This window comes from Epinephelus moara, chromosome 3 (assembly GCF_006386435.1).
Source record: "Epinephelus moara isolate mb chromosome 3, YSFRI_EMoa_1.0, whole genome shotgun sequence".
NCBI classification, from domain to species: Eukaryota; Metazoa; Chordata; class Actinopteri; order Perciformes; family Serranidae; genus Epinephelus; species Epinephelus moara.
Window position 1 is genome coordinate 19,797,037 of NC_065508.1, and position 70,965 is coordinate 19,868,001.

Consider the following 70,965-nt stretch of genomic DNA (forward strand, 5'->3'; position numbering starts at 1 on the left):
AGTCTGCAGCCGATCCCGACACAAAAGTGGACAAGGTCCAAAACCTGATTGCATTTTATGGTTGAAACTTGTTTATGATTAATAGTGTTTGGAGTTTGATATGGCAACAAATTTGACCAATTTTAGCAACAGTAACTAGCTAAGACGCTGTCAATTAGAAAGTACTCGTTTGAGGACATTGGGACTTTATTATCATTTAAATGTTTATTTTTGTTATGCTTATTGGGTCCTACTAATCTCAAATTGCTAGGAGAAATTAAAAATACATACCAACCAAAGTTCGGGTCTCAGGAGGTGAACAACAACAACTGGCTAACAAACAAAAATAAATGAATAAATTACATTACATTACATTAAATTAAATTCTTTTTAAAAAATCAGACTTTAAACAACAAAAACTAAAAAACAAACAAAATAAATAATTAAATTAAATTAAACAAATAAATCTTTAAAGAAGTAATATTCTGGACATTAAACCTGTTTCATTGACATATTTTTTTAAAGCTCTTTGCAGCTGTACTCTTTATACCCTAACTCTTGCATTCTTTTTTTTGGAAAGCAAGAAACTACAAACTAACAGGTTGGAAAATAACTTAAAGGGCATACAGTATATTATGAAAATGGTACAAATCACCATGGCTCTGTCAGAGAGAGTTTGACATGGCCTACATAATAAGAATATTTTCAGTATTTTACAAGCTATGGCTTTTATGGGACATGGCAAAATCGAGCACAAGTACAAAAACAAGCTCAGTTAAGTACAAAGAGTATCTTTAATATGCATTATCCTGTTTTTATGTGACAAAGAAAAAAATCTATAATTTGTTGTAAATATTTGTCAAATGTGCAAAAAAATATTTAAGTATATAAAAGCTATGAAAATTAAATCTTGAAGTGGTTTGTCATTATGATCTGCCAGGTGCCACATACGACCACATAATTTAAAGTTTTAGTATAAAACAAATGAACATTCAAATAACTAATCTCATATTATAATAACAATAATATCACATTGAATCATGCACCTCTTTAACAGAATCGTAGAGGTATGAAAGCAGAGTACACATATACAGTGTACATAAAACCTAATAATATTATGCATTTATTCAGCGTGAATCGAGCCTCCAGACAACCCGGCATTATCCCAGCACATACCTAATTAGCACTTAGCGTATGACAAACAACAGAAAATAGCTTGAGTGCTGTGTGGGCAAGGCCAGGGGCAAGCTGTGCTGCAAAAGGTGAAAAATGAAGGTGTGCATACATCAGCACGGAGCTCTGTCATCTGTATGCACATGCCTCACAGCAACGTGAGAGAAATATCATTCGCAGTGTACATGCAAATAAGATCTACTACTTAGTAAGCACCTATTCAAAAAACTTTCCTCAAGTTGACGCACCGGCCTCGTTACCTCCACAGTGAATCAACCTGCTCTGATTCAGAGCTTCAAGAAGAAGCACTGCTTTAATGATAACTGAGGGTATTATTCAGGAGCTTGTGACTGCATCTACTTGTACTAATGCACCTCTTACACTTATTGTTCCTTCAGAGTCATTTGGAACAGAGCGTATTCAAAGCTGAAGCCTGACAGAGACAAAAAGGTGGACATCTGCTATTAAGGCACGACTGCTGTAAGAGAATCCATTTAAACAGGATGATGATGACAGGTTGGAGAAGGTTATTAAAAAATGACAGCTATTAACTGCCATTTTCACAGGCTTGCAAAGGCGTAGATTTAAATCTTCATACAAAGGAATAATGCATTTTTCTGTACACTGAGGTCATATGAACACATTATTGTGTTTTCTAATCACCAGAAGAAATGCTGGCATTGTACATTTCTGCAAACCATGGATTACTTTTGCAAGTTATTATGTAATGGTTGCTTTACGTTTCAGCAACACTGCGGTAACCTGTAGTTTGGTTTAGGCCCCAAAATCACTTGCCTATGGTTAGGAAAAGATCATGTTTTGGTTTAAAAGGACCACTTTTGGGAGCACAATCCCTGCTGGAAAAGTAGTAATATCTCGATAAATATAACCGTGTTTGTGCAACTATCCCAGCAAGAAACGCAGCGATATCTCGGTGAAAAAAAAACAACCACTCTTGGTGCCATTTTCCTGAAGAGGAATGCAGTGATGTCTCGGTAAAATACAACCGTTTTTGTGTCACTATCAAAACATGAAACGTAGCAATGTCTTGGTAAAAAATAATCACTTTTCATGCCACTACCCCAGTAAGAAATGCAGAGATGTCTCTAAAAAAACCACCCTTTTTGTGCCACTATCCTGAAGGGGAATGCAGCAATGTTATGGTATAAAACAACTGCTTTTCATGCCATTATCCCAGCTGGAAATGCAGCAATGTCTTTGTAACAAACAACCGCTTTTCATGCCACTACCCCAGCAAGAAATGCAGCGATGCCTCTGTAAGGAGCAACCATTTTTTGTGCCACTATCCTGAAGGATAATGCAGCAATGTTATGTTTTAAAACAACTACTTTTCATGCCACTATCCCAGCTGGAAACGCAGCAATGTCTCAGTAAAAAAACAAACACTCTTCGTGTCACTTTCCTGAAGGGGAATGCAGCAATGACCCAGTGACAAACAGCTGTTTTCATGCCACTACCCCAGCAAGAAATGCGCAGTGTCTCTCTAAAAAACAACCACTATTTGTGCCACTATCCTGATGAGGAGTGCTGCGATCTCTCTGTAAAAAACGACCATTTTTGTGCCTGAATCCCCGCTGGAAAAACAGCAATGACTCACAAAAAACACAACTGATTTTGCTGTTTGTTGGTCTCCTACAAGGCTTTGCAGCTTGGCAGTCATCTCATGAAGGTGACCTCCCGATGACAAAGTCAGCTCATATATAACGTCACTACAATTAATTGTCGAGTCATGATGTGACACGTAAAAAAACATGCAAATGTAAATGTATTCAGAGTTTGCAGAAACACACAATGCCAACATTTTCTCCTAGCGACTGGGCTGTTTTCCCAGAATGCTCAAAGAGATTCAAATAGCTATCTGTCTAATAAATGCAATTAAGATCAAGTGCTGTTTTATATTGTTTTATTTCAGATGTATTTCACAGACAACAACACACTTAAAAAAGAAGACACTGTAAAAAAACAAGCATGGTAAAAATGCTGTGGCCCAGTCTTTTCATCAAAAAAGAGGCACTGGTGTTTATACAGAAATGCATTGTAATTGTTATTTTTCTCGGATAATATCTCCTCATTGAAATAAAATGTTTTTGCTTCTAATTTTTACAACAACTTGTGTCGTTTTTATGAGGAAAGAACCACAAGGCCGACACTGTTTTCAGATGTACTGCAGCTTTATAGCCTTTTGTGCTGGAATGCTTTAGAGAAGTGTGCATCCTCTATAAGACTCCTATGAGGTTTTAAAGTCAAAATGCAATGAATCAGAAATAGTGATCCATTGAAAATCATCTTGTAATTGAACCGCAGCCTAACGAATCAAGGCTGATTAAAATTGTGAGCTCCCTGCAGAATCCCCATAGCAGCAGCACCGGGTAATATTTGTAATCTGTGTGAGTGGAAATGGATTTACATTTTTTCTTTATTGCCAAGTTTGTGTGGACATGAAGAGGATCTGGTGAGACAGTGTTGGTCCCGTTCCACCCATCTGCTTTCTTGTTCAGTATATATAGGGGAAGATCCTGTAGGGGACACGTCGGCAGTAGGTGTCCCACGCCAGTCCGTATTTGGCCTGACACTGTCTCTCATCTCGGTCCTCTCGGTGAATCAGCAAGACGGTGAAATATATGACATAGAAGTAAGGCAGGAGGTGTGAGAATCCTAGAGAGAAGGAAACCGCACACAGACTGTCAGCAGGAGGAAACACAACAGAAAAGAAAACTATAAAATGTTTGATTCACACATGAAATGATGAACTCGAAACGATCATCACAACAGAGAAAAACTGACACCTTCATCTTACTATTGATCAGGATGTGAGTGACATCGAACAAGCTATAATCAAGCCTCCCCCACAGAGAGCTGTACATTTTCTTTTCTGTATTATACAAGAGCCCTGCTGTGAATACCAGTTTGATTAAGCTTATAATGTTCAAAGTGTTTTTCAGAAAATACCTTTTTGTCTTTCAGCCAGGGTCTCGATGTGACCGCTGTTCCTCTTTGTCAGTGCAGCTTTCAAACGTTTGGAATATGCTGTCATGATTTTTCTTTTTGGAGTGCATTTGTGACTTTTACAGCAGCAATTAAGGGGCTGAAACCACAGTACATCTCAATTACAAAGGCAGCTACACAAGTGAGTCACGCAAAGTTTGAATACCAATGAGCAGAATGTGTCAGCTGCGACAAAAAGTCTGACAGCCACCATTTCAGGAAGAGGGATTTCAAGGGAACATAAGGCAGCTTACAGAGGAACAAAGAGGACACATTGTTGCTGCCTTTATTGCTTCTGCATCAGTCGCAAAAACATTGTAATTATCTAATAGACTTTTCTGGTCGCTACCGAAATGTCTTCCTAACAAAGAGTATCGGAAACTGTCAGTTACTGAGAGTCAGATGTGTCATTCAGTTTGCCTGGTTTAGTAACGTAGTTCCAGATTTAAAGTTCCAGTGAACTGGAAACTAGAGCACCATTAGCTTCTGAACTGTGACACATTTTCCAGTAAAACAAAATATTTGAGTGATGTCCTGTTACAAGAGGCAGACACCGTCTCTGTTACCGTTAAGAGCAGACTTAAGACTATTCTTTGATAAAGCTTTCAGTTAGGGCTGGCTCAGGCTTGCCTTAGACCAGCCCCTAGTTCTGCCGGGGGCACCTCCTATGATACACCAAGCCCCTTCTCTCCTTCTCTCGTTGTCTTCATTTGCACATTTTCATGTCCTATTCTGCATATTACTAACTCGGCTTCTCCCCCGAAGCCTCTGTGCTCTCTCATCTCAAAAGCCCAGTTTCCACCAAACACTTTCGGTATGGTACCTTTGGAACCAACAGTAACCCTTCAGACATGGTACCTAGACCCTAGTGTTTCCACTGCAAACAGTACTCTTTTATGCGGTCGCCGGGGATGTTGTCACTCACTGCTCTGTCTAGCACTCACTGTGTTTCCTCATAATCGGTGACATAGACAGAAGTCTGGACCTCGTTTATAGTCCACAGAACGAGGCTGCACGCCGACATTTTCAGAACAAAAATAGAACAAGCTGCAGTGAGAGTCTCTCTCCATGGGATATTTAAAAATAGCAGGTTTGTGCATTTTGTCCTTGTTAAGCAAGCTCAGGGGTTTAGTGTTGCTCTAGCCCAACTCTACGCGACGCTGCAGTTCACATAATGTGGCTGAAATTAATATACATACACGCCTTAAGATCCACTCATTACTAAAAGTGTAATGGTCAAAGTTGTCATATGGAATATTTAAGGTGTGTTGATTGAGTCACGTCATCAACTCACGCACTGAGTAGCATTACAAGTTAACGTTCAACCTTAAAAGTTGCCGGCAGTCGGCCCAGTCAATTAAATTGTCGACTCCAGCTGCTGTGAGAGGCAGCAAAACATCCTCTCATTGCATATTTACAGTTTACTAATAAAACACTCCACAGTATGAACAGTGGTTACATGAGCCTCAAAACCAGCCACAACTCAGCCCTGAGCAGAGTGACTGTCCGCTATTGACCAATCAACAGACTGCAGTGTTCACAGCTCCACCTTTTAGTACCAGATCTGTGTGCTAGGTACCCCAACACAAGGGGAACCAAAAATGGGGACGGTACAGAACAGTTCCATTGGTACCATCCACAACTTTTCGCAGCGGAAACTGGAAAAAAAGTGTACCGAACTAAACTGTACCGTACTGCTCGGTGGAAACGGGGCTAAAGGTTCCTTTGGACTGTGGTTGCGCCTTGATCGTGGGTCGTGGTTGCGCTGGTGCTGTGGTCCTGCCTGATGCCTACTACTACATTACTAGTCGTACTTCTACTATTATTAGGACACACATATGGTTATTATTGTCACATACATAAACTAATAATATATAGATATACATACTACCATAAGCTACTGTAATTATTACTTACATTTCTATAATCATTGTTATAGTAGTAATTGTTATTATTGTTGTTGCTGTGCATCTCTGTCTCTCCCTCCATGTACACATATCTATTGCACGTCTGTCCATCCTGGAAAAAAGATCCCTCCTCAGTTACTTTTCCTGAGGTTTCGACCATTTTTTTTCCGTTATAGGGTTTTTTTGGGGAAGTTTTTCCTAATCTGCCATGAGGGTCCAAAGACAGAGGGATCGTATGCTGTAAAGCCCTTTGAGGCAGATTGTGATTTGTGATATTAGGCTTTATAAGTAAAACTGAATTGGAAAATTGAATTAAAGTCAAATCCTTCTCATTTGATCAGACCATGACAAAGGGGTGGGCATAGAGTTTAGCCCGATGTGAAGCTACAGCGGAGTCTGTTCCTGAGTAGGCTGTTGGCTCCACACACACCTCCCTCGTCGTTAGACCAGGAGGAGGACGAGGAAGAGATGATTGAATATACCTCAGCCTGCTGATATCCAAACTACGGCTGCAACTGGCCATTATAAATGATGATGATTAATCTGTCGGTTATTTTCTCAATTAATTGATTAGTTATTTGGTCTATAAAATGTCCGAAAATGGTGAAAAATGTCGATCAGTGTTTCCCTAACTTAGGATCCAGATGTTCAATGACTAAAATCCTTCATCTGCTTAGAACAAATAGTTTAGTTTATGACAGCTTCTGGCACACAACCACAACCCTGATGCTGAAAAGAGGATGATATGATGCCACTGACAGGCGATTCTCTGGGTTTAAACAATGGTGAAAATGTTTGGAATAATGTCATATACACTTAATGAAATATATTACATTGGTGTAGTTGTTTTTCAACATCTTAATGTGGAAATGTTACATATTATATCTTTAACTTGTTTACATAAGACTCTTCTTGCTGACGGTCTGGTTTGCTTATATAGCTTATACAGAGGCATCAGTATTAAATTGAGACTGTTTCAAAACCAGTCAAAAACTTCCTGTTGCAGCTTTAAAGGGGCCATAAAATGTATTTTTCCCAGCAACAATGGAACACATGATTACACGTATATGGAAGGAATGAACCCACAGATCAGTATGACGTAACTGTGCAGTTCCCCTCAGCTCTATGTGAGCTTTTCAGCATCTCTCAGTTCATCGTTTTGATTTTCCAGTCTGCGACCTTATCGTTTCGGTTCAGTCTCAGTGCTCTAATCGCTGCTCTAATGGTGCTGTTCTCAGTCGGAAAGCTCTAAAACCCCGCTGCACAAACAGCACACAGACACAGTTAGAGACCAGCTGGTGAACACAGAGGAGCATTTCACATCTGGGGTGGTAAGTTTGATGCACAGAGGTTTTTAAGAAATACTGCACTACTACAACAAACAAACAACAGCACTGAAATGCCACATAAACTTATCTGCCATAATGAAAGACCATCATGGAAGATTTACTACTCAAAAAACTTCCCTTAAGTTGATGCAGCAGTTCATTTACAATACGACCACCTGTCATCTCCAGTTGGTGGAGACTAAAACGGAGATAAAAGGAGAGTGAAAATTTCACTCAAATTCATCAGGTGCCCACAAACGTGACTCCGAATGAAAGTTTCTGTTCTGGATGTGAAAAGTGAGCAACTGTTTGCTAGTGTAAGGCAGGTTTCTCGCTCATGTCTTACCTATAAACGTACTAGCTACTGAATTAACTATCAAAGGGCTGTGGGAGAAGTAAGAGCACGAGGACAGCTTCTCTATGGAACTGGGTCCACTTTAATGTACAACAAAGAACGTAGGACAACTGAACATCGACAACAATAGTGGCAACTTACATTTTATATATATCACTCCTCCAAACTTACATTAGCAACTTCAATTTTTGCCTCCCCCAAGTCGCATAAAACAATCAATTATTGCAGCTTTAATTCAAACGTTTTTGAACATCTGCACAACATGTACCATTTGAGATTTTTCTAAGTAAAAAAGGGTTTGTACACAAAGTAGAATACATTGTTTTCAGTATATTGGGCGTTGTGTCAACACAAGTATTACTTAAGACATTCAGCCCTTACGATATGGCATTAGGAAAGCTGTATTAGTAAAGAGGAACCAAAAGCGACAAAGAGACAAATTCTCTGAAAATGTACTCATGAGATGCTGAACATTAATAGCAGCAAACCACTATTTGCTGTGTACAGATATGGTGGAGTGATAGTGTCCTGAGCAGAGAATGAACTCCAGCTCCTTCTGTGTGTGTCGTAATCTGAGCTTCCCTGTTCTTCGCTGTGGTGGATAAATGTTATTAAGGCTTAAAGTTACGCATATCTAAGGGTGGTGCTGCTTAAGTGACAGGCTGTCTGCCAGGCTCTTCAGTCTGAAGCCCTTTTAACACAGAGATAGCGCTATAGGGTCGTACAAGGTTCCTTCTTTACCCAAAACCTATTTTTATTCATTAGCGTTTGAGCCCCACTGATGTGGCTTTCTCTGATGCGTGCTTGTGTGTGTTGCGTCTCTAAATGGATGTGCGGTGTATCTGACAGTTATGTTACCTCTAATGTATGTGTGTTAAGCGTCTTATTCCTTTTGTACAGCACTTTGGTCAACGTGAGTTGTTTTTAAATGTGCTTTATAAATAAATTTGAGTTAAGCTGTGCCGCCTTTGCATTTTTGACACAGGACCAAAAAATGGTGGCATCCCTCCGTTCTTGTGTGTAATTTTAGACAGTATGCTGGCATCAGGGAATCAAAAGAGGCGTGGTGGGCGTGTAACACAACAGCGGTGGCCTCTAGTGGGACATATAACACAAGTCAACAGTACTTTCTAAACAATAACAATGGCTTAACATGGCAATAACAATCATTTACAGTACCTGTTATATAGCGGTTAATCTTGTCCTCTAGTCCGAGGGTAAGGAGCTCTTGAATTTCATTGGTTTTCCAATTTGTTGACATATTGGGCTGCTGTTTTTTTCTTTGAGTTAGCCACTAACGGCTATCAGCTGCTTTTTAAATCTCCCGCAGTGCCTCCCAACATAACACATTGTCAAAAGGTCACTCCCATACCGCCCATGATCCTGTCCTGCCAGCTGTCCCATTTATACCAACACCGTTTTGGTGCTGTTACTACCTCTGATGCTGGCTTTAAGGTGAGACAGCTCTGTCCCCCCATTCCACGATTATACCTTATACCAGAACGGCAAGGTAGCAATAACAGCGAGAAATTCCTGCCTTGAAGCGACAGTGTCAAAGAGGCTTGAGTCAGCTCCACCCCCTCGTCCAAATATGGTAACTTCTGGCTCCAAAAAACCAAGATGGCGTGAGCCAAAATACCAACCTCAAAGCTTCAAAGTGGGAGTCTACAAACCAATGGGTAGCATCATGGTGGCTACGTTCATTATTCTATACAGTCTATGGACCTGACCCACAGTCGAGGGATAGCGTCACCGTGAAAGTGTAACACCCACCCTCTGGATCACCCCCGGTTAACACTGTTAGCTCTGCATGAGTGTTGCCATTGTTAGCACTGTCTGCACTGTAAGAATCGTTAGTACAACTAGTACTGCTACCCTTCTCCGTTTTAGCCATCTCCGTGTTTGTTTCTGTTTTTTTGTCCACCCACTGTACAGATGGAGAGAGAGAGAAGGATCCACACAGAGGTGCAAGTACACTTTTTTTTAAATTGCGTTTTAGATCCGCCATAAACACCAACACATCTTATTTTTCTAATAATAATTATGTTTTCGGAAACAATTAATACTCAGCCGTTATCTATAACCTCGTCCACAATTTCTAACAAAGACTCTCACTTGAAGTGGCTGCGTGTCATCAGTGTGACCTGCATGCAGAACGAGCTGCGCGGAGGCTTTTAAGCTGTCTTACCACATGGCAGGGACCACGCCAGGGCCATGAGGAGGTCACCGAGGTAATTGGGATGACGAACGAGACCCCACCAGCCAGACACCAGCAGCCGTTTCCCTGTTGCTGTGGCGATAGTCTCCAGTCCTGCAAAGGGAAAATGTAGATACTTCTGAGTATAATAAGTGCAGGTCACTTCAGAGATCAACATCCACTCCATTCTGACATACACAGAATGAGTTTAGATATATAATTAGAGAATATAGGTGTGAAGTGAGAATATTTGTCTTAACTTAGAGAATACTTTAAAAGGAAACGACTGACTTGCAACACTTGGATGTGTCGGGTCTCGTCTGAACTGGTTCTTCTGTGAGTTTGATTTTCTGAAAATATAATATCCAACACCTGACGGCAAAGAGAGAAAAGATAACATCACCATCTTTAAGCATGACACACAGCATGTTACAGCCTGATGAAGAAGAGCTTACGTGTTATTACCATTCAGTGCTATTATAGCTGCTGCTCCGAGTGAACTTAAGGTCTGTGGGTGCACAACCAGGAAGGCAGCCTGCAGGCCGTATGTGAAGGGGACCCAGGCCAGGTCCCCGAAGACCAGCATGAAGCCGAAACCATCATGCACAATGTCCATGGTTGTCAGAACGGCTTCCTGTTATAACACAGCAGCACATGAGGTGAGGGTGAAAACCTCTGAGGTCGCCTTCTGGTGTGCCACCTTTTAAACGTCTGCAGGACTAGGATGAGAGTTCACGTATGACATTAGGATCTACAGTACTCGACTGACTCTGTTGACCCCCCCTCACCTCATTCCACAGAGCATCTGCCACATACAGCAGCTGGAAACAGTTGACCAGAATCATGGCGAGTGAGGGGGAGCCTCGGAGCTCCACCTCCTTCATCAGCATGCCGAGGTTTATGACCACCTGAGGGGAAAACAGGTGACATGAATACTGATGAAAATCATCAATTAGGCGGCATGTTTCACCTGCACTGCCCAAGAATTGGTAGATGAACTAAAAAAAAGTCACTATGAGGTTATATATTACACTAGATTACATTATATCATAATTATTACAACTGTTACATTGCACCTTATATCTTATACCTCATACTATACTGTGCTGCACTATGTTTATCTATTATACTGTCTTTCCATTTCATATATTTCTGTTTTGCTATATTAAAGTGGGTTCCCTGGGTCAGGGTCACTCACTGGGCCCAGTTGTAGAACAATAGAGTATTAAATATCTGGCAAAGTATACAAATATATAAGATAGAAGTGTTTTCAAGGAGCAACGGAGGTACGATAGGTAGAAGAGTAACTAAAAATGGTAGGGAAAAAACTAAAATGGTGAAAAAACCGACTGCTCCTGATAATCTATGATATATTGATTATTATATAACAATGAGATGTAGTGCTGCACATGACTGAGACAATGATATTGCACTACATTGACTGGTGAACATGATACTGAGGAATAATGTTGCACATGATGTGAAATTATGACACAAGATATTGACTGCTCTCCTCCCCACAGAAGGGGGAGGAGTTGTACAGTTTGTGCAGGTGTACCTAATAAAGTGGTCACTGAGTGTGTGTGTGTGACGACTACATAAAACATTTTCATTTTGCTTTTACTTGCATAATTTTTTTTTTTATCTTAATGGGTATTAACACAGGGACCCAAAGATCCAAGATTTTCATAGTCACTGCCTGCTCCTCTGTAATTTTTGTGCATATAATAATAACAATGAATCATTGCGGAGACTTCACCCTTAAAATGCCATTATCAGCAACTGCAAGACGTTAAAGTTAAAAGAACAGAGTTTAAACATTCAACAGGAAGCACAAAGCTCCCACACACTGTCTGTAGCCAGTTGGTGGGAGCTTTTTCTGTCCTCTCCTACGCACCTGGCGTCAGAACATTCACATGTGCAAAGGTTTTACTGTTTGTACTGTAAATACGGAGGAAACAACGTAAATAAAGGACTCATTACATCCACATTTTTCCAGTATGACTCCATCCTTTCACCGTCTCTGTGTTGCTTTTTGTCTAATGAAGATAAAGGGGACCTTGTTGTAATTTTAGCAATCTTATTTGAAATTCTCACTGGAGTTTCTTTATTTTGTGTCACTTGGTGTGATGACTCAGACACCGATAATGATGCCTGCCCTCCAACAAACGTCTCACTGTGTCAGGTCATCAGGGAGAAAAGTTTCTCACTCTGACTGTGTCAAACTCTCAGGATGCAAATTATTATGGAGGATCGAGGGAGTGCAACATCGCCACCTGTTGGTCCTGTTGGGCTCTCTGATGAAGCTCACCATCTGCGTTAATTAATGTTTATTAAAAGTATGTCTCTTAAATTATTCAGACTTGTAAATATAGTGAGAGATCACAAAGGTTTCAACAGTACCTACCCTCCACAAGTCACAACAGATTTAGATACACCAGCTTTGTGTTTTAATAGTTTAATTATGAGATATTTGTTGTTTTCTTTCCTTTTTAGGTCTTTTTTTTTATTTTATTTAAGTCTATTGTTTTACTGCATTACTTCCTCTTTGCATGAGAACATGACAGCAATATGTTTTTTCAAAGTAGAATATAAAATGGAGGAAGATTCTGTGAATTAAAATGTAATATAAAGCTCTCTTCACAATTGGAGGCAGAGGCAGTTTCACAATTTCTGACCTCAAATTAGTGTATAGCAACTTAAAACTTTTGTAAGAGCCCATTTCATCATGGTAAATGTACCTATAGTGCCTTTCTAGTCATCCAACCACTCAAAGTGCTTTTTACACTACAGTCACATTCACCCAATCGCATACACATTCACACACAGGTGGCCGAGGCTACCATACAAGGTGCCATCTGCTACTCAGTTTTTTAACACACTCATACACCCATGTAAGCATCATCGGGAGCAATTCGGGGTTCAGTATCTTGCTCAAGGATGCTTCGACATGCAGACTGGAAGAGCAAGGAATCAAACCGCTGATCTTCCAATTGGTGGACGACCCGCTCTACATCTGAGCCACAGCTGCCCACATTCAGTGTCTGGAATTAAAACTTTCAAACATGGGGAACTGGTCGTTCACTCCTGCAGGTTAACTCACCCAGCCAATCAGACCCGGTCTGAGCTCACAGAAATATTTTAGGTCAAAGTTCCCAATCCGGGGGTTTAGCTCCCGTCCGATGAAGAAGTCATAGAGGGGATTTCCTGGACAGGACAGAGAGAGGAATGCATTCAAAAAATCTACAGCAGGATTTGACACATACTATGCTTTCAGTTTTTTGTAGGTATATACAGTCAGTAAAAAGTGCAAAGCAAATTAATATCATGTTTAGGGGTGATATAAGTCTGTCATCGCAGACTTCGCAGCCCCTCTGGGATAAGGACGTTGAAAAAACACTGATTATTTTAACGTGAAACTGCTTTAATCAGTCTATTTACTGGTTTGAATTATCAGGTGCATTTGTTTTGGAGAGGAAGAGACCTCTGCGGATAATTCCACTCCCGCTAAAGACCTCCTGAATGTCTGGATCTTAAGTTATCAGAGAAAAGGGTGAGCACACGTTAGCAGGTGCTGGGCTAGCGGCCTATCTGTGACATGCCAAACAGCCTAAGAGAAACACTGATTTGTGACATAAAACTGCTTTATTTAGTGTTTTTACCGGTTTAAAATACCAGGTGCATTTGTTTTAGAGAGGAAGAGACCTCTGTAGATAATACAGCTCCTGGTAAAAACCTCCTGAACAATAAACACTACAGGAATCCTAACCAGGAGAAGTTTCAGCTGGTTGCAATCTTCAGTCTTCCCCACTAGATGTCACTAAATCCCCCTAAATCTTACACACTGGACCTTTAACACCTTTAACACCTTTAACAAATAACACTGGTTGGTACTACTGTGCTGTGATCACTATCTATACCAGGCAGACCTGGTCACTAGCTGCTCAGCGCTACATCACACTGATGTAGCGCCTAATAAGGCCCTTTGGAAATTGCAAATTAATTTAAAGGTTCCACACTAATTGAATTTTGCAATTTGTTCTGGCAATGTCAGGCTAGTTTAAGCCTATAAACTTAATAGATCCACTTTCAAATTAATGTATGAAAGGCAGAACTGTAATCAATAATTTCATTTAGATGTGAATTCAAAGGTCCAGGTAAAATATCTGCTGTGAAAAAAGGCCTATGTTGATTTCTGGCGTTCAATCCACTGCACCAATTACTAGCTCTTTTGTTTGTAGACACATTGCACCTGCCCGTCTCGGCTTTCTTTCAGTTATTTTCAACCATTTTCTATTCCCAGAATGCCTTTTAACAACACCCAAAAAATGAGCATGAATTTGTTGCCTTTGGTCACTTCAGGCTGTTTATACATGTTCATAAGTAGACAGCAGGAACAGTAATGGTCGACTGAGAGCTTCTGTAGTGAGAACAAGAGTCACTGAGGTCAACCGAAGCTGCTGTGTTTTCTGTTTTGTTTCATTTTGCAAAAACAAGAAGAGTCTGCAGTCATGCTAACAGCTCTGTGAGGCTGTGCTGCAGCATTTTGTCTTTTTTACAAACTGGGACGAACGTAATCATCGGTAAGCAGGAGCTGAATCACAATACTGGATGCTCTCAGGTTTCTGCCTTCAGATGCAGCAGAGCACAGCGCAGCCGGTGTAGCAGGGTCAATGTTCACTCGATGCCTGCAGGCTTATGAAGAGCTTGGCCCACCGTTAGATAATTACCCAAAGGAATACCAAAAATCTTCCACCACACAATAAAAGAGGCTTACAAATGCACAGTACATTGCCAGTGACTGTTTTAGAGAACGCTTTTTATGGTGGATTCTTCCTTTATTAATGAACCTTCACGCTCACCTGTGTTGCCCCCCAAAGCGAGAGCATGAGAAGGAACCCAAAACGAGCGGATGTAGAGGTAGACGGAGAACAGGAATGACACTGCTATTGCACACACTGCCAGAGGCACCAGCAGCTCAAACAGATACCCCAGAGGAGCCCCGAGCCCCAGCAACAACATCAGTAACACACCACTGATGCACAGGCCATGAAAACCTGAGGGAGAAAAACAAACAAAGCTAAATGTTGTAGCCAGGGGAAAGAGATAAGCAGACTGACGCTAAAAAAAAAAACAGTGAAAGTTGGAAGAGATGGAAGTTCAGATTGTGTAACTCAAGTTAACTTTAGCTCACGGTCAGATCAGCCAGAGAGCGTGGAGGTTAGACTAAAAGATACATAAAGAAACATGACTTTTAGATCCTCCTTAAAATAAAATACCACAATGGGTGCATTGTGCTACACTGCAGCATTTCAATGAGGAAAAAAAAGCATTTGTGTAAAACTCAAACATAACTGTGAAATATTACAGCTATCATAACACAATTATCCTCCGTTACTCAGCGTACACACAAAGCTAGTCGTTGGTCAACAACACTGTAGAAATCACACTTATAATATGACTAAAAGATTAAAAAATTGTGCCTTTAACACATGCAAATTAAATCCTAAAACATATAATGTGTTGCAACACTCATGTTTTAATGATCAGTAATATAGATACCGTTTATGGGATACTTGAGACGCGTTCCATCCCTCAGCACTAATCCTTCAGACACCTGCAAGGAAATACATTCACTTTAAATCTGAACACATGAAACATATATTGAGTCATAGGCTCAGTTAAAGGATATACGTTTTTTTCTATGGGATAAAATTTGATCCTATAACTAGCCGTGGATATTTGGGTCAAATTCACTTTATGAAAACTGTGCAATTCGTGTATATACAGGGTCACGCACATAATATAACATCATGCTAAGGCTGGATAATATGGCTGACATTATCACTGGCATTAGTAAGAATATTCTTCACACAAATAACATTTGCGTACCACTTTTAACAGAGCACAGAACTAGAATTACCACTACGTGGTTGTTTACCCGCAGACCAGTCAAGTTGTAGTTACAGTTTACATCAAACATTGATGCTTCACACACATCCTCCACCCGGCAGCACAGAGGATCTATACAATCATCAAAATGTCTGCCCTTCTCTTCCTCAGATATGGCGCAGAGTAATCGCCAGAAAAGTGCTTTCACAGAACATTATGATGTCCACCTTTGACCTTTTGGATATATAAGGTCATCACTTCATTGTTTTATCCTGTTACACATTTATAGGCAAATTTGTCATGTATAAATGTATGGGTGTATGAGGTCTGGAGTTTTGGCCCAAAAAATGTTCTGTGAAGCCACAGTCACATTGACCTTTGACCGAAGTCCACCAAGTTCTGATCAGTTCATCGTTGAGGCCAACTGGATGTTTTATGCCACTTTGAAGAAATTTCCTCAAGTTGTTGTGATGTTGTGTTCACGAGAATGAGACAGACGGACAACCCGAAAACATAATGTATCTTTTATAGTTTCTATGCCTCCAGCCGCAGCTATTGCCAATACGGAGGCAAAGAAACTATAAATGAACATATGGAAACAAAATTGCAAAGTAACGTAACGGTGTATGGTGTATGGTGAAGTGTATCATCACTTCATCGTTTTATCTTATTAGACATGTATGTAAAATATTGTCATAATTAGTGGAAGAACTCTTGAGTTATGGCCAAAGACATGTTTCATGAGGTCACAGTGACCTTGATTTTTGACTTCCAAATTCTAATCAGTTCATTCTTGAGTCCAAGCGGACGTTTGTACCAAATTTGAGGAAACTTCCTCATGGCCTTCTTGAGAAATTCCATTCACAAGAATGAGACGGATGCAGGGTCATAGTCACCTTGACTCGACCTCCAAATTCTAATCAGTTCATTGTTGAGTCCAAGTAAACATTTGTGTCAAAAGAATATTTTTTAAATCCTACAGGATGTTCTTGAGATATCACATTCACAAGAATGATAAAGTCAAGTTCATAGTGACCTTGACCTTTGACCCCTGACCACCAGAATGTAGTCACTTCTTCATTGAGTCTAAGTGGATGTTTGTGCCAAATTTGAGGAGACTTCCTCAAGGCCTTCTTGAGATACTACGTTCACCAGAATGAGACAGATGCAAGGTCACACTGACCTTGACCTTTGACCACCAATATCTAATCAATTCATAGTTGAGTCCTAGTGAACATGTGTGCCAAACTACAAAAAAATCTCCCTTCTTAAGGTATTGTTGTCACAATAAGACAGACAAGGTCACAGTGACCTTGACCTTTGATCTGCCACCATCAGAATTGAATCAGTTCATCGTTGAGTCTAAGTGGGAGTTTGTGCCAAATTTGAAAAAAGAAAGAAAGAAAGAAAAAATTCTTGACATATCATGTTCACAAGAATGGGACATACATACAGACAGATGGACAACCTGACAACATAATGCCTCTGGCCACAGCTATCGCTGACGTGGGCATAAAAATCCTCTTCACGTGTGTTAAAGACAAAAACTTTAAAAGGTACAGTATGCAGGATTATACTAAAAACAATGTATAGACATGGTGTATTTATCTGCAGAGACTCGGCCCTCTGCCTGGATTTCCTTATTCTGCTGTGTTTGGGATATTTTGAGGCTGCAACCTTTGGACATTGGTGTGTAGCCGCCAGCCAATAACAGTGTGCAGGTGAGGTTGGGGCTTAATAAATAGGTAGCAAGGGGGTTGACATCTTCTTTTAACCTTTGAATTAGGCTGATGAACGTAGCCTACCTTTCCTAATGGCATCACATAGAGGAGGGCATGCAGAGCAATCCAGCCCAGCAGAAGCACGAGGGCCAGAGGATCCCACAGCTGGTCAGTGGAGGGGAGCTGAGGGGGCCACTGGAGCACACTGGCCTCAGGGGATCGACTCACGCTGATCAGGAACAGCACCATCAACGGGAGAAAGATAGGGATGCATATGGCACCTGAGAGATGATTACAGACAAAAGTGAGATGACAACCTGGGTGACATGACTGAGCAGCAGTCAGAAGCAATGAAGATAAAGTGAAGCAGCACCACAGGGGAAACTTAATAACGGAGCACAGTGAGACTATCTAATGCACGGCCAGATTTATATAGCAGATGTGTGATAACAGTGAAAAATTAAGCACGTTGAATAACTATGTAGTAGCAAAACAATTGGTTTAGCTGTTGGTGTGGGTGCAACAAACGACATGATTTTACTTCAGAACAACTAGAGAGCAAAACGGATGGGATGCTCAATTTAACAAACAGCAGGAGATGAAGTACCACCAATGTGCTCTCTCTCACATACACACACACACACACACACAAGCTGTGGTGTATTTGTTCTCTCATTTCCTGTCAAGTCTACAATGTAAAATCTTACTTAGGCGGTTGTAGTGATTCTTAATTAGAGCTACAGTTTGTGACATTTGACAATTTATTTTGTGGCAGATACATTAAAACTTTACATTTCATCAACGCTGTGGTTAATGTGTGGTTTGGACACAAAAACTACTTCAGTCAGGAACGCTTAAGAGAAAGAAAACTTTATTTCCATTTGCAGTATTTTGTTTGGCGGTTTGGCTCTGTTCTGGGGCCCCTCTGCCTTTCCTCGGGCCTACACAGAAAGCCTTTTCCACACACCTATGTGAAAAGCCTAAGGCTGAGAGAGCACACCTGGCTGCCCTTCCATGTGCAAACAAGGAACGCCTGACGCAGAGAGAGCAAACCTCTCTGCCCTTCCATGCGCCTACATGGACAGCCTAAGGCAGGGAGAGCAGCAGCAAAGACACCCCCGGGAACAGAACAGAGCAGCATCAATGACAGACATGATATTAATAAGTAAGACACAACATGAAAAGGAGGACTACTCTGCCTCCTGTGTGTTCTCTGCATTTGAGTCTGAGTTTTCACCAGAGTTGTGACATCACCTTTGATGTCAGCTTTTACCTGTGAGCAACACAGCGTAATGAAAACGTAATTCAGCAATGACAATTTCCCAAACAGAGTGAACATGTGACACATGACAGGAGTGCATGAACAGAATCAAAGAAAATATTTTGTTTATTTTCTGCTCAGCTACAGCATGTGTGATAGGAAACACTGCTATATACCAATAATGTGAGTTAACTGTTATATAAAGGTAAAAACATCTGAAATACAATGAAGGTGGATGTGTCATGGTGGTGCCCTGGTTAGGCAGTCAGGCCTGCTGTGACTCACCCAGGGTTCCTCCAAACTCCCTCTCTGTGTCATGTGGAGATCTGTGTTTGAGCGATTGACTGTTTGGCCTCATTATTGCTCTCCTGTGAAAAATAATAGGAATGTAGACATATTTCTGTCGTAAAAAAGACATCTGAGGAACAAATAATTAGACTGGAATGCCGATTAGTGCAGAGCTCTCTGATAATTTTGAACTTTTACCTGTGAGAAAAACTAAAAATCCTTTACATACCAAAAATATAATCAACGTACACATGCATTATGGTGCATTATTACAGATTAAAAGCCCCTTATATATATTTAATTCTAAGTTTCTCAATTTAGCATGAACATCACAACCTATTCCCTCCAACAAAAGAAACAAACCAAAAAAAAAATCAATATAAAGACACATTTCACAAAAACAATCAGCCAAAAAAATATCTATTTTGAGACTCTCTTGTCACTAAGGTATCTCAACCATTGTACATGGACGTTACAATTATCTTACAATGGAGCCAGTTCAGAGATTATAGTGAGTCAACAGTTGATAAAGGTAAATGAAAGGATGCCAAATCTTTAAAAAGGCATCATATCTGTTTTTCAGGACATAGGTTATCTTATCTAGAGGCATACAAATATAGATATATAGATTGATTGATATAGAGATGGGGGAATCTGACTTCCAGGTTAAAGCAATATACTTCCTGGAAACAGCAGGAGCAATATCAATACATTTCCTCAAGCTTTGATTTCAAATTTGTAACATTTCCCCAGAGAAAAAAGTCCTGGATCTAATGAAATTGGTGCGTCCATTATTTTAGTGAGTGTCACACAAATCATACCAAAATGTGTAACTTCCGTGCAGTGCCATGTGCAGTGCAGCATAGCGCCCTCTGCAATGCAGTTTTGAGGGGTTAGGTACATCTCCAAATCTGGCATTTACAGTGGCGATCAAACTGTTCTGACATAAGCCAGACCATAAATGATCATCTAAAGTAACACCTAGGTCAGACTCACATCTCTCTCTTAATCTGTGTACATCATGTTTTGGGCATTCAATCATTATAACATAAATCCTGCAAATAAACTGCCTTGAACCTTTGTTACTGTGAAACAGTTCCTCCACCTTTGTCAGGTCAGGTAGGGTCATTTGATCCCCCAGACTTTTTTAAATGAAGGCTCTAAGTTGGAAATAACAGAAGTGTTTGTTGTTGTTTAGCTGTTCAAAGGACATGAAAATATTATTACTGTAACATTGCTTGAGGTATCTTATTCCTCTGTCATGCCAAAGCTTAAAAGTTTTATTATCAGAGATCACTGGTGTGAGTTTGTTTTTCCACAAAGGGTTTCCACAGGTGTTTTTAATCATTGTGGCTAGTTAGACCTCCTCCATGTGGAGCTGTGCAAAGCTATGGTGGAAATGAAGTTACCAAACCATACTATCCAGAAAGTTTTATCAGGACAGTGAGACAGATGTCACTCAACCAACTTTATTAAAATACTGCCTACCTTGTGACACATTGATAATTAGTGCAAAGAAAACAACATTAAAGTTCAAGTACTATTCTAAGAGTTACAAGAGTAAAGAAAGGCATGCCCTAACACAGAGGTGTCAAGCTCATTTTAGTTCATGGGCCACATACAGCCCAGTTTAGTTCATGGGCCACATACAGCCCAGTTTGATTCCCAGTGGGCCGCACCAGTAAAACCATTGCATAAAACCTGTAAATAACAACACCTCCAAACGTTTTCCTTTCTTTCAGTGTGAAGAAGTACTTACACTACACTCCTGATTCTGTCACTTTCAGGCGCTTTTACTTTTGATACTTTAAGTACATTTACTGGTAATACTTTGACAGTTAGTAGCGTCTTCCAGAACTAGCCTGTGGAGGCAGTTATTCCCTCATAGGCTTATCAAACAGTGCTCATATTTAAGCAGGAGGATACTTTAAAGGAGCCATAATCACATGGAAATCTTGAATGCAGTTCATCACAGATGGACGACCACACGTCCCACTTATCTCAGTAAGATTTTTTTTTTAAGTCAAAAGCAATTTTTTAAAGTGACTAGCTTGGCTAAAAATGTGAATCATATATAAATGTATAAATGTGTACATCTCACTCATGACTTGCCTGGTGTTTTCAGTACTTTTAAAAGTTTTCCTCAGACATTCACTCATATTGTACAAGACACTCTAAGGACCGTTATCTTCCATATTGTCTGACTTCTCTTAATCAATATTCATTGTAATACAGAGGACCATCTCTTTGGAACAACCTTCTTCCATCTCTACAATCAGCATCAAAAGGACTCTAATTTGCAAAGACTCTTAACACGTCCCTGATTCAGTATGAAATCATTTTTATCTTTTTCTTTTTAGGTATGATTGTTGTTATTTAACATGGGAGGTATCTTCATGAGCCATTTTTGGCTTCTAGCCTCTCCTGCACAATGTTTTAACTTCTAATTTCTTTTTTCTGTATTTTCTATACATGTATGTGCACATATACTAAACTAAACCAACGATGCAGGAAAATAAATCAGGGTGAAAGAGGAACAATGTGATTTTTCAGTGTCAACAAAAATATATATTTATATATTCTATTACATATATTGATATTAAATTAGGCAATTATTTGCATGCTGTCACATAATTTAAATCAGCTGTTATTTTGTATAGCCTGTTAGTGCTGTCATAAACCACCGAGACAAAGTTCAGGTGTTCCTCTAGCTGCATTTCTATTATGAACCATGAGACAAAAGGCCGTTTAGTTGTCGTCCCTTCACCTGCTGATACTAAAATGACCGGAAACAGCGGCTTTACAGAAAAACACAGCGTATAAAAAGGAGTAACGTGCTGCTTGTCTTGTAACTCAGTAAATTCAGTGTCTTACCGGTGTAAAGCATGGAGCTGTAGACGGCACTGTAGTGATATTATAATGCATCCATCCAGCAGCAGCCTGCAGGCGGAGACGCCCCCGAGACACGTTCGGGAGCACGAAGCCGCCTCTCAGCCAATCAGATGCCTCCGCGGTCATCAGAAGAGGGTGGGGAAAAGAAGGTTGAACCAATCAGAGGAGCGCATCAGGTGGCGACAGACGGTGCATGCTACAGTCCGGAAGTGACTGGTAGACGTTGTGAAACACCTGAATTACACCGATGAACTGTTATATTGTGGAGTTAAACTAATTATAATCAATTATTATACGTAATAAATTGTTACTTATTTATTTTTACATATAATTTAGACTTCTGAAGTGGTCTTATGATCACAATACAAGGAAATACTTAAAAAATAATGCTGTTGAGGACATTATGTTGAATAACTGTACAGCTCTTCATGAAAATTTCAGCGTTGATTAGTACACTGTAAACCTTTACAACCATTTACCATCCCAGTTAGCCACAATAACCTGGCCCAGCATCAGCCCGAAATCAAGCTGAGCAAGCTGGAAGAAATAATAATACATTCTTATTCAAAGGCACCTTTCCTGACACTTAAGGTCACCTTGCGGGCAAAGATAGAGAAGATAACAGCAGAAAAAGTCAAAGACATAAAGAATAAAGTAACATAAAATAAATAAATGAATAATAAAATAATGATAACATAACAGCAAATAAATATTCATCAAAACAGGTTTACAATCAATAAAATTCTGTGTAAATAGTGAGTCAGACTGATTTGAAAGTGGACAGAGAGTTGATGCTACAAATGTCCGGTGGAAGGGAGTTCCAGAGGCGGGGGGCAGAGTGGCTGAAGGCTCTAGTCCCCCAGGTGGTCAGGCAGGCTGGTGGGACAGCGAGGTGGATGGAAGAGGAAGACCTGAGGGTGTGAGTGGGGATGTGCAAGAATTGGGAGAGGTACAGAGGAGCTTGGTTGTTGATGGAATTAAAAGTAAGGAGGAGAAGATCTTGAAGTCAATGCGTTGTTTAACTGGGAGCCAGTAAAGCTGCTGAAGGACAGGAGTGATGTGATTGGTGGAGGGGGTTCTGGTGATGATGCCAGCAGCAGAGTTCCGGACCAGCTGAAGTTTGTGGATGGACTTGAGAGGAGGACCAAAAAGGAGCAACTTACAATAATCAATACGGGATGTAAAAAAGACAGGCTGCCTTCAATTGTCCATCTCGACTGAAACTTGGGATAAATTATGTCCCAGAATCAGGACAAATAAGCTGACCCGATTCTGGCTGCCAACCCTGCCATTATTGAATTATCAAAACATGACCTGGCCTAGCATTGGCCCAAACTCAGCATGCAAGAAGAAATAAGTAAGGCCACGTCCAGTTGCCCGACACAGCTGAGACAAGGGTTGAATGACGCCCCATAGTCGGGCCAAATAAGCTGGGCCGACTGTGTATGTCGGAAGATAAAAGTCTGGCCCTTCCCGATTACTCCACTCGGCTGAGACTTGGGATGCATGCCGTTCCAGAATCAGGACAAATAAGCTGGTTTGATTCTAGCTGCCAACACCAACATTACTGGGCTATTATCGGACCATGACCTGGCCCAGCATTGGCCCAAAATCTGCATGCCAGAAGAAATAAGAAAAGTCAGGTCGCACCTGATTACTCAACTGGCTGAGACACAATGACGCCCCAGAATTGGGCCAGCTGTCGACCCTGCCATTACTGGGCTGTTATCAAAATATGACCTGGCCCACCATCAACCCAAACTCTGCATGCCGGAAGAAGTAAGTCAGGTCACGCCTGATTACTTGACTCGGCTAATACTTGGGATGAATGATGCCCCAGACTCGGGCCAAATAAGCTGGCTCGATTCTGGCTGCTGATTCTGCCATTACTGGGCTGTTATCGAGACGTGACCTAACCCAGCATTGGCCCAAAATCTGCATGCCGGAAGAAATAAGAAAAAGGTCAGGACGTGCCCAATTACTCAACTCAGCCAAGACACAGGATTAATGACGCCAGAATCGGGCCAAATAAGCTGGCCCGATTCTGGCTGCCGAACCTTCCATTACTGGGCTGTTATCAAAGCATCACCTGGCCCACCATCAGCCCAAACTCTGCATGCCGGAAGAAATAAGTCAGGTCGCACCCGATTACTCGACTCGGCTGAGACTTCGGATGAATGATGCCCCAGACTCAGGCCAAATATGCAGGGCTGATTGTGACTGCCAACCCTGCCATCACTGGGCCAAAACAAATAAACTCATAAATGAATAAGAAGACCTTGCCCAGCATCAGCCCTAACTTGGCACGCCATTAGAAATAAACTGGCCCGATTCAAGCTGCAGACACCATCATCTCAGGGATTAAAGGTTGTTTGAACATTTCACAATTCCTACATTAAATATTGTTGGTGTGTCGGCGGTAGAAGAACACACACTAAATCTTACATTCATACACTTTTATTGGAGGCATACATGTTGAAATCATCCCTAAATGTACTGTTTATCTGTGGAAGACATGCACAGAAAACAGAGAATCAACCAACCTCAAGGCAAGAGTTAAAGTAAATCTGCTGCAGTTATTTTAGTGTTAGAAGTAATCAGGTGATATTCAAATTGCAGATTATTCAAAAGCCCCCTAAAATGATTTATGAATACATGAGATTTTCACAGGACACAACTTTTCTCTTCAGTCATTCAGTCTGTATTCACATTAAACACATTCCCTTCAAGGGGTATGAGCCAAACAGTTTCTCTTGTATCACGGATTATTCTTTTTTTTCTTCTATATTTGCACATAGAGGAGGTGAGAGGGGTTTCTCTTCTTATATTCTATGGTTTTTAAATGACTGTTGTAATATGCAACCCAAGCACTAGAGACTGAGGTGGTATGTAATGTTAATCTTTCCCAAACTGACTTTCTTTAGTGTTGGAAGATTTACTGACATTCTTACAGCAATAAAAGTGCAATCTATATGTTCATTTTTACAGTATAATATGTATCTGGATCAATTAATTTAACATTTAACAGTAATTATGTAACAAAGTGTTTGAACTTCGATGCATGATTCCAGTGTTTGTTGTAACTCTGTGATATGGTGTTTGGAGAAGACTGGCTGTGTGCTGCACTGAGCTTTAACCCCGCTCACAGATGACTTCGATCACACTTTGCTCCATTGGGGCAGGATCCAGGCAGCGGTGGGCGGAGCTCCCCACTATCTCATCCAGCAGGAAGTGCACGAGGTTCTCATCGGAGACGAAGCGCCACAGGTACATCTGCAGGTAGTGGCAGTCCACCTGGATCTGCTGCAGCCCGTAGCGGCCGAAGGTGCGCAGGCGGACACACTCCAGGAATGTCTTTAGACTGATTTTGATAATTCCTGTCATCACGGAGACCTGGGACAGTGGAGGGGAGTGTGAGTGTGTGTGTGATGTTTTCACTGAAGATTACACTACAGTACAGGGATGGGAACTGATAAGATTATTTTAATGCCATCATTAATTCTGCTTTTTGGTCAGTTTTTTTTATCGAATTCCTTATTTATTCCTGATCAATTCTGTGTGTAAAAAACAGCGAGGCCTACACAGGCATATACGGCCAATTTACAGTCACCAATTAACCCTCATGTCTTTGGACTGTGGGAGGAAGCCGGAGTACCCGGAGAGAACCCACGCTGACATGGGGAGAACATGCAAACTTCACACAAGAGGGCACCCCCACCCTGGGTCCGAACCACGAACCCTTTAACCACTGCACCACCGTGCCGAATACTTGTACAGCATGCACTTTCATTTAGGTTTTCTTAGTTGGAGAAAACTCTGCTGAGCCTGCCTACATAGTGCTAATGTTATTATAACAGGATATTTACCCTCGGACATGTTGCTCGGTTGGAAACAGTGGATTCCGTGCGTCAAGAGTAAAATACATGGCATTCCTGGAATATATTCCCATCTTGTGTATAAAGATGATTCAGGATATTGCTGGTGTCTCCAACCTTTAAATTACTTTACAAGCAGCACTGCTGTCGTCTTTCTTTGTGAAATGAAGTCACACTTTGTAGGGCAATCATAGCAAAACAATGACTGTCCAAAAAAATGAGTAAAGCTGGAAATTTGAAACTATTATCATGTTTCAAAGTACCTGTATGGACCCTACAAACCAACTGGTACCACAGAATCCTAGGTGCTATATCGTAGGCAGATTTTACCACCTTAGACGGTACCAAACTCTGGCCCGGTCCATGGACTATACGGAGTGACGCAGACCTTCACTCACCTTGTTGAACTCCACTGAGCTGAAGATGTCGATCCTCTCAGAGAACAGCTTGTGTATGTTGCTCAGTAGATTAGTATCCATGGGAGCACTGCAGGCAGACGAAAAACAAATCACTTAACAAAAATACACAATTAGAACAATGACCTTATTCTACTGATTAAAGACAACTCAGTCACAATTGACCCCCCTGCAGTGAAGGTGACGATGGTAATACAAATTAGCTGCCTGCGTATCTTCGTATGCCTGTCACACACAATATCTCACCAAACCACTGATATATAGACAGAATAATGCAGAGGAATAAAAGAACAGTATGTAATGTCTACTGCTAGTTAACATTAGGTGGGGGATTCATGGGGAAATTCAATGTTTTCACTCTTGCTTGTCATTAACACACAGGTCCAAAAGACACACACATGCACAAACAGGACCTATACATGCACAAAGTGGAGAGATGTCAGAGTGAGGGGGCTGCCCTTGGTGAGGCGCCCCGAGCGGTTGGGGGGTTCGGTGCTTTGCTCAAAGGCACCTCGGCAGTGCCCAGGAGGTGAACTGGCACCTCTCCAGCTACCAGTCCACGCTCCATATTTTGGTCCGGACGGGGACTCGAAGAGGCGACCCTCCGGTTCCCAACCCAAGCCCCTATGGACTGAGCTACTGCTGCCCCACTCTACCGTTAGTGAGTATAACTTTGTGACACTATTTGATTCTTTCTTCACTCTTTAACGTATCACCAGGGGTCTTATTTATAAAGCAGTGCATAGGATCTATACTACAAGTATAACAGACAAAAGCAAACAATGGTGTGTGCAAAATAATATACGACAATTTCTACAATGAGGCTGTCGCCACTTTCCCATCTCCAAAATGTTTCTAAGCATGGATTAAAGTTTCTCCCATCAAGTCTGTTTATATAGATCACAACTTTTTCGCAGGAAGTGGCGTACGCCTCTTTTAGGCACCGTTTTGTGCGTACACAGTGCTTATAAATGAGACCCCTGGTGTGTCCTGTGTTTCCTGAGAAGTTAGAACAAGACAGTGACGGGGTTATGACACCATTGACAGGCAACATTTTCGGGGTTTGAACATTATTGGAAACTTTTTGGATGATGTAAGAACACAGCTCAACAAAATATATAACATGGGTCTATTTTTTTTTTCCTTTGAATGTGGTAATGTTACATATTATACCCTTAAAGGTGGATGTGAGTAACTGGTGACAGTTTCAAGAGTAAATAGTGACGGATCTTGGCTCGCCCACAGCTTATCTTTACATATTTCCATCCTAAATTATGCATCTTAAATATCAGAGAAACGTCAAAGACACACTTCATGAAATCCAAGACATTGCTCTACCCCTGACTGAGTCTTTAAATATGTTATAATGCCATCATTAAACCAAGCAAAGCTAAAACCGCTGAAGGACTGTAATTTATATCATCACATCACCAGCCTATTTCCAGCTCATTTACCTTGGAGTGTAGCTGGCAGCATAGCGCGCTTGCTGCCTCGAGCTGCTGTAGACAGAGAAAGTTCTTTTGCTGGAGTCGCTGCTGTGTGCTTTCCTCACGCCTTCTTCATACAACAGACCAACCTATGGTAGAGCACAGACGGTTCACAACACAGCCTACTCAAGCATGGTGATGACAGCGTAATGAGAGGACTTATGGACATAACACAGATGAAGATATCGTGATCTGTGACCTGCACGTCAATCGAGGTGGTGTCCTCGACTACTCTCTTCATCACAGCCCGGACGTTTCGGGGCTCGATAGTGTTGACCCAGTCTCGTGTTTCGACGCTTTTTCTTAACATCTGGGAGATGATCAGGCCCTGAACCTGCAGAAAATAAGGTTGTTTGTGGAATTATTTTTGAGCATAGATGTCGCTCTTTTTCCTCAGTAAGAAAAGCAACTCAGTGAATGTTTCAACCTACCTTTACGTAGTGGTTCAGCAGTTTCTGTGCTGCCTCTCTGGCTTCCGCACATAAAGTTGTAACAGGTGTTACAGGACTGTGATGCTGAGAAAGAACAAAAAGAAGAAGATCTGTATTTAGATGGCAGCGAAACAGATTATTGTTTGGGGTTTTTTTAAAATGCACTGAAAAATAGTACAGATTAGTCCCACTTCTCAGGACTGATGCACTAAAATGCAATTCTGAAGCATCTATCTGAAGGTAATTACTGTATTTTACAGTGAAATATGGACTTTTGTGCTTGTCTCTGCATTTATAAGGGGACGAGCCATTTACCTGCGCAAGGAACTGTTCATCTGTGAGAGTGAGTATGTAGGAGATGGTGGAGGTTTCATAGTCCAAGCAGAGGCGAGAGAGCAGCAACAGAAGGGCCGGGGGAGTCGAACCTCCCTTGTCTCCCGCGCTCTCACAAAACTGTCGAGACGACTGGCACACAAACTTTATAAAGCTCACCACCAGGCTCTCACGTACACCCTGGCTGCAGAATTCACCCTGCGAGGAGGAGACAGGCAGAAACAGCTGTCACTCTCACTATGGGGTAAAGTGGAAAATGATTTCCTGGGGCAAGCTGTTAACTGGCAAATAGACAGAAAAGCGATTCACCTTGAAGTACGGCTTGTTGGAGAATGTAATGTCCTTAGCTGTGAAGAGATGCACTGATGCCAACACTGACTTTATCTGATTGAGAATGGAGGCCGACAGGGAGGAGAGCAGCTCTGGCAAGCTGGTCGGAGCGTCTCTCCCAGAGGCCGCCCCGCCTAGAAGAGCTCCGCCTCCAGCCACCGAAGCACCAGCCACAGAGAGGCGAGGTGTCGCCAGGGCTTGCCTCACGTCCGTCAAGCTGTCCATGTAGAAGCTCTGCAGGGCAGAGAGGTACTGCTTCACTCGCTCTGTTGCGGCCCGGATCACGATTTCACTCCCCTGGTTTGGCACGGCGGAGCCTGGCAGCAGTTTGGCCACAGCCTGGAGTCTCCGGTAGAAGCGGTCGAGTGCACGGACCAGGAGGGAGTTATCTCCGACCCCTTTCTCCTCTTGTATCCTCCGCTCCACCAGCGAGAAATACCGAGCAGCAAGGTCATCCACAAAGGCGTGCAACTTACCATTAGCCATCTGAGGAATATTTTTGGAGGCTAGCTCTCCTGTCTGAGCGTGGTTGATAAATAGTTCTTGATAAGATGTTATTACTAAACATAAGCTGCTGACAAATTCATTGCAGCCTCTGTCGATGAATTCCAGGATGTCAGTGTTTGAGGTGGGAGAAGGCATAGTGCTCGTGTTGGGGGAGTTATCAGTCGGAGATTCAGCGGCTGCAGTGGATGACAGCACGCGTGCAGAAGCATCTTTCACAGCCGAGGCGGAGGGGTACGGTCTTATCTCTGCTTCCAGACCCTGGAGGTCCGACTCCAGCCGAGACCGCGCATGGCTCAGGAATTTATCACAGAGCTCCTCGGCTGGCTCATCTAACTGTAGCAGCAGCTCCACACACTCTGATAAATCTTTAGCGCTTGACCCGCCATCCCTTTAGGACAACAACAGAACAGGAAGAAACAGAAGATCAATGGGGAATGTAAAGAATAGACACAAAAAAGAAATATCTGTAAAGATTTTAAAATTAAAACAGGCAGGTACAACATTCAATAATGACAAAACATCTGCGTTACAGCAAATTAATTGACTTTTTAGTCGAGCAGGATGAATATCTGCAATATACAGGAGAGCAAATTTGCAGTATTAGTTTGAGTTAGTGATGGGCGGACCAATTCTTATCACAGAATCAGTCCCTACAGGATGTCACGATTCGTTATCAACGTGTTGTTTAAACACTCGACTGCACTGCACTATGTTACAACACGTTAGGGATTCATGAGCACTCTGATGTTTGGCAGGCTGACCCGACACATACGAGACACTAAGAGGAGTTGTTCAAAAAGATTTGTTTGTTTATTTTTGCCCATCACTAGTTAGAGTAAAATCAGGGTAGAATATTTGCAACAGTCTGTATTTAATCCAAATTTGTTTCTATGGTTCACACTCTCTCGGTGCTCTCATCGCTCACGTCTCTTGCTAGAGGTAGAGTGACTCTTAAGTGTTTCATTTCCTCACAGCGGCGTCTCTAATCTGAATTTAGGTTGAGTTTCCTACCTGAACTTCTGCCGCAGCTCCTGTGCCAGCTTATCCATGATGGCGTGACAATCATCCTGAATTCCTTTGAAGGAGGGCAGGTGGCTGTACTGCTGCAGCACGCAGCGAGCACGGCGGTGGGATCTCACTGCCTGAGCGTAGGCCTGCAGCTCCAGACACTTATTTAATCTAGCAGGCAGTTCGAACAGAAACTGCAGCTTCCTCAACAGAGTGTGAACCCCTGGGGTGGAACATGGCAAGACCAAAATATGAATATAACCATCATGAAGCCCCCCCTGCCCTCGACAACTGACTCAACAAAACAAACCTCCAGTTCAGGTCTCACCTGAGAGCTTTGTGATCTGTGCGTGCTGGTCTTGAAGAGTCCCGCTGATACGAGCACTGAACTCAGTGATTGCTGCCATGTTAGCAGACAGGCAATCCATTTCATCCTCCATCTTTTTAAAGTCGTTCTTCATCTTTCTTATGGTGTCTGGAAAAACATGGAGAGACGGGTCAACATACTGTCCACATGTGCTCAATCAAATCTGACAACATTTTAACAGTTAATTCACACAGACCGAGACGTTCCCTCACCTGTCGCAGATATAAACTTGTTGTAGTTTTCATACACCAGCGTCTGCATATCGCTGTCCAGAGAGCGGATCTGCTTGACCATGCAGGTCTCCTGGTCCATCAGCTCGGCAAGAGAGCACTCTCTTCTGAGCTGCATTGAGATGAAAAACACACAGTGGTCACAACCACACTCAAAACCAGTGCATATGAAATACAAAGTCAAACAACAAATTATTGTTTCATGGGCGGATTATGAGACAGGCCAGGAGGGACCCCTGACAATGGGCCCCCAGGGCACAGATATGCAAAAGGCCCCATCACCTCTCCTACACAGCAGCAACATACACAGACTTTGTGGTGGTTTTGCTTCTTTTTGTTGTTGTTTTGTGTGTCTTTGTACTTGGTATGCATCTTTTTGTTGTTATGCGTCTCTGTAGTGATGTTGTGTGTGGTAATTTTGTGTTTCTTTGTATCTCTTCATGGTTGTTTGCACTTTTTTGTTGTCAGTTTGTGTCTCTTTGCAGTTCCTTTGCATCTTTATGTGGTCTTTTTGAATCTCTTCCTGGTCGGTAGGTGTTCATTTGAGTGACATTTTGCAGGTGTAGGCCAGGAGAAGCCGTTCAGTAATCCATTGATTCATTGAGTATATCTTTGTTATTCATAAAGCAGCTTTCTTAATAACTTATTTATGTGTGACTACCATTCCTCCACAAGAAAAGAGTGCAATATAGGCATAGCATTACAGTTTTGTATGTTTACTGGTGAACTGTTGTGTAAAAAGTGGGTATAATGTCCAGCCTAGGGTTGCAACCGTATGAGATTTAAATGGTGCGATAACCATCTCAGAAAATATCATGGTTTCACTATATTGAAGTATTGCAGAATTCATATTATCATCAGTCAAATGACCCTTAAAAGGAATGAAAACAGAAGGGTTATTGTTGGTTGAACAAACTTTTTATGACTGTAACTGAAACTTGAAACCGTTTTCTTAATGTAAGTATATGTAACAAGTCTTCCCTTTTGAAATAACTAAATTAAAGGTTAGATTCAATGTCGACTTGCCTTGTTTTTCAATATCTAGACAAGCAAATGTACCCAGTGTAACAACCATCAACTTTTACATCACGGAATATCTTGAAACCAGAATATCACTGCAACCCTGGTCCAGTCCACTTCATTCTGTGCCATTTCCATGAGATATAATGTCAGTTAAAAGAGCACTGAGTCATTTATGCATTGGTAAAGAGAGCTGAATTATACCCCCACTTAGTTTGTAGTTCTTTAGCCTTTATCCTAAGACCTCATATCTAATCACAACCATCCACATTTTTACACACCAAAGGAAACTTGTGTAATCGCTCTAAAAGGAACTCCTGGCGATGGTCAGATGCATCAGAGTCATCCCATTAGTCTTGGGCTCCTATGTCCTATGCCATGGGCGGCAAAGTTTACTATTAAAAGAGCCAGGTCACAGATATGTGACGCACATTTTAGTTGATGAAATGTCAAAACGTTTTTTTAATTCGATGTATAGGCTGCACATTTTTACCATTGTAGAATGCAATAATCACTTTAGGCGTACAGCAATGACAAAAGAAAATCTGTATGTTAAAAATAATCTCATTATATAATCTAACATTGTCAGGGATTATCTTTGAAGTTTAAATTGCAAAAGAATGAAGTGATATCATCATTTCAAATGCAGTTTGAATGGTAAAAAATTTAACCTCTGTGGAGGCAGAGTCACCTGCCTTGCCCACAAATTTAAGGGTGTAGGTTTCAGAGTGTAACATCAATGGGCTGTAAACTGCAGGTGAGTGATTACAACATATTGACACAGGGAAACATACATTGCTGTGAACATAAAACCCTTCAAAAGGTATCCTTAATGTGTCATATTATGAGGATACTGAGCTGGGGAACACTGGGGAGCATAGCTGCAGATGCATCACAGACACTCACGTTTCCCTTCATTCAAATATTGTAATATTTCCCTACCACACTGCAGAAAATGGCACCCTGGGTATTGATGTTTCTGTGCAGTAAATGATACTGGATTTGATACACTTGACAGCAGCATACTAGGCCTATACATTAGCAGCTCCTGTTAATACTAATGTCTCAGTGTTATTAGCATACAGTGCAGAAGCCTTAATGTGATCTGTGTCACAATGGACAGACATGACAGATGAAGAAAGCAGTGGTCTCTCACCTTGTTGAGGAAATGCTCCGGGTCAAAATGCGGCCCGTTGATGTCGCAGGGATCCAAGGACTCCGCCTGCTCCGCAGCCTTTCCTTCTTCATTTATCCCGTAGTAGAGCTTCAACATGCCGTGCACCCTGCGCCTCCTGCCGGGGCCGGGCTCCCCGGGCACCGCCACCAAGCCGTCCGCCTCACCGTCCATACTGTGCGACACCGGCCAGCTGAGAAATGTACAAACAAAATGACGGTAAACAAAGATGACGGGCGTCCTGCTGGCAGAAGACAGACAACCACTGCCGGAAAACGCTCACTGCTTGCTCTAAAGTGACTGATATTCGTGTAGCTTATCTCTCTGCTCTTAACAAGAGAGATTTTTAAATTAATAATTCAAAAATAATTAACTGGGAAATGTCATATTTCTTCTAATACAAACGTACACAGGCAGCTAGCTTGAAAATGTCACTGCTTCCGGGTTCGTAGCCTATCCGGTGTTACGTCGTCAAAGAGTACGTGAAGGCAAGAGAGTTATCTGAAAGTACGTCCGGTCTGACAATCCGGAAGTGCACTACTGCGAACGTAACACAAGATATTACGCTTAATTGGTACCTAACGAGGAAATTTCGTTGTTACAGCAGCAGTAGTACAGATAAATAAAGAAAATAGAATTTAAAAAAATAAGAGATAACATAAAGTAAAATAAGCAATGAATTGAAAATGAATATTATATTATTATATTAAAAAACATTATGATGGCATGGGATATGAGATTAAAAACATAAACCGAAAGGTAATATGGTATTGTACCATAGTATGGAATAAAATATTTGATTGTACTCTATTCTATGTTATATTGCTGCTTATTGTATTGTTTTAAGTCATGTCATGTTATGTATTATACTACCACTTTTCACATATGTGCCTCCCATATTTTAAATTTTGCTGCAGGGGTACGGGGCTTACAAGAATCTAACACTGCTCACACTATACAGAATAGAGCCATATGATTGTTTCTGGGCGTTTACAGATTTGCTGGAATAGAAATGGGCTGGATACCAGGAGTAGTGCAACAAAAATGTGACATGATCCAATTGTGGAACAATGGAGTACATAAAGAGCTCTGCTTAATCTTTGAGGAGGAGGACATGGTATAGATTTACAGGAATAACTTACACCACATTTTTGACTCATAAAAAAAAAAGCTGTTATTGTAATCTGAAGAGAAAAGGTTCGAAAACATTCTTTCGTTGCACAGCTGAGAGCTGGTATTCTTCCTCTGGCCATTGAGATTGTGCTATTAAACAACATTCAGGAAGAAAACAGAATGTGTGAGTTATGTGGTTTGGGTGAAATGGAAAGGGAATCCCATTTTCTTTTATACTGTACAAATTTTGATGACTTAGAAGAGCTAGTGTTCCATGAAATGGCTCATCTAAACCCTGACATCTCCTGGTGCTCAGAGGACAAATAGCTACAACGGTTGTTTAATTTTGTTGCAAAAGCCTGGATGAGAAGGTAAGAAATTTTGTTTAAATCACTACTTTAGATTTTTTTTTCAGGGCTATACAGTAAATACCTTTGTGAGCGACTATGTGCAGTGGTTTTGTTGCTTTGCGCCTTTTTCTGTCCTTTTAATGTTGTCTGAAAATAAACACAAATAGCTAATCAGCCAATCACGCCGCAGCAATTCAGTGCATTTAGGCATGTAGACATGGTCAAGGCGACCTGCTGAAGTTCAAACTGAGCATCAGTATGGGAAAGAAAGGTGATTTAAGTGACTTTGAACGTGGCATGGTTGTTGGTGCCAGACAGGCTGGTCTTCTCACGCACAACCATCTCTAGGGTTTACAGAGGATGGTCTGAAAAAGGAAATATCCAGTGAGCGGCAGTTCTCTGACTGAAAATGCCTTGTTGATGCCAGAGGTCAGAGGAGAATGGCCAGACTGGTTCAAGATGATAGAAAGGCAACAGTAACTCAAATAACCACTCGTTACAACCAAGGTCTGCAGAAGACCATCTCTGAACCAACAACACGTCCAACCTTGAAGCAGATGGGCTACAGCAGCGGAAGACCACACCAGGTGCCACTCCTGTCAGCTAACAACAGGAAACTGGGGCTACAGTTCACACAGGCTCACCAAAACTGGACAATAGAAGATTGGAAAAATGTTGCCTGGTCTGATGAGTCTGGATTTCTGCTGCCACATTCAGATGGTAGGGTCAGAATTTGGCGTAAACAACATGAAGCATGGATCCATCCTGCCTTGTATCAACGGTTCAGGCTTGTTGAATCTATGCCACCAAGAATTAAGGCACTTCTGAAGGCAAAGGGGTCCAATGCGGTACTAGCAAGGTGTACCTAATAAAGTGGCTGGTGAGTTCATATAGAATATATCAACGCATCCAGCAGAAAAACACTGAAGAAGGAAAACACTACTAAACACACTTAAACAAACATCTTCAGAGTAATGGGCCCACTTTGCATCTGTTTATTAAAAAAGAAAAGCGTATCAGACATATTACAATGAAGGCAGACTGACCACTCCATTGAGAGGAACCACAACACACTGTCCAAATGCAGCCCAGTGTACTTATCCAGTATATCAATGTACTCACATCAGCTAGGAAAGATGAAATGCATGGTCTAGTTGAAAATGTGGGAAATATATTACAAAACACAGTTTTGTTTAAACCATAGCAATAACAAAAACTGTCCGTTCCTGGTTTCCAAGCACCAAATCAGTACAAACAAAAAGGCACTTGATGCTTCTGCGAAGGGATTGCTTGAGAAGATAATGACCTATTTCTTCATTTCACTCTTGCGTACGAACACTGACAAGTATATGAAAATGAAATAAAAATATTCTCTCATAAAAGCTAACAAACAATACAAAAAGAGATTTATAAACAGTGTGTTAGTATTAATAGTGCAGTATCACATGGTGTGTAGTCTGATGTGGAATGCCTATTCTACAATGTGACATGCATAGTGTACGTTAGCAACAATAAATTGGACTGCTGCGGGTTAGATTACAGACGGTAGCTGATGCGTATTGAGTGAAAGCGTAGAAAAAGTACAAACATTCTGCAGTTTGCATGCTCAGGAAGAATACATGATGCCACCACATCTCAATTCAGGACATACGTGTAAGTGGAAGGCAGTGTTACAAATGGCCTTTCGTGAGGTTTGTTAAATGTTACAGACAAAGACAGAGCATGTCTGTATCAGCATTAGTTCAGAGAGACACCTGGAGGACTCTGTCACGTGGTGGAAGTCTGTCTCTGGAGCACTAAGGTAGCATACTGTGTTGCAGCACGGTAAGACAGGCTTGCTTTGGTGTACGGACTGAGATTTCAACAGCAGAGTCAAACGGTCTTGGTCAGCTGGTCTGTGCCAGATGCACATCCGGAGCTTGGTGATATTTAATTTTCAGCTAAACTAGAGCAGTTATGTTCCTTAATGGTTTGAGAGAACAGTCCTATTTTTAAACTAAAAAAAAAATAAAAAATTAAAAACGCTGAAAACAGGGGTTGATAACACTGATATACAAAGATAGTGTTCCCTGTCCGCAGTGTAATAATGTCAACCAAGACTGAGTCAAAAGTTAAGTTGCGGTTTGAATTTGTGAGTCAGTGAGTAGTGCTGATAAACAGGAAGGTTTCTTATTTCTTTGTCTCTCTCATGTCAAGAGTTGCGCAAACAGTTTTACTTTGCTAATCAGGTCTGACCAAACAGCTTAGAGTCAAGTCAAGACCTGTGCACGGATGTTGTTTGTGCTAATGAAGCAGTTTAACTTTGAATGTGACGTGCTGACCTTTTAGTGGCAGGAATAAGGGTGTAGTATGAGTTGTTTTTGTGACTAACGTAGACAATCATGATTTGAATCTGGTAGTGAGAGAGCTCTGCAGCCAGCGGCAGTAAAACAGGCTGCAATTTAACCACTTCGGGCATTTGTGCACCATCAATGTACGTCCACTGAAAGTGCTTGTTTTGTCACTGACAGGCTCAGATTATTAAGTGTCTGACAACATTATGGGAAAGAGCCCTACAGAGACGATAGAGTAAGATCCTTTTTGTTTAGTGAGTTAGGTTAGTTCTTCTCCTGTTAGTTTCTTCTCTCTTCCCTCATCAAATGAGGGAGTAGGGGGGAGAGTTCAGTCTGCATAGACGTCTCTTCTTGGCTCTGCCTTCCCCACGCTCTGTCCTACTTTTCTATCCATCTATCACTCCCACTCATAGTCTCAAGTATGTGTATCAGGGATTGGAACATCTAGTCTAAACAGCCCCCAAATCACAATCGCCAAACCCCATTTACATAAACGGTAATTTTAGAATCGTCAAACAGACTTCATTTAAAATCGACAGAAACAAAATAAAACTCACAAAAACTGTCTCTGTTGTTGTTTTCACTTTTTCGACAATCATAAACTCTGGTTTGGTTGAAATAAACCCTTAATTCACTGACTTAGATGTGAAAATATGCTGGCGCTATCCACGCTAAAATTACTGTTTATTCAAATGGAGTCTGGTGATGCCGGCGATTTTAGGGTCGTTCATCATTTCTGATGAAACGAAAAGGATCCTACATTATAACAAAAAGATCTATCTCTGTAGGGATCCTTTCCATAATGTTGACAGACACCTAATAACAATCTGAGCCTGTCACTGACAAAAACAAGCTTTAAATTGACAGTGTACAAATGCCCCAAGTGGTGACACTGCAGCCCGTTTTGTGGGCGCTGCCTGCAGCACTCACGTTCAACACCAAATACGTTTAAACAAAAAAATGGGAAAATAGGATCCAGGTTGAAAAATACCAAAGTCAACCTTTATTTGCTCGACAGGAGCTTTAAGTGGATTCATTTTTACGTCATTTTACTGTTTGGTTTGGGTGTTCTGTGATTCGAATTTGATTTTATTAGTCTGAATCAATTCATGCTCTCCAGTAAGGACTATGAATATGTACTTTTAGCCTCTACAGCTCGATGCTGTAAAATGTTATCCTGTTATCGTCCATGATTAGACTACATTCAGGCTAATCAGCTGCAAATATCAGCATGTATTAATGCGGTCAAACTTTAAGTAAGGATGTACTTACAAGAACCTTGCACAACACAGAAAAGGTGCTCCCATACGGACTCCTTTGATCAATAACGCTAACCGCTAAGTGTTTCTACCAGTACGTTTCTAAAGTGTCTTCACCCTTTCATGAGAACAAGGCACTGGCAGTTTAAAGAAGCAGAGAAGTGGGAACACGCCCCCGAATCGTCCCCTGAAAGTGCTTGTCATGCTGACTGTAAAGAGTTTGTGGCAACTCTTACAAAATGTTAGGTGGGGATATTCTCGGTGTTCAACCCCCAGTCAGAGTAAAAAGAGGTAATGCAGTGGTTATACTCTAGTGAGGTTTAACATGTTTGACTACAAAGAGTAAACGCAGCTCCAGAGCACTGCAGAAAGAGATACCGTACAGTCATCAGCTGGAGTCGATGTCTGAGGAGTTCTCTAAGGCTTGTCTCATGAAGGAGGCCCATCGTATGGTGCTCACATAATGCTATATTCTCTACATGTAAGGCCATCTAATGTACAGCCACTTCAGTTTAACCTTGGAAGCATAGCGGTTAATAGATCATTTTGTTTTTCACATTACTGTACTCTCTTAATATACATAACTTCAACAGATAAATATTGTCATTCACACTTAGATCCCTCGCTTGGTCCTTTGCATGTTAATATATTATCAGTTAAATGTCTCAAGCTTTTATCAAGTCTTTAAATCTCAGTGTAAAATGTTCAGGTTTGGTCTTTGAGAGAGAGGCGTGGCTGATCAGTGAGTTTAACCCTGCTCCAGGCTCTCCGTCGCTTGCACAGCAGAGTACGTGGTTGCAGACGCCTGTCGGGTGAAGAAGGACGCGGCTCTCTTCGGCTTCAAGCGTTTGATTTCTTTTCCTGAAAAACGATGGGAGAAATATTGGAGAAGTTGTTACTACAGGTGAGGGAGATCGTTAAGTAGGCCTGGATGACTGAACGTAACCACGAGACTCACCATTGTCCACGTAGCTGATGGTGTTAAGTGAATGGACCCGGCTGCACACTACACTGCCTTGCCTCTGCAGCATCCCGCGTCGTCCTCCACGTCCGTTCTTGTTGCTGCCGTCTTGCCCGGCAGGCTGCTGAGACTGACCCACCTCACCGTCCGTATCGGCCGCAGCTCCTCCCTCGGACGCAGACTTCAGCTCCACGCAGAACTCAATGAAGCCGCTCATGAGCTCCGCCTGTTTGACACAAGAAAATAACACAAATGAGAAATTTTGAGCCTTAAAGAGATATCTCGGATTGGCACATGGCCAGTTTAGAGAAACATGGCAGAGGTAACACCAGGGATCAGTATCACTATGTGCTATGTTGTGGTTTACAAGACTCACTACTCTAGGGCCAAGCTGAAGAAATTATTTCCTGTTACCATTGACACGACAGGTGGTCTCTTTCCCCAGCAGACTACACACACATTTTTCTGTTGCCCAAAGCTCTACTCCTTTCGGTCGTATTTTTTTTTTTACACCCTCTCTGGGGTTCTTAGAATTCCCTTAAACCCATGCCCCCTAACTAGACATTATCTATGCTCTCTTCAGAGCCACCAGACTCCTTTGACAAAAACGGTAATTTTACCTCGCAGAACACAGAAGCTTCTCCTCTACAACTGCCTTGATTGGTTATTTTGTTTGTGGTTTTGCCTGACTTTGGTTGTATTCAAACTAACCTTTTGAAACACCAACGCCACACAATAACACAAACAAACTAACTGATTGAGGCAGCAGTAGACCAGCAGTAGACCAGCAGCTCCCGCGTTCTGCAAGGTAGAATTAATGAAGCTTAGCATAAGCTCAGTCAGGAAGACTTTCTTTATGCTATATCGGATATCCATTCACAATTCTCTCTCCATCCCACTCCCACCACTTCCACCAATCAGCTGACTCTGGGTGTTCCCTCTAAGGGTTAGCCAGTCAAGCTTTGCCACGATCTCCTTCAGCCGTTCATGTTGCTGCTGCCAAACTTTAAATCTGTTTTCCTCTCTGCTCCTGCCAGCTGTCATTTTAGGCGCCCTCCTCCTTCACCCCATTCACGTCAAGTCACCTTATCAAGAGCCCAGGACAAGCTCATCAAAGCCCATTCTCCTTCACATCAACCACCATTACCACCACCAGCATTTAGACTCCATAAAAGGGGATCCCTAATCTACTCCGTCTTTACCACCCTCCTGGAATAGATGACATCACGATGGGGTCTGATCACCAAAGACTTTTCACTTGTCTCACAATTATGTGCACATGTAAATAAATATTCTTTTCTCTCAGAACGAGTCTCTCCTGATTGAACTGTTTCTGTCTGGTGGAGTCTGGTGGCTTTGAAAAGAGCACACACGACAGCTTCAGCTCCCCATCAGATAAAGGTCTGTCTGTCGGTAAGGTAAAGCAGTGGAAATATTCTAAATATAGCATACACTTTAACTGATATTGATTTTTTTAAGGTGGCTAAAATACATTTTGCTGCTGCCCTCATGCACAACAGTACATTGTTTAGCTTCCATGGCAGCACTCCTGCCTACTTCTCCATACTGGAGGCATGCCAACTGCCATCTATTGTGGTTAATACACTGGATATAGATAAGTACCTCATACACCACTACTTCAGAAAAATCCAAACTGACCCTTTGACTTGGAGCTTTGAACGTATACATAATGAACAGCTGTACTTTACTTCTCGATGGTCCATTACTGAACTGCAGGCACATAAAGGGTCACATTGCCAGCCTTGGATTAGAGCCTGGTGTGATTATGTATTTCTGCCTCGATCATTATGTAACATCTCTTCACCATCTGTTGGCTGAGACAGTCTTTTTCAAACCGAACAATGACTGAACAAAGATGATGCGCATGTAAGTACAGAAAAATATTTGAAATCTATTCGGTTTCGACGCTAATATCGAGTGTTATGCTCCGGTAGGAACAAATGGGCACAGCAGCTGCACCCGATCCTGGAGCTCGCTCTCACAAACACCAGATGCAGTGCACTCTCTAGAGATGGCTGCATATTCTCTCTGCTTGTTGAAAACATTTGAAGTGAGACACACTTAAAAGGACTACATCTGTCGCAGCAGCAAGGCGGTCTTAAATTGATGTTCAAACTCCAGCAAAGATGCAGAGTTGCCGACCACGACAGGTGCGACCCCAAAAGAGCCGATCAACAACACACTTAACAGTTGTGAGGTAATGTGCGTACAGGTGTTAAATATAATCTCAGTTTCACAAATATATTCTTACCTGTTTAGAGTAGATCTTGAGCAACTTGTTGACAGGAGTGCCGTCTTCATCTCCATCAAACTCCAGCCACAGAATGTGTGACTCCCCCTGATCCTCAGGGTAGCTGTGGTCCCAGGAAAGCTCGTTGAAATGCAGGCCGAGCAGCACATGCTGCAAGGAAATGTGTTCAATCAGAGAACTCGGGTTAGTTATCATCAGAAATGAAAACAACTTTCAACATTCCTGCAGTGTGCACCTCAGCTTTGTGTCACCACCCCCTGCTGCAGCCACCTGATCTCGTCCACCTTCCAGGCGTGGCGCAGTTCATCTCAAACAAGCCTATTGTTAATGTTTAAAAAGCGCCGTTGATGTGTATGTGTATGTCACACTAGACAAGGACTCTGTCGTGTTATATGTCACGCCTGTCATGCCTCTGGAACGTCATCATGCTATGGCATTGTGACGGCGTTGTTTGATTCTGTGTATAAAAATGCAAAGCCAGCGTGATAAAGGGTCTTTGTTGCAGCAGTTTTGTGGGATCTCTGTGAAAAAATGGCTATTGTGTTGTTGTTTTACAGAGCTGTCAACCAAAGACAACGCAGCACTCACCTTTTCTTTGACATCCATCACATAAACTCCCTCCAGGCAGATCCCAACATTGACCGCTTTGCGTTTGGCCCTCTGGAGAATCCCTTGCACTGGTTTATCAATCTCCCCAGAGAAGAAAGCGCACCTGTTTGTGTAGTTAATGTCAATTATACTTAACACAAAGTGATTTGAGGTGAAACTAACTCTTGTGGAGTACGAGTGGCTCATTACACAAGTTCTTACCCGTAATAAGGCAGAGTGTGACACTTGTTGAGGTACTGGTGTAGGAGCTGTGTGGGCTCAGCGAAGTTTCCAACAGATGTGCTGATCTTTCTGTACTCCTCCAAGAGGTTCTGCTCCAGCCCTGCCTGACGGCTCGACTTCCCTCTCAGAGTGGAGAGCAGACCTCCGCTCCCCATGACAACGTGTGCAGGCAGAAAAGAGGACAGCTTCTTCTCTCTGTGGAGAGCAAATGAAATGCATTAAGTGCATCTTTATATGTGCAAATTACTGGATGCTGGAACAACCTCTTGCATCAGTGCAATACTCATATGCTACTGTACTGTGCCATTATACATTTCTCCTTAAATCATCTGGTTTCTTCACTTCTACAGGTGTTGTAAAAAACACTGTTACAAATCAAGTCCTCAAATTAACACCCACAACCCACCAAATGCAGGCAAATTGTTGTCAGTGGCGTCTAAAATCATCAGGACATCTGCCACTTTGGCGGACAGAGAAAAGGCACAACAGGAAGAGACGTCAGGGAGCAACGCTATTGGCCACAGAACCTTATTCATTTTGAATGTGGTCAAAGTTCACCAAATTCTAACCAACAACCATCAACAAAAACATGCACACACACACACACACCATACACGCCCACTTGTTACTGCATCAACTTTACTGCCTCACACATTAATTTTGAGGCAATAGCTCAGGGTGGAGCGAGTGTGTGTGTAGACTGAACTACAGAGAGACTGTCGGTGAAAAAAAGTTATTTTCATACCCTGCTATAGATTCTTTCCTCTCTTCAATCATCCCATTTAAATGTCCTCTGTAATATGTTGATATTTCACCTGATGACGGCCACAAGCTGAAACACACTGGTCTCACAATTAAGTTTTTTACAGTGTGTGTGCTGCTGGAGTTCTGACCTCTGCCCCTCTATTACTACCAATCACATTATGACCGAAAAAAACAATCTCTCCTGAAGTGTGACAGCTTCTGTTTTCGGCGTCATACAAGATGTCAACACATGATTACTTTGAGATCCTCTCTAAAATGCAATCTGTAACCAGTAATTACAACAGAAAGCATGATTCCATTCATAGATGTCAAGATTATGATTATGAAGTGTTTGTCTCCTCCACAATAGTTCAATCACGGCATAATTTGAGGATTTGAGTTGACTGTATTGTTGAACATCGCATTATTTATATGTAGGCGATGACCTCTGTGCCTTTTCTCATTTCCTCATTTCCTTGAGGGAAAAGCGGCTAACATTACGGCGGTTTATGGTCAGAGAGAAACAAGAAGTGACTTAGGCTTTTGGATGAAGTCCCAATATTTGTTTTGATTTTGAACACCAAACAAAGGGAGATTTCTTTACAGTATGAAGCTGTAAAAAGAGAAGAAGAGACACAAACTAAGATATTATTACAATTCCATAAGCAAACAAATATGAGACTTCCTCAGAAATATCTATTCAAAAGTATGTCACTACTGACTGTAGGCAGCCTGTTGTGTAAGCAGCTAAAATAAGAACAGTAACTACACTCCTTTAGTTTGCTTTATCATATGTGCTGTGATATATAGGGCCCCATCAAGTACCTCTAATCTCAGACCTTTAATCACAATCAAGTCTCAAAAGGCTTTAGAAAGAAAAAAGACACATTCCCACAACCATCCCACTCCAATCAAAAATGCCATTTTGTGCATTCTTGTACTCGGCACTTAAAAACCAACAAGTGCCACAAAAGCGCTGCTGTGGCACAATATGAACAGCATTACAAAAGAAAAAAATCAACCCCCCTCAAACAAAAGAACTGTTGACCTTTTCTCACACTGCCTGAGGATTCCCATCAAATTGCAACATGCTGTCTCTGACTGTGCCGAAGTACTTGAAACTGCTCAATTTACCAGCTGCCCTTTAGAATATGTGGGCTGAGGGACATGAGTTTGGTTGGGCTTTTTTTTACAATGTCAATTTTTCTTAGTGCATTAAGTTCAGCACGGCAGCCTCTCACCGTCTGATTAACAGCAGGGCCCAGTACACACTTCTTCATTTTCTAAAAAAGGTGAACTATAACCGAGGCAACCGTGAACTACACAAAATGCCCATTTAAGCAAGTGCTGCAGCCAGAAGGACAGAAAGTCAAGTGGGATCATGTGATGAACAGAGTGCTGTGTGTGTCGATGATCTTACCAGAAAATAGGCTCACTGTTAACATCCGTGTAAGTGCTTATGGTTACACCACAATTATACAGTTAAATGAATTCCTGTTTTTCAAATGCAGATAAAGAGTCGTTTTTCGATTTCCAATTTCCAAACGAGAAACGGGAGATGACTCGTTTCCCGTTTTTTGTTTACCTACTTCAAAACGAATAACGAATAGCCGCAAAGTACACGGACCTAGTGGCGGTTCTTAACGTAAAGGCTGGAAGCAGAGGGAAACATCTAAACGGCTCTGACCAAAGACAAAAACACACTGAGTGGTATCGATCCACTCATCTAAGCAAATAATCACACTCCCCAAAATGTAAAACTATTCCTTTAAGAGAAACTGAAGGGTCAACGATGTGATCATGTGTAGAATTCAGAAAGAAAAAAATCATTTAAAACCCACATCCATAACCAACCTGTCTAACTTACCTTATAGTCGAAGTAAACTGTTGGCCGTCGAGACCAGTTCCCTCATCAAGAACAAGAGACAAGGCTCCGAGAGTCGCCCAGTGCTCGGGATCGCAGGGGTATCGACCTGTGAGAATGTTGTCCCTGGCCTCCTCATACAGGAGCCTCAGCACGCCCTCATCATCTATCTGCTCAGGAGTGAGACGAAGACAATTATCCATCAGTTATCAGGAACATCAGTCATTCTGAGGACAACATCTTTGAACAGAAAAGACACAGAACTTCTAGACATTTACCAAAAATCTATATTGAAGCCCACTGAGCATTGTGTAGGTCGGGTTCACTAAACTGTAAGACTCAAAGTACCCAGTGAACAATGTCTTAATAATTCACTCAAATGTCAAATTAATGGATGTTCTGACAGAGAATTAAGGTTAACAGTACCTGCAGCTCTTTAGATTTAGGGTAAAACACATTGCGACGGTACTGGAGACATGGTTCATCTGAGGAAAAAGCAGAGGACAGTGATGCGTTAGGATTTTCTGTTCCTCCAATCATCACTGGGTGAGATTCAGCTCCAGCATCCAGGGTGGAGGAGTGAGGGTACAAAGACAAACACTATGGCCCCCGCTAACCCACTCTGCTCCGCCTCAGAGTCCCGTACTGTGTGTGGAAACCCCATCTACTCTACAAATAAAACACAACAGCCTTCAAGTGATTATGCAATACTTGTTGTTTTATTTGTGGTAAGCTGTCCCTGTTGTGTTCTAGGTTTTATGGAAATGCACTGTGCAGCAGTGTCATCAGTTCTTCTAAAAGGACAAGTGTGGGTTGTTGTACTTTGACTGTCAAGTAATGACAAATAACATCAGACACTGAGTCACTGCCTGACACCTCATTTACAACTTATTCAAAATTGTCACTGGAAGTCCATTGTAGGTAATAAAGTTAACAGAGAACTAAAAATTAGAAAAATTAGAGATGTTCTGATACCATTTCTCCCTCCCGATAACGATTCACAATCCTGACGTTGTGCATCAGCAGATAATGGGTACCAATCTGATACCAATGGATAAAAAATAACCACTCAGGTTAAACCCTCTGTAAAACATGAACAAATACATAAAGAGAATGAATGCCATACAACTTTGATTCATTACCTAGTTTGACATTTTGCAGTTATCAGTTCTTCTTTACCGCTCTACAACAGTAGCTGCCAAAGGCACAACAGCACAATTTGCTGTGTACACTACTGTTTTAGAGTGGCAAAGAATTCCAGGAAACCTGCTGTTTTATCCAGGTGTGAAACTACTTTAAAGTTTAGCGATATATCACATGGCATCGGATTGGTGCATTAGACTTGTATACTTGCTAGGGATGCGCACGACAAGTCCTCTAAACGATTAAATGTCTACCCCTTCACTAGTCGGCACCAGAAATATTAAACCAATTAGTGTGTTTTGTTTTATTTCTATACATAAGTGAATCGAATTTTTTCTCCTACCCCCAGTTGTAAATAATTATTTTCATTATGAATTAAATATCTGATCATTTTCTTGATTAACAGATCTATAAAATGAGATTAAATGGATAAAAAATGACCATCACAATTTCATTTTGCTCGTGTCATCCAACCATCTGTCCAAAATCCAAAGATTTTTAAATTTCATATGATAAAGGAAAAAAACAAACAAACAGAAAAAAAACTCTGCATTTGAGAAGCTGGTCGAGATCATTTCTATTTGAAGAATAACTGAAACAGTTAATCGTTTGTCAAAATTGTTGCCTAATAATTTTCCTTTAATCAGTTGTTTCAGCTCTACTTAGATCAACTAACTTTAAAATTTTAAAAATACAACTGATGGTTTGGTGACAATAATACTGTTACATGGTCTGTGTGACAGGCTTGGACCTGCTTTTAAAAGATATGACGTAACTGTTCTGGTTTTTCCATTCGGACAGGATTTGGCAACATGCTGTAAACACTGCTACAATGTTCGGATTAGCTGAATAACCCTCATCCTAGTGAGTGCTTAAAAAAATTGTATGATGTGAAGACTTAAGGGTAAAAATGTCTCAAGAGCCAACAACATCTACTCCTATATTATTTTACTGGGAAATATTCACTAAAATGCAGCAAGAGTAATCTCTTTTCCACTCTCTTTCTCCAGGGGGCTTCTCTTCATGCTGACTTCCTACATGTTCCAGCTTTTACTTTGCTTGTTCAGCCACAGGTGTCTATTTCCTTTTATTTATTCCAAACAAACCTGATAGCACTTTCACCCTGAGTGAGCTGCTAAGCACCGACAATTTGGAAGTAAGCTATAAATCAACGGGGAACGGCTGCAGAAAAAGAAACCGGCTGTGCTTGGCATACAAACACACACACAGTTTTTTGAAACCAGGATACTGAAAACAAGACGCTTAAAGCAGGAAACCAGAGACACTGTAACTGCACTGCCATAACTTGCTGATATTTACACTTATGTGGTTTAGTGGATACAGTATGTTATGGCACAGACTTATACAGGACCTGTTATGCTCATTGGGTTTCGATTAGAACATGTTTACACGTTTTAATGTTCCTCATACTGTCTGTGCTGGAACTCCTCCATTCATCCTCTATCTGAACTGCTCCATTTTAGTGCCTGTCTCTTTAAGCCCTCCTCTTGAAAAAGCCCTGTTTGCTCTGATTGATCAGTGTTTCTGATCTTCTGCATCGCAGCGTCTCTGCATCGTCATCGCAACCGTGCTGTAGCAGCACTTTCCACATTGAAAAAACCACCAATAAAAGCTTCTAAACCAAAATCGTCCCACCACACATGCAGCAGGAATATGAGCCTAAATGAGGGGGAAATTTACAACATCAGCGACAAAGATGTTTACCTGATGTCATCATGTAGCTACATGTAGCAGTGTAAGTATGTAAACACCTGAAGTAGCGTGCCTTGAGCAGATGACAATATAAAGAGGTATCTCACGAGCCAACGTCAGCCTGACCCTCATTATTTGAAAGTGGCCACATCTAATATGAACATCCGACATTGCAACATTAGGCTATATATATGATGAAAAAATAAGGAAAAGCATAATAAATTCCTTTAAAGAAGATGTAGCCTTTTAGTTGTTTTTTGATAGGAGTTTTTTTTAATGAAGGGACAGGCTCTGTAGTCATAAGCCCCTTTTACACAGCCTGTTCAAGGTGGGAATGTTGCGCCGTTATTCCACCTCGCCTTTTCGTATAAAAGGTACAAACATGAAATGGGAGGGCGTTATTGTTCCACCTCTAAGCCAGCTGCGTTGGTAGTAACGGAACCAAATTGACGTCTGTGTAAAAGTGTCAACCAGCGGGACGGGTGTGATATTTAACGACATGTTATGAGTGTGATCCACCACTGGGAGTTTTAAAAGCAGCTAGTAGCAGTTAGTAACTAACTCAATGAAGAACGGCGACTGAAAATGTCCGCAAATTTGGGAGACAGTGAGGTCCAGGAGCTCCTTACCTTCCAAGCAGACGATGTGATCACCCACCATATAACAGGGTAAATGATTGCTGTTGCCATGTTATGCCATTGTCATTGTTTAGAGAGCGTTGCCCAATGTGTATGTTATATGTCATGCTAAAGGCTGACACTGTTGTGTTACACATCCTGCCTGTTTTGCTTCCAGAATGCCGGCATGCTATCTAAAGCCCTTTTTAAATAGGAATTGTGCATATTTGCAGGAAAGCCCAATCAGTCTTCTTTCACCATGGCAGTATAAAAACAAAATCAGGGAGTGCAGCGAAATACCGCCTGCCTACTTTTGTTCATACAGAATGCACCTTTTTCGGGGCAATGGGGGGCGTGAGCAAGTAACAAAACGTGTAGCTCAGCGTGTGACGTAACTAATGACTTGCGCTTTGCTCCGAGGGAAGCCGCAGCTAGTCAATCCTTTAGCAATTCTCTCATAAGTCGGCCCATCCTTCACTGTTCCCGTCATTTGATGGTTAATGGCCTCTTCGTTTGCAAGGACAAGGAGGGCGCGCAATTCCTTGTCTCCCCTCGTTTGCAAGGACAAGGAGGGCGCGCAATTCCTTGTCTCCCCAGTTGCTCATCTTTAAAGTCTGTCAGGTTTGCGTTTCCCTCTTGCTACTAGCTGCTCGCTAATTCCTGCTATCAGCTGTTTCCTGTGAGTTCACCGCCAGCTCGGATGAACTCGCCAATCCGGCTCTAAACGCTTGCAGCTTGCCTGCAAAATGGCCCAATATTCACCAAAAATCTGGCAGTGTAAAAGGGGCTTAAGAATCACACACTGGGGCGGCATTATGCCAGCATTGTTTGGTTCTGTATAAAAAAACAAAGCTGGCATAAGGAAGGGTCTTCATTGCAGTAGTATTGCGGGATCTCTGTGTAGAGAGCTACTGTCACAGTAAATAGACTTCTTCATTCCAGTTTCATTTCTACGACGACTGTGGATTTACTGAACATAGCTAAATGTAATGATGTTTCCCTTCATTGCTCTGCACTGCTACTGCTGCCACCCTTTCCCTGTTTTGTGTCTTTGTCACACACAATGTGTCATGTGCTCTTGTAAGAATTCTGTTAGAAACCAGGTTAAGTGTATACACAGCCAAGACATCATGTTTCTCCAGCAAAAACATGGCTCTATAAACCAAGTCCTCTAATACTTACCTTACCAGGTTTCTTGCTCAGACAACTACCAAAAACAAATTGCTTGTTGCAAAACCTGAACAGCTAAACACAAGACATAAACTCTCACCTTGTGAAATGTCTTCCTCTGAGGCCTCAGTGAAGCGATACAGCAGGTCCTGCCACTGCCGACACAGTTTGTATGGTTGATGCCTTGCCTTTAGCTGCAATTCTGAGGATAGAGGAGGAGGCAAATGTAACACAGTGAGATGTGTCTATTTCCTGCTCTTTTGCCCTTTGCTTTTGTGATACTGGAGCAGTTTACATCAAAGTATGGTACAACCATTTAGAGAGTACATTTCAAAGGCAAAGCCACAAAGTAAAGCCTATTAATTTTCTGTTAAGGACCTGATGCTATTTAAATAGTTGAATAGATAAATTAAATCTACTGTATTGAACCTGCTTGTACCATTTTATTTCTAATTAAAGAGCTACAGTACTGTATTACTGCTGTCCAATTGAGGCTTTTTAAGGACTCTAGACACATATCCTGCCTAACATCCTGCCAGAAATGTCATATAAGAGAAGCGTTGCAGCATTTATGAGCGTATAAAGTGTGGGTCAAGGTTCTTACCAAGCAGTGGAGAACAAAGCCAGAAGGCAAAAGCATCCTGTGTAGAATCAGGAATATGGAGAGCCTCACGAACAATGCGGCCCAACTCCTGCACAGAGACGCTGCCAAGCCCTTCTACTGATAAGTGTACTGCGCTGTCACCACAGAGGTATATAAGCACATCTTGAGCTGGGAGAGCAAACACAAATAAAAATACAAAGATGAGTCAGCCAGGAAAAACAACACATATAAACTGACACTTTGAAGTTACAGGTAAAGACTGTAAGATGTAGAGGGATTTAGTGGCTTGTAGCTGTGAGCATTGCAGATTGCAACAAGCTGAAACGTCTCCTGGTTAGAATTCCTTCAGTTTTCATTGTTCGGAGGGCTCGGGAGATCTCCTCCTCTCTAAAACAAAAGGGCCCTGTGATTTAAACTGTTAAAATTGCTCCCTATGCAGATATAAACAGCTCATTCTAAGGTTACAGAAACACAACGATTACAAGTTGGTCATTATACACTAAAAAACAAAACATACTTATTATATCATGTGCTGTTTCTGCCAACATAATCTTCCTAAATCCTACACTGGTCCTTTAATTTGCTGCAGATAAAAATAATGCATGTAAGAAAACACTGAGGAGTGATTTTATCCTCCATAAGTTACATAAATACTTGCTGCACCGTACCACGTGAAAGGGTTGCAGAAGAAGCAACACTTCCTCTTTGCGAGTGATCATCCGACGAATCTGGAGGAAAACTGCAGTCGTCTCCTTCCATTTCTTCTCTGGAAAACTGTGACCAAACACAAAATCGATAACATAACATGTACACACAACATATTTTAGAAACAGTTTCAAAAAATCTGTAAACCTCAACTAAGAAAAGACTCCCAAGGTGTGTTGATGTGTGAGATGGGTGGGAAAATAATCAACGCTAATATGTATATTCACATGGAAACTACATATGTGTTTGCGTTGAGATGTGCGGATGTTAAAGTATGAGATGCACAAATGTCAGCATGAGCAGCACATCTGCAGCTTCCTTCTATCTAGCCATGTAGGATGCATTACCCATAATGCTTCCTAACCTTAATTGTTCGATGTGGCACATAGGACCTGGAAGGAATCTGCATTCATGCCATAGAAATGTGACGTTTCATCAACCAAGAACTTATGATTTCTTATAATTAAAGTCATCTATGTAGAGCTGGCTAAGCAAAGGGGTAAAGAAGGTGCTCATACTAACATCTGTCTCATATACCTTAAAATAAAGAGCTAGTAATTGCCTCAGAGATGACTGGACAAATATCAGCAACATTAGTGGAGAGATCTTCCTCACTGTATGCCACCTCATCCACTCCCTTTAGTCATGATTCAGTAAACAAGTAATCAGGCTAATATAGCCCTGGTCTCACTATGCACCAGCGCCACCATGTGGTATCAGACTGGAAAAGACCCAGTACAATCAGAACATCCCATCCTAGTGTTGTTGACCTCACCCAGTTGAACTAAACTTACTGTTTGGCTCCAACATGTCAGTGATATTCAGCACCGTGTATGTGGTATTGTACTAGCCTGTGAGCATTAGTGTAACAGCCTAAATACAGAGTAGACGTAAATTCAGGAACACAACGGCAAAACCCGAGGCCTGTGTTTCAAGAGCTAGCTTGCTACCCATGTCCTATAACATTAGCTTTACATATGAGCCCAAACAAATCCAAAACAATGGCTCCAATACACCAGAGAGCTACTCAACGCCACTAAGTTCGTTTAGCTAGCTAAAACACAAGGGAAGCGACCGTGCTAAGCTAGCTACTAGCCTAATAAGATTGTCACTGAACAATACTGCGATACTTTTAGATATAACAATAGCGTTCAGTCATCAGTTGATGACGATTTTGTCACTTTAGTGTTAGTTAGCTCCCTGTTGGTGTTTTGCCCAACAGTGTGACATACTGCTAATAGCAAGTGAAGACACATAATGTCTCTGTTGTCCACCTACCTCTCAGTTTTGGTAAATTTCCCTCCACTTGCTGTTTATGCACTGGATGGTATTTTTTGTAAATACTGTAGCTGAATACAAAAGCTGATAAAGCGATTCGCTGTTGTCCAACTAGCTACGGCTAGCCAGTTGTCTAAAACTAGCTTTCCGGGCAGCTGCAACAGTTAGAGGAGTACGTGACTGGTAAATGATTCGTTTACTCTGAACGGCTCCTTACTGGGCGTGACAGTCACTCTGAAAGATTTGAAACACCTCTTTAAGTGAGGTACTTTTAAAAGAGATAGCCATTAAATTAGCTAAAAACAAATATCCTAAAGCGTTCGTCGGGAGATAATTTCAAATAACTTAACTGACAGATTGTGTACGTTTTGAACGCCGTTTATGAGAGTGTGGTTCAAAATGGCCGGATCCCGAGAGTGAATCGAATATCAGAGAGCGCGCCGTCGTCCCGTCACGTAATAACAACGTCATCGCGTCTGTATCTACGCAGGCAGATTAATTTTATTTTGACCCAGCTGACTCCCCAGTAGGAAAATATGTTTCCCACTGCATCCCCAAAATAATAACAGAGCCAGACGTGCCATGTTTTAAAGAGATGCTGTCTCTATTTCACATGTCATGGCACAGGACTGTTGGAATTGGTTTGTGAGTGAGTGTCTAAATAGTTCTTCATAAAAACCTAATGTCATTCAAAAAATATTTATAAATATGAGGCCACTTTGCCAGTCACTACATGCAGAAATTTAAAAACAGCACAAACACGAACTGAGCTTTCTCTGATGAATATTCAAAAACAATTTACACTTACCATAAAACTTTATAGCCTGGGCTATTATTGTCTTAAATCACTGACCTCAACAGGCCTATATTTGGGACAGGCGTCTATACAAGACAGGCTTTTAATTCAGTTCACACAAAACTGTTGCTCAGCAAAGATGGGAAATATAATCAGATTGTTTTGTTGAACCAGTATGAATGTTGCTTGTATAAAATTAGACTTAAAAAAACATATCAGTTATGTGTTATGTTAATGACACTTGTTGCTCCAACACATTCTCACTCCGACCTCGTCACATATTGACGTTTGATCATGGACTTTCCATGTCCACATACAACATGAAAGGTACCCTGGGTGTGTTGGTTGTTGACATCCTGGGACACCGTGTCAAGTTCTGTCTGTTACATGCATTGTCTTCTTACAAAATACACTTCTGTTTTCACAGGAAATTTAATGTTTACTGACAGTCTCTTTCAAAATAAATGCACTACGTCAGCACAACACCACAAATTGACTTTTTTTTCCTTCATCAACAAACACACATGGTTGGGTTTAGGAAAAAGAGTACAGGGTTTGGCTATAGAATCTTATGGGACGCAATCACTGCTCTCTAGGATGAAGATCGGTGTTTGTTGGGTCCATTCACCACCTTTGGACTTGCACATGGACTTTCACCGCCTTAACTTGCGTCCTTGTCCCGCTGCACTTCCTTCCTGACGCTGCTGGGTGCTGTTAGACTATATCGCAAATGGCCACGTATCCTGCTGACGTTAAAGGACACCTTTTTTCATTTGGTTTCTGACGTCACAAGTCACTGCCAAAGTGCCAGATTTCGACAACTTCAGAATAAGACTGGGCTCGTTTCTCAGCACCTGAGGATAACGGCACCCAGCATACCAACACAACACCACTTTATCCTGTTTAAACAATATTTATAACTTGACTAATGGTCTTCTCTGGTGCTCATGGTTTCAGTAAAATGAAATCAACTAAACTAACAGTGTGTAGCATGTCGACAAAAGTTTAAAACATTTATATCTGTATGTGCGATCTAAACAGCTAACCAATGGTAGCTAACAACCTGGTTTTATATATCCAAAGAACTTCTAGCAAAATGAACTGCTTGGCAACCAGACCGGAGGTCTAAGTGAGACAGGCCTTTATTTGTCAAAATGCATAGCCACGCTGGGCTAGTAAAAGGGACCAGGCGTTTCATTGGGTCTAGGCTTTTAATTGAAGTTTTATGATATTTGGCAATGTTCGCACAACAAAACCTTTGCAGATTGGTCATTGATCCTATCTTCACTTACTTTACAGTAGTAGGGAAAATGTGGTCTATGGTCTCTCCAAAACCCAAGATAGAAGACAAATATTTTTTTGATATTGCATTTGATAATGATGTTGGAAAAATGTATTCTTAAAAGTAAATTTAGCAACTGTACTTCAGATGCTGCTAATCATTACGTTTACACAATCAGTTTTATTTACATTGCAATGCTGTATTCCAGTGTCTTCTGTTGTTTCAGCTCACTGTATTTGGCATGCTGCCCCCCATTGCCCCGATTGTTGTGTATGTTCATTCTCATGTGTTCCCTCCTGCCCTTTATGTGTTTTTACTTGCTGTGTAATTGTCCTCCAGGGACAAAAATAAAGTTGAAGTTGAAATTAAAAGTCAATTTTGTTGTTTTCCCTCTATGGCTGTAAAGGCTGTATGTTTTCTAATATTTTTGTCTAGTGTGATATACCCTTGGCTCTGTTTTTACTGTTCTATATCTATATCGTCCCCTGTACACTGAATGTGTGTCATGTTCTTTTGTTTAATTAAATACATACATTTAAGAAAGATTAATATTATAGCTGCTGCCTTGGTTGTTGCTGACACACTGATGTCAGTTATTAATTTAATATCAACTTCACCTTGGAATAAGCCTATATGCTCCCCAATGCCTTCACTAAATCCTCCTAAGACCCAAACGTATGTTTGCATTTTTAAATTCTCCTAGCTATTTGGGATCAGTAGGACCTGATAAGTATAAAAAACTAAATACTGTCAATGATAACAAAGTCCCAATATCTTCACAGGAGTACTTCCTAGTTAACAGTGTCTTTACTAGTTACTGTTGCTAAAATTGGTTAAAGTTGTTGCCATATCAAACTATAAACATTATTGATTATAAATAAACAAGTTTCAACCGTAAAATGTGATCAGGTTTTGGACCTTGTCCACATTTGTATCAGGATCAGCTGCAGGCTGCCATCTTGTTTTTACATGGATGAGCGTATTGTGGTCTTACTACCACTAGATGGCGCAAAAAAAGTGTCCACGAACAAGGACAACAGGTCTGAGTTGAATAGAATAAATTATAAGGTCAAGTAAACCCAAGATGTGATGTCCTCATATGAGGACACAGGGTCTCAGGAGGATATGACTATAATACGCCTCAGTCCAAGTAATGTTTGAAGCCAGTGGACTAGGTGTTGTTGTTCCCTATTAGCATTTTTGTTTTTCTGTTATTCTGATTATTGACAGGTTTATAACAACTGTAATAATAATGGACATCCAGTGATGACAGTGGACAGTACAACAACAAGACAATGCACAAATAATTAGTTATATATAGGCCAGTGAATTTAAGGTGCTATTGACATATACAGATTAGAGAATTTGCAGTTAGAATACTTGGGAAGCCTCTGAGATCTTGACTGGTGATTTAAGACCTAAATATGGTGTACTACTTGTTTTGAGTCAGAAGCAGTCTGCCTATCCCCTGATAATCACTCAAGACACAGAGATGTTTTTAAAAGGACCTTTAATAAAGCTATTCACATGGGTTGAAATAGATTTCAGGGTAACCAATATTGTGTTTTTAGAAAGAAACAAAGAAAGTGTAGGATAATTCCCTTTTATATTTACTGAACTGCCTGGGGACATGGGGAAAGAACACAAATTCTTCATCTGAATTTGAAAAATTATATCTCAGTATTATATATATATGTTTTCCAGTACTTAATTTCCATAAGCAAACAAAGCCTTGGCTCATAGTTCACTCTGCATCTTACATTCACCTGACGCAGGTGTCTAACTGCAAGGGCAGCAGGTTGAGTATTAACAAATGGGATTAAAAGCTTTAACAAAGGTGTCAGAACAGAGGACACACTCGATGGCTTTCACTGCATTACTGACATTTATTATCTTCATAATCCTTTTGTATTCCTTTCACTGATGGGGACAAGAGAGGCAGGGAGCTATTAGCGACTCAGAGCACCTGTTAGTGACGGTGACATCTGACAGGTGAAGTATGATAATGTCTAACAAAAAAATAGAAGCAGTAAGTGACTCCACTTCATAAGGCAATTAGGGACCTCAAACTTTAATAAGACTTTTGTTTAGTGATGATCCTTGCCTCTGGGGGGCCCCAGGCAAAGGAGGCCCTGTCCTAACTATCGGTATCCAGCTGTCATACGGTAGCTAGAAGGGGCCAGAGGGGGGTTTTGGTGCAGTGGCGGTGCACTGTATAGTGCCTTTATGAGGTTTAAGGGAGGTCAAAGCTTTAGGATTGTAAAATGTGCCAAAATGAGTGGCCACCAGAGGCTCCTTTCCCCCAAATGTTTTTTCCGTGGGGCCCCAAAGATTTGCCAGAGGCCCCTGCTTCTGTTATATTATGTGGTAGTCCTGTTGCAGAGCAGTGCACTGTGCCTCATTTCACTCTACAGTCAGCTTCATAGCCTTGTTTTATAAGACTGAAAATATTTTTTGTGTTTTACTGCTTTGGATACAGACTCTTGAGGATGCAATTAACGATGCACATCACATTCAAAAGCCAAAGAAAGCAGGGAAGTGACTCTGTGTGTTTGTGGAGCTGTAAACAAATACAACAATAAAGGGCTTATCATCAAAACCAAAAAACAAAGCAGAGAAATAATTTTAAAAATCAAATTTAGTTGAAATCATGTGTTTACAATAACTTATGTGGGTGAGTATGTTTTCTGATGTTATACAGTACATAGGCATAGATTGAGGGGGTGGGGGGTTGAGGGGGGTGCAGGGGACATGTTCCCCTCAATATTCAGAACATGTGCATTTGTCCCCCCAAATAAAAACATGAAAGTAGCAGAGGATTTGACAAAATTGAAGACATTTATATCACAAATTGATGCAAATGTAGAAAATTCAGTGTTTGATGCTAAAACTTTTCAGATGGGGGACCCCCAAACTCTGGTACTGTTCGTATGATATCCTACGGAATTATCAGTTTGGTTAAGTTTAGGAAAAAAGTTATGATTGGGTGATGTCATATTACGTACTTAAAGTTACGTAGGTTAGGAAAAGAAATACAGTTGGGCGCCTTGAAAGTTGCGTGCTTAACGTATCATGACTTCGTACCTTAAAATAACACTCATTTTACATGGGACACAAACACCAGTCTCCTGGGGGAAAGACCTATGTTTGTTTGATCCATCCACCACCCCAACCTGCATCCTTATGCAGATTTTCGCTTTTTATTCCACTTCCTTCTTTACTCCCGTCAGAGCATTTGTCACTAGCCTCCTTCACGATTAGGTGGGTTATATACGAATTCTGGTGCATTACTTTTCGCAGGTAACCATACGAACAGTGCATGAGAACAACGGAAGCGAAACCTACACCCTTGATACAGTGTGTGTTTAACAAAGGGGGTATCAGTTCACCATATGGAATTTGAATGGGAAAGTACAGTAATGTAATAGAAATTTACTTATTCTGTGACGGTCATCGGACAATAAAAAATACTATCCCTATATCTGTGAAATTCATATTCTGTTTTCAGATTTAAATAATCAATTATCATTCATTAGTTGCCTTCTCTGTGTAAAAATTATTTACATGTGTGTACATCATTTATGGTTTATTTAGCTGCTGGAGCTGCGCCTTCAGCAGCAGCGCCCTCCTCCACCTGGTTTGTAAGCAGGAGGAACTTCAACACGGGTCCGATGTACTCCATGACGGTGTCTTTCACTGATTTCTCCAGCAAGTACCCTTCTGTCTCAATCTCTGTGTTTTCATTCCCTGCCACTGCATCCATGGCGGTCTGCAGGAAGCGCAAGCTCACCAGCACAGAGCCCTGGGAGGAAGGAAGGGGGAGATAATGAGTGGAGTGGCTTAAATGTAGGGCAGATGTAAGTGGTGATTGATAGAAATTGCATTAATTGTGCACATGAGACTCTGTAAATGAATGAGGAATCATGTGATGTTCACTTTCAATCAGAGTCAAGATGCTCATAAAAGAAATCTTTAAATTATTCAGCAGAAAAAAATGCATCTAGCCTTGTGTATGCTGCTTACATTTTATACAAAATGGTGAGTTGCTGCAGCAGAATTTTTCCTGCATGTGTAAAGACATAACACAATGTGAAAGTGTGCTTTTATACAGCCTTGGCAGCTCTACCACTCACTGTTATACCTCCAAATTAAAAATGAATCTCTGCCTGAAATCACAGTCCCTGTAAACCTCCTCATAATATACCTGTAAGAGGAAGACTGACAGTACTCCAGCCCCAATGGTGTTCATCAGGCCCATGTAGTAGTTGACCAGGGCCTCTCTGCAGCCTCGGAGGTAGATGTTGAGCTCCTCGGTTTGGTAATCATAGTTATAGTGAGCTGAGTTGTTGGTGAGCTGATACTGGATGCATGGCCGTGGAGAGCTGGGGTTGCAGCAACTGAATGGGACTCCATCTAACAAGTAACGGCCATCCACGTTGCTCTTGATGCGGCTAAGGAAACAAGAGAAAGGTATGATTACATATACGTTCCTGTAATGGGATGGGAAACCCACCGCCCAATTATGTATCATACTGTCCGCAACTTACTCTTTCACTTCCTTAGTGCTGAAGTCAAGGTAGCGGTTGCTGATCCACTGGACCTCAAACCAGTCCCTGAAGTCATTGTTTCCACAACACTGAAACTCCATCTGCAGGCGATCGATGTTCTGTTTCTGGAAGCAGCGGCCCGGGGTGTCGGTGTCCTTGTAGAAGCGGATGCCGTTCCTCAGGCCAGCCTTCAGAGAAGACTCCAGACTGCCCTTCATTGCATAGCTCATGATGACAGCCAGCAGCATGAGGACGGTGAAGAAACAAGAGACAGCAAAATAGGGCTTCAACATGTTCTTCCAGCGGGGAAATCGACCAGCATCCAGAGCATCCTGACAGATCTTTGACGCAAAGTAGTTGATACCCAACGAGGCCAGACCAACGATCATGAGGGTGTTGGGCACAACATGTATGTCTGAGTTATCCATTACCTGGAAGCAAGTCACACAATAATGTCATTATTATTTGTTTGCTGGAAGGAAACAAGGGAAACGTGCATCAGAACATATCTGGTAAAAACCTGGAAAGTATGTCTTAACATCAATTTACAAACACCCACTAATAAGCAAATATATTACAGTTATTAAAGGTCCAGTGTGTAGGATTTATAGGGATATATTGGCAGAAATAGAAAGTGAACAACAAGTATGTTTCTGATTAGTGTTTAATCACCTGAAAATATACATTGTTGTGTTTTTATTACCTTGGAATGAGCCATTCACATTATGTTGTTCGTGGTCACGTATAATTAACCTCACCTGTGTACATTTTTTGTGATATTGCCAGAATACATGCTTAAGAAGGGCATCTTGCCCGATACGTCCATGTGGCAATATTCAAAATTCAAACTATTGTATTAGAGTATTGTCCCGATCTTGTCTACGGAGATTACCGCGTTTCTAAAGTAGCCCAGAAAAGACAAACCAAATGCTTGCTCTAGATAGGGACATTCTTATTTTTGCCTCGGCCACCGTAGTTAGCAGCCCCTCAGCGATGAGCACCTCAGAAAAATACTGATTTATTTAATTTGAAACTGCTTTATTCAGTGTTTTTACTGGTTTTAATCACCTGGCCTGTTTGTTCTGGAGAGGAAGAGACCTCTGCGGATTATGTGGCTCCGGGTAAAAACTTCCTGAATGTCTGGATCAGAGTCACGCATTCAGTTATTAGAGACAATAGGTGAGGACACATTAGCAGGTGCTAGGCTAGCGGCCCGTCTCTGACATGCCAAATTGCATCGGAGAAACACTGATTTGTAACGTGAAACTTTTATTCCGTGTTTTTACCGGTTTAAATCACCTGGCACATTTGTTTTGGAGAGGAAGAGAACAATAAACACTGAAGGGATTCTAACCAGGAGAAGTCTCAGTGGGCTGCAATCTGCAATCCTCACCACTAGATGCCACCAAATCACCCCAAATCATTCACACTGTTCCTTTAAACAGCTTATTCTCATACTGAAACTATATGATTCTGGTAATGAGTAAATATCCAAACCTGGCTGCAGCTATAGATGTATGGATGTAAATTATAGATGCACTGTGCCCCATTTTATTATATTTAACAAATTCAGTCTGACTTTACAATCTTGAATCAAAAGTTTAAGTTTCTTTGGGTTTGTCCAACTTGATCACACGACATTTGTTGAAGAACCCTCACAGGTTCAAAAGAGTTCAACCCTTATTTATAAAGGGGAGGACTCCTAAAAAGCATGCGTACTAATTTTCATCTGCAGCATGACAGTCAGCCACAAATATGAATGATTAAGAGCCTCTCAGTTTAATCAGAGTTTAATGAGCGTTGAGCAGCTCACCCCAAGCAGCTGAGGCTCAGCTGTGTTGCTCAAGGGCACCTACAGTGCACGAACTGTAGCTGCACATGTCATTCAGTTGCTCAGTCCAGATTTTACTTTACTTCAAACTCACACTGTTCAAAAAGTGCATGAACTAAAACACATGTCCCTTGTGAAATGCGGTATTGCCAAGTAAGGTTGTAGAGTTTCACGCTCTGTATTGTGTGCAAAGGTCTTTTAAGTCTTCTAAATTCCTCTGGTTTTTGCAGAAAATCTTGACACAAGCCACATGTCTGAAACTTATTGTACGAAGTGACCTCTCAAGTGGTTTATTTTAGTTAAATGGAGCTTTGAAAGGCCACTTTTAAGAAGAAAATAGACTGCATTTTGTTGGATGGAGGACACCCACATTGAGTCTGGTTGGCCTATAGATATAAATCATTTTCATCAAATCACATTTTTCTAAGTCTAAGTCTCATCAATTCTGTAATTTATTTATTCACTTATGGTGTGTGTCTTTCATTTCCTTTTTTCCAAAATATATACATGTCAATTTACACTTTTTACAGTCATGCAAACAGAATATTGTCATAACCTCAGCTGTCAAAGGATGAAACAACCCAAACAGGTCAAACAAAATTCTGTATTTTGGTACATTTAAAAATATTCAAAATCATGTTGATAACACAATAATAGCTGTAACATCATAGTTGTGCAAACATGATCTTTTTGAGGCTGCAGCTATTTAAATGTGGGAATAAAATACATCCAAATAAAACTACATAGGTTTGTTATCAATGCAGAATTGTGATGATGGCCTTCAGATGAAGGGATTATGGTGATTAAGACTGACAGAGCCTGGTTTATCAAATGATGAGTCAGGATTCAAAGTGGGTCACAGGTGTATTTACCTGCTGCTGGTCTCCAACAAGGACATTTTGTATCAGAATCACCTTTTATTCATCTTTTCAAGACCCATTTTTATGTTTTCTCCCAAAATGACGACAGTCTAAAAGTAAGACCGACGGCTGAACACAAGTGTGTGATCAGCTGTATCACCTTACAACTTCCAAAAATGCTGTTCCTCAGTCTACTGGACTGCATCATGATTGGCAGTTTATGTTTTACCTGTTTTCTCTGTCACAAAAGGCCACTAGGTGAACTGATTTTCTTCTCAGTATGACCACAGTTAGACTATTCACACCACTATGTAGTTACACTGAGAAACATAATTACATGTCACTCACTTTTGCAGTTATACTGTAAAGTATTACACTATTAATTGTAATCTGTTGGTAACTTGCAGGTTAAAAAAAAGAGTCAGAAACAAAGTCTGGAATACCTCTGCCCTCCTGCGGAGCTCCGTCTTGAGGATGCAGCCCAGGGTGAAGGTGATAGCCCCGGCCACTGTGGCACACCAGGAGAGGAGCCACAGTCCCTGGGCTAGCTTCACCCTTTTCTGAAAGGGGAACTTCATCTTCATCACCACCATGGTTGCAGCGAGGGAATCCCAGTCTCACCGCGGGGAATAGGGGAAGGAGAGCGACGAGCCAACGAGGGCCGATGCTGTGCTGCTATGTCTGCGAGGGAGAAGGAGAGGTCAGAGGCAGGACTCAGATATGAAGAGGACAAAACCGAAATTCAACCCCAAAGCGGAAAAATAAACCAGTAGCAACAGAGAAAGCATAATTACACACTGATGATAGATTTGAAAAAATGAAAAAAGGTCAAAAGAAGCTGCAGCAAAATCCTTGAAGAACAAAGTTTTACAACTTCACAAGTGATGCATCTCCAATAAAACAAATGTTAGTGCATCAAAGTTCACCTTATTTGTCTTCCCAAAAAGTGCTGAAAAAAGTCCAGTTATCTCCTCCGACCACTATGCACCGTCCAGTGTGCCACGCAGTGGATTTGGCACACTGGATTTGGCAAACCTGAATGCAGGAGCGTCTTAATACTAATGCCTACCTATCCTATTAAAGTGGTCTGTGAATCCAGGCCATTGTCTGCTCAGCATCCACCACTCACACAGAGGGACACGGATGACAAAACAAATTAAGCCTGACAGGGGAGATGGATATTATAAGATGTTAACTGTGTAACAGGTATCCTCTGGACACAACTTTGAGTACGCACATAAACTGGAATATATGTGACGTTAAAAGAAAATTCAACTTGGGAAAAAATAATATTTAAAGAAATAAAGAATTTTGATATATATTCAATAATAACACTTCTTTTCAAACATTTTGATTTCCCATCTCTGCTTATTATCATTACGTGTGAATTTTAAACGGAAGCATGAAAAGGAAAAACATTAGTGTATACAGTCAGAGAAATAAATTCACACTGATGAAAAGTTCCTCTTGAGGATGAGTATGTGACAGGTGAGTAAATGTTTATCTTATTGCACCTGTGAGGAGCTCAGAGGGATAAATATGGCCCTGTGCTGATCATCATCAGGTTGGGTTGTCAGCAGGATTTAAGAAAGTTTCAGGCAGAATCAAAACAGCACGAGGAGGAGGCTCTATTTGCCTCCCTGAAACTGGTGCTACTACCTTGGGTTTTTATACGTACCACAACCAGGTAGAGGATCCTTCATTTCATATTCACCCTGCTTATCCAGGTCAGAGTCACAACAGGACAGGTTGGGAGAGTCCGTGTCCTGTATTTGACCCTGGAGCACTGTGAGTAGAGGTGGAAATCGTGTTCACTTTGCTTATTCCAATCACTTTTTTCAGTTCACCTCACATTCATATTCACGGGTTATGTGGTTATTTCACTTTTTACCTCAGTTTCAGGGTCACATCACCATTCAAATGCACATCAGAATTGGCCCAGTCACCAGAAGAAAATGTCGGCATTGTACGTTTCTGCAAACCACAAATACACAATACTGTATATTTGTACATTTTATACCTCTAAAGTGGCATAATATATGAGCTGACTTTGATGGTAGATGGTTTGGCACCTATAGATGAAACCAGGGGGGTAAATATAGACACTGGGCCCCATGGGGTGGGGGGGCCCGTGGAGAGAGCGGTTGGAGGGTCCGCTCTCTCTAGAGCAGAGAATGGGTCCTTGCGAGTGATTCAACAGGCGATCTCAGAAATACACCCGTGTTTAAAGAAGAACACACCTTACAATATAAATCTGTCATCTGCTATTCATGTCCTTGAGAAGGCAAACCAATCTCCATCAGACTTTCTGTTATTTTTGTTTTGTAAAATAGTCAGCAGCAAACTATAAAAAAAATCATATGTTCATTTTACATAAAAAAATAAACTGTAAATTAAGTATTTAAAAAAATCCATTTAATGAATAATTACTTATTTTATTTGGCATTTTATACTAGATACTATAACGTTTACGATAGCTGTTTCGACACAAAATCTGGCATCAGGGCCCGTCGTAATAGCGTGCACTAGGCCCATCCTAACTACTATATGCCACTGGGTGAGACACCTGGCAAGCTGCAGACAACTGCAGACCACTGCTCGAGACCAACAAACAGCAAAATCATTGGTTTCATAGCAATGTATTGCTGCATCTTCCAGCAGCTTTTTAGCCACTCAATGTGGTGTTTTTTTAGTAACCTGTCTCTGTTTTTCCTGCCAGGATAGTGCCATTAAAAGTGACTATGAACATGAACATCAGTTGATAAACACAAAGTACAGCTGAGGCCAGTGGGAATGCCATTAGTTTTGCAGGTATTTGGTCATAAACTACAAACCAGTATTTTGACCTGATGATAAAATGTTAGCAGATCACCAAAGTTCTAAGAATTCATCCTGAGAGGCACGTAAATGTATGTTTCAAATGTCATGGCAAATCATCCAATATAGTTACTGAGACATTTCAGTCTTAGTCTTAGGGCTGTTGTGAAACTGCGCTTACTTACGGCAACAAAAAGTTTATCTTAGGTGGGTTGGTACAATGGACAACCAAGAAAGGACGGCAGAGGAGATACCCGCACACCAATGCAACTGGACTGGACAGCCACAAAAACGTTCACAACCTGAGCCCAATGCCAAAAAAAGTCAATTTATTTAAGACATCTGTGCTCAAAAAGAAGGGTGCTCAAAGTGCAAAAAATGGTCAAACAGTCCTTAACTTTCATCAGTGCTGACACATTTCAATCTCCGCTCCCTGCAGCAGCCCCAAAGAAAGTGGCTAAAGCTCCTGGATAAAAACCTCTGGAAAAGTCAGGCGACAACAGTCATTAGATTCATCCTGTGAATTCCTGTGCAACATTTCATGGCATTTCATCATCCAGTAGTCGTTGAGATATTTCAGTGTGGAACAAACCAACTGACCGATCATCAAACTGTCACACTGAAACTGCCATCCATACAGCCAATACAGCTAATGTGGCTAAAAGCATACTCTCAGTGTGGATACATAAACTGTCGCAGGGGCACAGTTTTTGGTTTGAATACTGACTGACAAGTACATTAAAAATGGCTATATTTTGATAGTAATAGTTGCTTGCGATGTTCTTGTTGATTGTACAATTAGGTAAAACACATGCATAAAAGAGAATCCAACTCTCGTGACCCCCTGAGTAACTGTAAAACCGCTCTGCAGCCTGTATAAAAGCCAGTCCAGAGGCTGTAAAAATCCTGACATCCTACCAGCTGCAATCTCAATGACCTTCAAGGAGATGGGCTCAGACTGCACAGACTCTGAGAAACACCTGCCACATTTTGTTTAGCAAAATATTTCCTCCTCTTTACAATAATGTCCCTTACCTGTCATGCTATTCCTTAATCTAGATTTCACTTAAACTTTCCAGAACGTTTCCTAGGTAACACTTAAATCTTCATTTAGTCCTTTTGAGAGAAAGCTGATCAGAAATAAAACAAATGCAGACCATTAAATGTGTTTCATTGTTACATTTGGTTTATTAGATGTTACATGGACAGAGTTACATGGATGACATTTACACAAGCTTGTGAAATGTGTTCAGTTGCAAGCTTTTCTTTTTGTCGTTTAATTATTATAACCACAGGAAATAAATATTTTGCACAAAGACAGGACATTTTTTTGCACATACACATATTTTAAACTATTCCACAACTGTATTTGTAAGTATACATTATGTCATATAATACATACCTAGTAAGACTATTAGATAGTGATTAACACTTGTAGTACATAGCATAAAGCAATGCATTCAGCAGTGCATAACTGTGGCTACCTACACAAGAAGTACATCTTATATGAATACATAGTGTTTCATGCAATAAAGCAAACAGAATTAGGAAGGGAAAAGCCTATATCTGCATGTATACAACCAAAAATACATATTTCACTATTTAATGACCACGTCTAAGCAGTTAAAAGTGTAAAGTAATGTATGCAATGTGATTATTTAATTAAGTGTAGATTTTTATTAAGAAACAAATGAGGGAGAACAATGTGCCGTCTGAAGAGTGTTAATTAAAGACGGGGAAAGAAAATTCAAAGGTTGAGTCTCCTCGAGCCACATGTTAATTAGAGGGGCTGAACCACTGAGCCGCTGAAGAAGAGGCTCATTTAACTTTTCCTAATAAATAAAGATTAAAGTTTCAGATGCAGCGAACAGTGCATCCATGTTTCTGTCACAGCTGTGTTCGCTCCCCTTTCAACAACTCATCTGGAATCCCTCCTGTCCAGCTGTGCACCTCAGCCCTGCCCTGACCCTGTCCTTCAGCGGGCTGCGCTCCACACATGAAGTGGTTGAACATCCGCTCAGCTGACTGCAGGCCAGTCAGGCTGCTATCTGCCTCTGACGTCCTGCTCAGCCTCACAATAGCTGCATCCCTGTCATTGCTCGTTCTCCAGTGATGAATGATCTCATTATCTAAATCCCCAGTAGCTTCGCCCCCTTGGTGGTGGAGGTCCATCATGGCCTCTGTACCTCTTAGCTCCTTCTGCATGTGATGGCGAGTCAGAGGGATTTCCTCCAGGCTGGCTGACCGGATCAGGATGGCAGAGCCATGATTTGGACTTGTGGAGATCCTGAAAGTGTCCTCACCTGCCGTGCCGTCAGACAGATTCTCATTGTGCATGGTGAATTGGAGATGAGGTATCTGCAGTGGGCGGGGATAGTGTCGTCTGAGGATCTCCTCACCCCCTGACTCACTGTCTTTGTCATCTGCTTCCCGGTGTCGCCACACTGGAACTCTGTTTGATCCTGTCAGTATAAATCGTGGGGTCTCGTCTCCCAGCTCGGACCAGTCAGACTCCTCCTCCTCTGGGACTGACCCCAGAGGTTGCTCCTGCCCACCTGCTTTGGCCTTCTCATAGGTATGATTGTCCATGAACTCAGCCGGAGGGGGGGCGATGGGAGGAACCACCTGATTCATGGCATCATCTGTCTGAAAATGGAGCTCAGTTTTGTGTAGCACTGATGTTACCTACAGTAAGTAGAGGTTAGTAAGGGATCAGTTTATTTATCAAATGATGCAAAGACAAAGAATAAACAGGTTTGTATAAGAATAAATATAAACATAGTAATGCTGAATTCTGCATGTGCAATAAACAAGTTCACAGAGGCTTATCAATATTACATTTTTATGTTTTGGTCCGTTTATTTTTTGCCAATGTTTGTCATTGTTGGGGTGCTCTTTTCTGGTTTTCCTCTTCTGCCTCTGAATGGAATGGAAGGTAAAGATCTTACATTGAATGTTTCCACACTGTTGGCGTATTTTGCATCAGCAAGCTGCTTCGTCAGTGCCGAAATACGTCGGTTCAACCTCTCACGTTCTCCTTCCATACTCTGAGCCTGTCACAGAAAGCACAGGAACCACAGTGTCACAGGTAAACTTTCAGTAAGTGGGGGAGTTTTAATAACTTTTACTGCTCAGTCAATGTTAATAATTCAGTAGCAGAAGGCTCCGACATGTCACAAAATTTCTAATAATTCAGGCTCAATCACAAGAAACAAAAAAATGCTTCCAATCTCACCACTGAGTGAAGCCTTTGCTCTAGAAGACTATTAGTCTGCTGTGTGGAGGAGCAGTTGTCATGTAATCTGAAATGAGGCCCCAAATGAGAGAGGAAAGTTACTCAACAATAATACAATATATTTTAGTATACATGCACATTGTATGAGGCAGTAATATAACTATGCATTATTTGCAGGTGTCATCTTAGGTCTGAAACACAAGACAGAGTAAAAACAGAGGTGAAATCTCATTTCAAAGCATATTTCTAAGGAAAACAGATCAGGGCAAATTTAGCCTTGAATAGCTTGATATACCCAGGTACAACAACAATACATCACAGTTAAGTGTATTTCATTCAATTTCTTTCACATCCACAAGTAGCCATTATGTTACATATCCCTAGTAATTGTACATTAAAAAAGGACTTCATCAGAGCCCAACTTTATGATTTTGGTTACATGATTGAGAAATAAGTTGATGCAGCAGCCTAATTAAGTAATAATCTTTAAAATTTGTATTTAAATAAATGTCTGTGAAGTCAAGATCTATTGCCGAATGAGGTAACACACTGGTTATTGAGCCTATGACCCACTGACAAAAACCCTTGCATTTGCACTATTACGAACTGGATGTCTGTGGCAACAATCTCGGGAGAGATAAGGCAGAGCTAGCGCAACAGAGTCACTGTTCATCTCACTTTCGTGTGAAGCAGTATACTGTTTTTTTCCAATCTCTGCTAGCGTTGCGTTGTTTGGAAGTGAGATCCAAAAACACACCTGCATTTACCACTAACGCCCATAGGTGCCATCAAAGAGAACAAATCAGATATCTTTGGAATAGTAACTTTTTAACATGTGTAACACCAAAACTGTCTATTAAAGAGCACAAGCTAATAGAACTCGGTTTTAGGAGGGGAAATGTGGATTCCGTCGTGGCCATGGATCTGTGGACAAGCTCTTTACCCTTGCAGGGCTGTTGCAGGGGTCTTGGGAGTTTGCCCATCCAGTTAACATGTGTTTTGTGGACTTGGAGAAAGCTTACGACCGCATCCCTCAGGGAGTCCTGTGGAGGGTACTGAGCCCTCCGATCCTTGTATGACCAAAGTGAGAGCTGTGTCCACATGCTTGGCATAAAGTCAAACACATTTTAGGTGGGTGTTGACCTCCATCAGGGTTGTCTCTTGTCACAGATGCTGTTTGTGATATTCATGGACAGGATTTCAAGGTGCAGACGGGGAAGAAGGGGTCTGATTTGGTGATCTCAGAATTGCATCTCTGCTTTTTGCAGATGATGTGGTTCTATTGGCTTCATCACACTGTGACCTCCAGCATGCACTGGGGGGGGGGTTTGCAGCTGAGTGTGAAGCAGTCGGGTTGAGAGCAACTCCAAATCTGAGGCCATGGTTCTTTGCCAGAAAATGGTGGACTGTCTCCTCTGGGTTGAGAGAGAGTTGTTGTCCCAAGCACAGGAGTTCATGTATCTTAGGGTCTTGTTCACGTGTGAGGGTAAAATGAAATGTGGTTTGTGGGGTGTCAGAGGTAATGTGGGCACTGCGCCAGACCGTCGGGGTAAAAAGGGAGCTGAGCCACAAGGCAAAGCTTTCAATTTACCAGCCCATCTACATCCCAACCCTCACCTATAATCATGACCTTTGGGTGGTAACCGAAAGAATGAGACTGCAGATACAAGCAGCTGAAATGAGATTCCTCCATAGGGTGGCTGGGCTCAGCTTTAGAGATAAGGTTAAGAGCTCAGACATCCGGAGGAAGTGCAGAGTAGAGCCGCTGCTCTTTCAGATCAAAAGGGGCCACTTGAGGTGGTTTGGGCATATGATAAGAACGTGTCATGGGCGCCTCCCGTTAGAGGCGTTTCGGGCATGTCCAACTGGTGGGAGGCCCCAGGGTAGACCCAGAACATGCTGGAGGGATTATATCTATTCTGGTCTGGGAAGGGATTAGCGGATAAAATGGCCAAGTTAATGAAACATAAGAAGGAATTTGATGTAATCTTTTTCTGTCTGCTGCTTCATTTTCTGAGTCAAGTGGTTTGCCCACAACTTTTGCACATGGTCTGGAAAAATTACGGATTTGCTCCAAATGACCTAAATCTTCAAAGAAAATAAATTGAGATGACAAAAACAAAGGTCTATCCATGCATTCTTTACCTCCCAAACCTCTCTGTGAGGCTGCTAAGCTCCATACGTGTCCTCTGAAGCTCTGCCTCCAGAAGCTTTTGACTGCTCATGAATTCCTCTCCTAAACACTCCATCCTCACTGCTGTCTTCAGCAAAGTTTGATGCAGACCTTCATTCTGCTCCTGTAGTACCCTGTCAGGATGGATACACAAAATAAGAGATATAAAATGGAGTAAGACATGAGCGTTCTATGAATTCCTTTCATTGATCACTTTACTATTATATTACACATTGGTTGTTAAATTGCAAATGTCAGTGTTTTCTGTGATATTCACATACAAAATAATTTGAGCGTGCAATAAACATGGATAATGTCACGTTCATGGTTGCCACTTGAACTATGATTATTAAAAATCCAAAAGGAATTATGTCATACTTACATGATCCTACCTAGTTCATGTGGCTTTTCCTGTGTGAAAGAAAAATGACATTCAGAAATACCATTACAGAAGGCCAAAGAATAAAGTGAAAAAAAGCTGAAAAATGGAAAAGAATAAAGACAATGGAAAAGTCAATTAAATTACCATTAGTTTGAGCAATCCATTGTCCTGTAATAACTAATCTAGTGTCCACTGTGACATGCACACTGCTGCCCAAATCAATAGACAAGCAAATGAGTGGAACATTATTACATAACCAGTTAATCAAGCATGTGTAACGTGGGCTGCTATTGACTTGCCAATAATTACTTCATGGCACGCTGTAATAGAGGATTTCATAAATGAGTATAGGACTTAACACCAAGAGAAATGTCATACTTTATCTGATGACGGGCCAATAAAGCTTGTCTGTTCCTCATCCTGGCTGGAGGGGCTGCTAGTGTTCCTGGAAGAATTTGCCTTGCTAGAAAGAGACTCCAACTTCTTGGGTAAAGGGGGACTGCCAGCATGGTGGTCGTCGTGGCCAAGATTATTGTTTTTGGTGTGGGGCTGGTTGTGATGTGAATCTCCATGTTGATGGCTCGGACTGTGGTGGTCACCATGATGGTGCTGATGGCTCGGACTGTGGTGGTCACCATGATGGTGCTGATGGCCTGGACTGTGGTGGTCACCGTGATGGTGCTGATGGCTCGGACTGTGGTGGTCACCATGATGGTGCTGATGGCCTGGACTGTGGTGGTCATCATGGTGGTGCTGATGGCCTGGACTGTGGTGGTCACCATGATGGTGCTGATGGCTCGGACTGTGGTGGTCACCATGATGGTGCTGATGGCCTGGACTGTGGTGGTCATCATGGTGGTGCTGATGGCCTGGACTGTGGTGGTCATCATGGTGGTGTTGATGGCCTG

The 70,965-nt window shown here is 41.4% G+C and overlaps 4 protein-coding genes across 5 annotated transcripts; all 4 read right to left on the minus strand.

Moving 5' to 3' along the window:
* Positions 1-3,067: 3,067 nt before the first annotated feature.
* Positions 3,068-22,125, minus strand: tm7sf2 (transmembrane 7 superfamily member 2). The gene is given in 12 exon segments (XM_050041336.1): positions 3,068-3,828; positions 9,937-10,059; positions 10,237-10,317; positions 10,411-10,579; positions 10,734-10,853; positions 13,049-13,152; positions 14,808-15,002; positions 15,508-15,562; positions 17,643-17,839; positions 19,105-19,187; positions 21,982-22,070; positions 22,072-22,125. Coding segments are annotated over 12 exon segments (1,431 nt in total). The 3' UTR covers positions 3,068-3,667.
* A 2,315-nt stretch (positions 22,126-24,440) lies between these two features.
* Positions 24,441-33,730, minus strand: vps51 (VPS51 subunit of GARP complex). Of its 2 annotated transcripts, XM_050040878.1 has the most exons (12): positions 33,587-33,730; positions 33,160-33,370; positions 30,966-31,095; positions 30,715-30,861; positions 30,390-30,609; positions 28,851-29,766; positions 28,524-28,739; positions 28,209-28,292; positions 27,977-28,111; positions 27,745-27,866; positions 26,273-26,360; positions 24,441-25,392 (listed from the first exon to the last, which is right to left on the minus strand). In XM_050040878.1, exons 2-12 carry the CDS (start codon positions 33,349-33,351, stop codon positions 25,132-25,134), a joined length of 2,511 nt encoding a protein of 836 aa, XP_049896835.1. In that variant the 5' UTR covers positions 33,352-33,370; positions 33,587-33,730; the 3' UTR covers positions 24,441-25,131. The 2 variants fall into 2 exon arrangements, with proteins under 2 accessions (XP_049896835.1, XP_049896836.1); XM_050040879.1 differs by lacking the exon at positions 33,587-33,730 and having other exon boundaries at positions 33,160-33,580.
* A 1,890-nt stretch (positions 33,731-35,620) lies between these two features.
* frmd8 (FERM domain containing 8) lies at positions 35,621-52,304 on the minus strand. Its single transcript, XM_050040665.1, has 11 exons — positions 52,135-52,304; positions 50,820-50,925; positions 50,152-50,319; positions 49,648-49,749; positions 45,331-45,389; positions 44,908-45,074; positions 42,276-42,491; positions 42,054-42,177; positions 41,466-41,615; positions 39,191-39,419; positions 35,621-39,093 (listed from the first exon to the last, which is right to left on the minus strand). Exons 2-11 carry the CDS (start codon positions 50,908-50,910, stop codon positions 38,981-38,983), a joined length of 1,419 nt encoding a protein of 472 aa, XP_049896622.1. The 5' UTR covers positions 50,911-50,925; positions 52,135-52,304; the 3' UTR covers positions 35,621-38,980.
* Positions 52,305-57,798: 5,494 nt separating this feature from the next.
* Positions 57,799-62,043, minus strand: rom1a (retinal outer segment membrane protein 1a). Its single transcript, XM_050041014.1, has 4 exons — positions 61,894-62,043; positions 58,760-59,190; positions 58,417-58,663; positions 57,799-58,014 (listed from the first exon to the last, which is right to left on the minus strand). The coding sequence occupies exons 1-4, from the start codon at positions 62,041-62,043 to the stop codon at positions 57,799-57,801; spliced, it is 1,044 nt and encodes a 347-aa protein (XP_049896971.1).
* Positions 62,044-70,965: the final 8,922 nt, after the last annotated feature.

Coding starts and splice junctions, on each gene's coding strand:
- frmd8 (XM_050040665.1), bottom strand. CDS start 50,910: ATGGAAGGAGACGACTGCAGTTTTCCTCCAGATTCGTCGGATGATCAC. Junction 50,320..50,819: donor TTCTGCAACCCTTTCACGTG/GTACGGTGCAGC, acceptor TTGCTCTCCCAG/CTCAAGATGTGCTTATATAC. Junction 39,420..41,465: donor TCAAGATCTACTCTAAACAG/GTAAGAATATAT, acceptor TGTGTCAAACAG/GCGGAGCTCATGAGCGGCTT.
- vps51 (XM_050040878.1), bottom strand. CDS start 33,351: ATGGACGGTGAGGCGGACGGCTTGGTGGCGGTGCCCGGGGAGCCCGGC. Junction 31,096..33,159: donor CGGAGCATTTCCTCAACAAG/GTGAGAGACCAC, acceptor ATCTCAATGCAG/CTCAGAAGAGAGTGCTCTCT. Junction 28,740..28,850: donor CCAACAAGCCGTACTTCAAG/GTGAATCGCTTT, acceptor TCCTCCTCGCAG/GGTGAATTCTGCAGCCAGGG.
- rom1a (XM_050041014.1), bottom strand. CDS start 62,043: ATGGTGGTGATGAAGATGAAGTTCCCCTTTCAGAAAAGGGTGAAGCTA. Junction 59,191..61,893: donor AGCTCCGCAGGAGGGCAGAG/GTATTCCAGACT, acceptor ACTTGCTTCCAG/GTAATGGATAACTCAGACAT. Junction 58,664..58,759: donor AGCACTAAGGAAGTGAAAGA/GTAAGTTGCGGA, acceptor TTGTTTCCTTAG/CCGCATCAAGAGCAACGTGG.